Source organism: Rhagoletis zephyria, unplaced genomic scaffold (genome assembly GCF_001687245.7).
Source record: "Rhagoletis zephyria isolate East Lansing unplaced genomic scaffold, Rhagoletis_zephyria_1.1 Rzeph_scaffold_00298, whole genome shotgun sequence".
NCBI lineage: Eukaryota > Metazoa > Arthropoda > Insecta > Diptera > Tephritidae > Rhagoletis > Rhagoletis zephyria.
Window position 1 is genome coordinate 117615 of NW_016157382.1, and position 72089 is coordinate 189703.

The following is a 72089-nucleotide window of genomic DNA, read 5'->3' on the forward strand; positions in this document are numbered from 1 at the left end:
GATCCCGTATTCCTCGGACTAAATCTAGTAAAACTGTCAAAAAATAAAAATTCGCTCAGAGCGATAGAGTAACACTGAAAAGTACGGGATAGCTTTCTAGTAAAAAATGGTAACTTCTGACAACATTAATATAACATCCAAATTTTGCTTGTAAAATTTTGCTTCTTTCATAAGTAAACACACTCAGCTCTCACATGTAAATTACCAAAAACGCTTAGAAATTCATTAGAATCCACTCAAACAGGTAATTAAATATTTTATAACATGCATTAGCAAAGTGTAATTTTCTTTTTGGTACAAATTGGTAGAACGGTTACCGAGATACATATATGTGATCATAAGTGGGCGGTGCCACGCCCATTTTCCAAAATTTTATCATAAACGTATTTCTTGGTAAAAAATTGTTGCAAGCACCTATTTTGGATAAAGTAGCTTTAATATTTACTGCTTTATCGAAGGTTTCGTATTTCTCTAAATTACCGTTATATGGGATGTGGGCGTGGTTATTGTCCGATTTAAAAAATTTTCGGCCATTTCGTATGTTATACCACCAACAACTGTGCCAAGTTTGGAAGAAATTGGTGCAGCGGTTACCAAGATATATACACATAAGTGGGCGTGGCTACGCCCATTTGCCAAACATTTATAATATTCTTATTTTTCGTCTAAAACTTATTGTAAATATCAATTTTGAGTGAATAATCTTCAGTAGTTACTAAAATATCGCAGTTTTCGTATTTCTGAAAATTACCGTTATATGGGAGGTAGGCGTGGTTAATGTACGATTTTGCCCATTTTCAATACCATCCGTCCTACGCCAGAAAGAAGTGCACGTACAAAGTTTCGTTAAGATATCTTAATTTTTACTCGAGTTATCGCGTGCACAGACGGACGGACGGACGGACAGACAGTCACCGCTTAATGGATTTCTCTTTTCACTCTGATCATTTATGTATACATTTGTCTATATCTATCTCGATTCGTTTTGCCTGTTACAAACAACCGTTATGTGAACAAAGTTATAATACCCCTGTGCACAAGTGCGCTCGGGTATAAAAATCATGTAAATCAGAATTTTCTAATTTTGTATAACATTTATAAAAATACGACGAATTTTAACAGATGTTGATCAAAATTTTAAACATTTTAATAAGATTTTTAGAATCGTTTTGAGTATACAGTTTTTAGCCCCTTGAGTTTTAGTATACAAAAGTGTACAAAATTTGCACTCTGAATTAAATGGGCTACAAAACTGCATACTCAGAATGTTTCTAAGAAATCTGAGTAAAAAGCTCAACATTTTGATGAAACTTTGTCGAATTTTGTTAATTTTTGTACAACGTTTGAACCTTTGACTTACATGGTCTTTGTTAGCTAACAAGCTAACATTAAATAAATAAATAATAATAATCGAAAGGGGAATAACCAAATAATGCTTAAATGTATTATTTTTCATAATTTCAGTAAGTTCAATTTAGAATCGTTTCATGAAAAAACAAAACTTAACAAATAATTATAAAAACCTTAAAAAAAATTTTACAATAGTGATAGACTGCAACATAGCGAGAGTAACAGTTTTTCAGAATAAAACATAACCAAGGTCATAGAAAATAAGGATGCTGGCTATGTTTATGGCTCCCTTATATTCTAAGTTCTTTGTGATAACGAAAGTGCTCCCACGTTTGTACGAAAAATGGTCTATGGGCCAGGGTTCAGGAAGACTCCTATTAAACTAATAAATAAAACTCGGTAAATCGGGATTTACGCGGTACAAAAAGGCCCGTCGAGATGGAAGGGGAAAGGGGGGAATCCCTCGGGTCCGGGATATCAGTAGTTACTGATTTATCAACTATCGGCTAAATTACCTTTATGGGATGTGGGCGGGGTTTTTGTCCAATTTTAAAAATTCGCAGCCGTTTGGTATGTTTTACCGAGGCCATAAACTGTGCCAAATTTGGGAGAAATTTGTGGAGCGGTTACCGAGATATACACGTTTAATCATAAGTAAGCGGGATTATGCCAATTTTCCATTCTTATTTTCTGCCAAAAGATCAATGTAAATGAATAAGTTGCAGTATTACTAAAACATCGCAGTTTTCGTATACCCGCCAAGTACCGTTATACGGGAAGTAGGCGGGGTTATTGTCTGATTTGGCCTATTTTGAATACCATCCGCCCTTAGCTCAAAAGAAATACTGTTACCAAGTTTCGTTAAGATATCTCAATTTTTACTCGAGTTGTCTTGTGCACAGCCGGACAGACGGGCGGACGGCCAGACAGTCACCGCTTAATTTCTCTTTCCATTCTGAGCATTTGTGTATACATTTGTCTATATCTATCTTGATTCCTTTAGGCTGGTACAAACAACCGTTATGTGAAGAAAGTTATAATACCCTTGTACACAAGTGCGCTCGGGTATAAAAAAAGAATTTTTTTCGGAATCACAGTCCGGCGGGGGTTTTACGTACATGTATAGATAGATACAAACATATGGTTGTAAACGCAAAATTAACCCTTTCAGCCAGAAAGTGGATATACGAGCGGGAGAAGACAAATTTAATTAAATTAGCTACTTAGTCAGTTGGCTCGTTAGCAGAAGTCAATCACATGGTATTTGTATGTGTCAACAAAAAACGCTCAGAATTTAACTGACCTTATATGCTGCTGTATGTCGACATTCATACATTCTCTTCAGAATCCAGCATAATGAATTGACGAAATTTTTGTAATCTTGCTCTGTCATTTCTTTTCATCTCGTTTAGTATTTGAAGGTATTGAGTCGTGGTATTTCATTGTTACTATTGCCCGTCATTTGAACTTTCTACTTGTCATTTTAACTCCATAGTATATCGTTAACTTCATATACATAAATGGGGAGATTGTTTTTATTAATGTATACATTAATGTGTACATAAATATGTGGCATGTACATATGTAAATATTATGTATATTGCTGTATGCATACATGTGTGTGAACAAGTATGAACGAAAGTTTGTGTTTACCTCAAAAAGGTGCGCAGTTTGGTATGTTATTTGGGGAAAACACTAGAGAATGCTATAATTGAAAATACAAATTTTAATTCAGCATGTCTTTTAAAATTTTGCTGTATTCTTGTATCGGAATTTGTGTTGCGGGGACTCCTGCTGATAATTATGTATGTATGTATGCTTGTTGGATATTGGTCACGATCAGCTACACAAGTTACTCCTGATATGCATAACACTCATATGTACGGTAGTATTTACCTATATACTTATGTATGTTAAAATTCTTCCAGCGAAAAGCGCAGATTTTAAAGTGCTGCGTGCACCTACGCAAATATGTATGTATGTATGTATGTATATATATTTTTTTTTGTATGTATGTAAGCATTTGCTTGCACTGGTATAAAAAACCAGGAAATATGTAGTTATTGCGGTTAGAGAATTGGTAAATTTAACAAATAAAATTAATAGTCCCAATCGGAGGTATGCACAATATCAATTTGAATAGGAATATTTGTACATACATAAGTATATATATACATATACCCACTGGGAAAATAGGTAAGCACCTCACGAGGTAAGCCATGTTTTCTTTCAATTTTTAGTACCCAAATTGTAATCATTGCCAATGCCATCGACTAGTAAAGCACAAAATGAACACCTCCGACGACACATTACGTTGTCAATTGCAAAATAACGTGCAGCCGAAGTTATTTCCAAGCGACTGCTCTGCATTATTCGTAACTTACTTTGTAAAGCGGCTCAGAGGTACATATGTCTGATACCAAATGTACATTCTTAATACCTCTTATATAAGGCGGCTACGTCATTGTTAAAGTAATGGAGATTCGGCAGGCAAGTGGTAAGGACCGCCGGGTGAAGGGAAATATCTTACCAGCAGCTTACACTTTACCCGGCGGTCCTTACCACTTCACTGACGAATACCCCTTACTTTAACAAAGACGTGGCCGCCTTATGTATGTAAGTAGGAATTCAGAGTGTACATTTGGTATCAGATATACTTCTGATACGCTTTACAAAGTAAGTTACGTGTAATGCAGAGCAGTCGCTCGGAGTAGTTCGGCGCTTGGAAATAACTTCGGCTGCACGTTATTTTGCAACTGACAACGTAATGTGTCGTCGGAGGTGTTCATTTTGTGCTTTTCTAGTAGATGGCATTGGCAATGATTACAATTTGGGTACTAAAAATTGAAAGAAAACATGGCTTACCTCGTGAGGTGCTTACCTATTTTCCCAGTGGGTATATGTATATATATACTTATGTATGTACAAATATTCCTATTCAAATTGATATTGTGCATACCTCCGATTGGGACTATTAATTTTATTTGTTAAATTTACCAATTCTCTAACCGCAATAACTACATATTTCCTGGTTTTTTATACCAGTGCAAGCAAATGCTTACATACATACTAAAAACTGAAAGAAAACATAGCTTACCTCGTAAGGTGCTTACCTTTTTCCCAGTGGGTATATTTAGAGCTGTACATGTGTTTCGTTGATATTTACATTAATAAAATTCGGTAGCCTATATTGGCGTGAAATGCAAACACGCCGTATTTGACTTTCTTAAGTTTTACTCTCGAAAAAACGTCACAGGCATTAATGGGTAGGCTTACATGTGTATGTGTGTATGTACATATTTATATAGCAAACAACGTTCGACGGTTAGACGAGAAATATTATCAGAAAAACCCTTTTTAGCTGGTCGTTCTATCAGCCGGATGCTTGCGTAGGTGTTGACAAGTTTGTAAAATGTCGAAGGAGTTATCGAAACATCTTATTTGTAATCTCAAGTAAACATATGGAAAATTTATACAAATCATGTGAGAGTAAGTACATACTTACGTATTTACATATCTACCTACATACAGTGCCGGACAAAACTAAAGCACGAGATTTTCCATGCCGTACAAAAAGAAGAAGTATATATTACTGCATATACGGTAATATTGTTTGCAACTTAAATATGTTTATTTATGTATTTATTTTTAAGTATTTTCTATTAAAATGCCGTTCGTTCTCTAACAAAACCCATATAAACCCAAGTTTAAAAGTTTGTACAAATCTTCAAAAATTTTCACCTAAATTTCAAGCTTTTTTCTGAGAAGTATTCGATTTTTTTTGGTATAAAGTTCAATTTTAGTCTAATAATTTGCAAGTTTCAAGTGGCTAAAAATTACCGTAGATTTTTTTAAATTTATTTTGTCGTATTTGCTTCCATATAACGAATGAACACAATTTATTTGTATGTATATGGGAGAAAACCGCAACACCTTCGGGTTTAGTGCAAGTTTCAAGAAGCCCGTTGATTTTTGACAATTTTTTTCGCTGACCGCTATACCCTAAAAGCAATCTTCAATGTATATTCTCTTAATCGAATTGCTCGGGCGGCCGTTATTACAGCAGTAAGACTCATAGAAGCGAGTTCATGGATCAAGGGAATCTCAGGGCATTCAGATATCCTAGGCACGGGTGTATCAACAAGAAGTGTTTGCCATCCGGGAGGCAGCGCGGAATCTTGGTCAGACAATCATAGTCAAGAACAGTCAGACTCAAGAACAGTACCTAATGTACCTTTAGGTCAGCAAACGTCGGAAAAAGGTACAGTGGTACCTACTTATTCATCCCTGGTTGGTAGACGAAGTCATAGAACGAAGTCGTGAAGCGGTCGAAGTAAAGGCCGGTCCACATAGAACTTTGGCGTTGGCGTTGATTAACAGCTGACTATGAATACACACAATTATATGGACATGTCCACATATCAACGGCAACGCCAACGCCAAAGTTAACGCACACAAAAAGATGGGAATCTCTCAATCTCTCTCGCGCGTTGTCAATCAGCTGTTGCAAATAAATAAAATTATGTGAAATATTTTTAGTTTTTAATCAAATGTAGGTATGAAATATCATTTTTCATGGAATTATTGATATGAAATATGAATTTATCTGTCGTTAGTATGTAAATCTAGTGCTCAAAGCATTCGCTGCCAAGCGTTCATTGTAGCAAGCATACTTTTAACGTGCGTTCTGTCAAACTAACGCCAACGCTAAAGCCAACGCGAAAGTTCTATGTGGACCGGCCTTAAGTCGTCGTCGGGCGAAGTTCATCCCAGTCGTCGTCGTTGTGTCATCACCAAGTATCTCCTTTCACTTTACTTAAAATAAACTAAAATATTTTCATTTAAAATATAGGCTTACAAAACGCTAATCCACATCCATTGTATTGATATTAGAAATTGAATGAACTCTCTTATTATTATCATCAAATACATTTTACAGACATATACACACCCAACGAGACCAGTGCTATTGGAGTGCTCCATATTCAGCAGTACGCGCTCCCTTCCCAATTTCACACATCTTTGTATTTTAACATTGTGTGTCATTAGAAAGAAGCGCTCCCTTGCTGCCTCAAGAAGCCCTTGGTGAGCGCTTCAACTAAGTGCTCCGTTAGTGCTCTTTTAAAGCTTTAAAAAAATGCTACATGCAAAATTTAATTTTTCATATTACATTATTCTTTTAACAAAATAATGGAGTTTTGTGAACGATTTGATATTTTTATTAAGTTAGTGTACTTAAACTTAGTTTTTTTATTCTGTTTGGTATACATATGTACATATATACAAATGAACTCTCCTACATACAATTTTTGTTGTCGGAAATAAGAAAACATGTAGCCCTCGGCAACATATTTATTGCCGGTAATATCGCTATCGTATCGATTTCTTTTTACCAGTCGCTCTAAAACAGAGGTACCCAAACCGTTTTCTCGTAGACCACTTTTAAAATTTTACTGCTTTTGGTGAACCCCCTGCTGCTACATTTCTACCATATTTCCAAAACTCGTCAAAAAATTTAAAGTTTAGATCGAACGATGGAAATTTGAGCCGCGGATGAGTTCCAATCCTCAATTCGGAGCGGTTAAAATGCAATGAAAAATAGTACATGTTTACATGTTCTTTTTATTAAAATAATATCGCACGTTTAATAACAAAGAGATGCTGTTCAAAATTTTCTTTTTGGAGATTTCATCGTACAATGAATAAGCTTGATAAGCTTGGCCTTGTATCTGTCTTTTGGTATACCAACTCTATGAATTGATGAAACTTTGGTTGCGTTTTCTCACAAAATTGAAATTTTGACATAATCCTATATATTATTAGGAGCGTAATATGATTACCGACTTGATAGAATTAAAGAGTTGACTTTAGTTATATAGCTCCAAGGAAATGGTATAAAATTGTTAAGGCTGGTATGCAGCTCTCAAGAAAACGGTCAAGAAAAAAGTGCCATTATTTCATGTGTGTGTGTGTGTCCAAGGAAGAAAATGTCTTAGCCATTTCTTGTACGTCATTTTATATGCAGTTTTTGCTTTTCTTGAGAGCTGCATACTGGCCTTTATCAGGTGAAATGGACTGCGATTTTATCAGGTAAATACATGTCCACTATTTCAGTATTTATTATAATTCACCATAATTATGTTTTTTCGCAAAAATACAGTGACAAGCGTAGCCGGAGTTGCGCCGATTAGGGTTATTTTTCTATTTATCCTTCTTCTGACACCAATTTTATACCATTTTCTTGGAGTTAAGTAAGTAAAGATTCCCCAAATTATAATTAAACATAATAACGTGACGTAACTTCAACAATTCAAATCAAAATAATAATATAAATATCGAATATGCACATTTTTACAAAGAACAGTCGCTGACCTTCTCAAAACAGACTTCGCAAAGCAATTAAAACACGCTCTCGCTCTGAAAAGTTATATTTTTTAAGAGCACTCACATACTTGGCTTACTCACGAACTTACATGAGAAGTATTTGTAAAAGAGTTTATTCGTACGGATAGCCTCACTTTTATTTTCATCGCTCCGAGTTGTAAAGTGATAGAAAAGATATTTACCATTCCAATTTTTAAATCACAAAACCAGAAACAATAAAACCGAAGTTTTTTAAGCTAAACTTTTAATTCAGAAACTAACAAGAGAAAAAAGCAAATCTAGAAAAACAACTAAGCAAGGGGCGCATCAAATTTACAGCATAAATAAAATTATTGCTCAATGAGCGCTCCCTGCTGCTTTACTGAGTTTATCAACGATTAAAACCATAATAAAAACATTACAAGGTAAAACCATTGAGCGACAGTCTGGCGTTTGCCAGCAATATAATTTTAAAATTCAAAACACAAACTCACACAAATTCTCATTTTCAATCTCAAACAACAATAGTTGTGAACAATTTCATTTTTAACCGCCTTCAAAAGGGGGTTATCAATTCGCCGAAATATTTTTTATTTTATTTTTTTTTATGTAACCGCATAACTGTGGACCAGATGAACCGATTTCTACAATTCTTTTTTTTTTAAAGAAAGGTGGTATCTCTGAGGTGGTTTCTTACTAATCTGGTTTAAGAAATTAACGTAATCTTAAATTTGTATAAGATAATTTAAGTCGGTTTTGTTTATTCTTAAAATATGCTTGGTTTTTTCAATTTTATATGATTTTAAAATGCTTGCAAACGTCTGAAAAAAATCATGGCCGACGAATTGAGAGAATGATTTTACCTTGTAATTTTTGTATCACGATCAGTGTTGCCACAAAGATTTTAAATTTTTTACCAATACTCTAAAAAAAATTACCAAACTCAGAAAAAAATTACCAAATTTTTTTGGACATAATAGTCGGAAAACACGGGCACGGGTGTTTGGTTGCTACCCAGAGGATACGTGGATATAAATATCCGGACGCTATGAGCTGCGATTTGAACCGTACGCACAAGAATCGCATCTGGCCACTCCCAGGTGAATGGCAGTCAAAAGTTTTCCACTTCTGCGCACGGAACCATCGTCCAATAAAGTAATTACATTACTTAAAACATGAAACCAGCAAATGTATCGATAAACGATAGATTAAATTTATTTCTACAGTTTTATGAGTGGGTCACATTCCTATTTAGTTGCGAAATTGTAATTAGTGCTGTAAAGTTATTTTCTTGCACCATTGGTTCCAGCAGGTAAAAATGATCCAATAACCTGATTTGTGGGACTGTAGGGGTTGTGGTAGCCGCCATATTGAGAACACTTTTTGGTTTCTTCAAATAGCTTTGTATACTAAGCTCATACTAAAAGTTCTGTGTTGTCAAGGCAAATCGTAACGTGAAAGGGCCCTGGAAATTTTTGGCTCTCTCAAGGTGCAGACACATACATATGTATGTACATAAGCAAATTTTTTGTTTTGTGCAATTGTAAGAAGCTTTAAAGTTCTAAATAAGTTAGTATTAAAAACTTAAAAGACTTATGTTGAAAAAATTACCAAATAGGAAAAAAATTACCAAATTACCAAACTCGTTCTAAAAATAAGAAAACTACCGGTGTTGGTAAAAAATGACCAAAGCGGCAACGCTGATCATGATTAAAGCTACTGAGTGATGAAAGCTAGATGAGCAAAAGAAGCAAAACGCTCTTATATGAGGAGTAATATATTGAGTGGCATGGGAGCGTGAGGTAAATATTGAAGCGAAAAAATGGGTTATATTAAACATAAATTTAGTTGAAGTGCGCTCTTTCATTTTTAACTCACAAAAAAAGGCATCACAATTGATTGCCCTTGGATGAAGTTGTAGTGGGAGGAAGATTAAAATTGTACTCCTCAGTGAGGAATTTTTGCGAACTGGCTCACTACTCAAAAAAATTAAGGAAGCACAAAAAACATACATTGATAGTCAGCATTTTTGTTCTTTGTTTTATTTATTTTTCATGCCCTCTGAATGACTTGTTTTCTTATCGCTTTGTTATTACTACAGGCGATATTTGAACAATAATTACTTGGAACAGTCTTATTACCAGGGAACGGATTTTTAGTATCTAAAAACCTATAAAAAAGGCAAAATAAAATAACGAAATAGGCTGGAAAAGGCAAAATAAAATAGCGAAAAAGGCAGGTATTACAAAAAAACACAATAAGGCACTAAAAAAAGACAGAAAATACGAAGAACAATCAAAAAATACATTTATTTTAGAAATGTTTATATTACAAGTAAAAAGAGAAAAACTATGAACTAGTTTCATTATATGAAAAATTTGTACTTTGAATCTTTGACTATTTTATCCTTTCGAGTTTCTAACTCATAAAACTTTAATCTGTATAGTTGTAGTAACATTGAACCACAAGATGCATTTTGAAGTTTTCTGGCAGCATTTTCATTCGATTTTCGCGAAGAAAAGCCTGGAATGTACTAAATGTGCGCTCGACGTAAGTTGATACAAGTGGAGCCCAATTTAAATATGGAACGTTTGAAACGTTCATATTATCAGGAATAAGGGCGTTTCCCTCGCCCTTTACAGTTTTATCCACACCCCTTATTGTCTCCAAGCCTACGTTAGCTGAGAAAACGGCTTTGAATTTTTCCAACACCAATTTGGCAAGAGGTCCCTGCGCTTCTATAAGCCGCATGGGCATGTGTATATTTTTTAATCTTAAAAAAAAATTTTAAATGCTATAATCACTTTTTTAAAGGTAGAAAAGGCAAAAAAAGGCAAATATCTTAAAAAAGGCAACATCAAATGTGTATATATGGAATCAGGGCAAGCTAATTCGTGGACATTCTTAATCGAATATACTCTATCTCTTTAGCAGAAAAAAGGCAATTTCCATAAAATCCGTTCCTTGCTTATTACATATGTACATATTTCTAATATTTCATTTGTTTTTGAATATAAAATTAGAATTTAAAAACGAAATAAATTATTTCCCTGTCCGTGTTGACGACAAATTCATCACTTTAGGAACTTTTGATTACATATTCCTAAAATGACATGAAAAAAATAATGTTGCCGATTTCTCACCACGGTAATAAGTCGACGAGTCGCCAATTTCACTTTTCAAAATAAAATATTTTATGTATTTAACTACTCAAATTTATTTTTTCTCTGCTTTTGTGCTCACTTTCAGTCCCGTTGGGTACATACATTTACATATTGTCGTTGAAAGTACAAAACCGCGTATCAAGATAATGCAAAACCTGGTATGTGACGTTGCCAAGATTTTGCAGGTGAGAGTAAAGCTAGTCCAATTTCAAAATGGTTCTCTCTTTCATCAATAATTATCTTCTCTTCTTATGTCTAAGAATCGATATTTTAGTATCAATGGATAAGGGCTTGATGCCAGGAGCTTCCGGTGAACACATATCTTTTTTGGCACAAAGTCAGTTGCAGAACGACGATACTCGGTTTTGTACTTTAAACGACGATATGCCTAACCACGTAACTGTCAATTTTGCCAAAAATTGGATTTGCTTACACAAGCGCTTGGCTCAATCCATTCGTCCTGAAATATACTAACCAGAAATGCGATTGTTTTATAAAAAGGGAACCATTTTGAAACACGAGTGTTTTTAGGTTAGGTTAGGTTGATGTGGCAGTCGGTTCAATTTACCAACTCACTTAGACCTTTTGAAGGTCCATTGTGGTACCACTGCAGAACACGGGAACCTCGGTGACTATTCTTCAGAGAACCAATTTGCGGCTCTTATAAAGCGTAGAATCGGTTTTATTCCTACGCGTGATAGTTCCGTAAGAGAGCTAAAGAAGGGCCTGCCTAAAAAGCTTGCTCTCCTCTTGGCCAAAGCTGGGCAGCTGCAGAAGAAGTGCTCTACGGTTTCTTCCTCTTCCTCATCTCTGCAACTTCTGCAATATTCGTGGGAGAAAATTCCTAGTCTTGAAGAGTGCCTGCCAAATAGCCAGTGACCGGTTACACAAGCCGTGACCTTCGCAATGTCCTCTCTTGAGAGGCACAGCAACTCTTTCGTCTTTTTCTTTTCTATTTGCGGCCAAAGCAGCCTGGTTGTTCTACATGTGCCCTCCTCTAGCCATGACCTGTTGGCCTCTTGGATCATGCTATTTCGAAGTTCTAATTTGCAGGTTGCCATGGGTATCTCAATAGTGCCCCTGTTTTCACATAGGGGTAGATTCGTACCTTTCCTGGCTAGCTCATCAGCCCTGCAGTTTCCTTCAATATCTCTGTGTCCCGGAACCCATATGAGGCTGACCTTGAACACGGTGCTAATATCGTTTAGAGCTGCGAGGCATTCCTGCGCAACCTTCGACCTCAGCATTACCATGTTCATTGATTTAATGGCCGCCTGGCTGTCCGAGAAAATATTAATCGTAGTCTTCGTTACGGCATGTGTACTAAGGTACACAGCCACCTCTTTTATGGCTAAAACTTCTGCCTGATAGACACTGCAGTGGTCCGGAATTCGGACGGATAGTTCCAGTCCTAGTTCCTTAGAGAAAACTCCGTAGCCAACCCTATTGTCTAGCTTGGATCCATCTGTGTAAAAATTCAATTCCCCCCGTCTCCATGGTCTTGGCGTTTGCCATTCTCCTCTTGACGGGATGCTCGTCTTAAAGAGCCTATTGAAGATTGGTTTGGGAGCGGAGTAGTCAACTTCTTGGTTGTAACTACCCAGAGTGTGAAGTATGGAAGCGTGACCAAACCGCCGATCCTTCCATAGCACCATACTTCTTAGTTTGAGCGCTGAATCGGCGGCCGCGTATTTTCCCACCAGGTTTATTGCGGGTAAATTGGTAATCACCTCCAACGCCTTATTTGGGGTGGTCCTTAAGGCACCCGAAATGCATAGAAACGCTGTTCTTTGGACCTTACTCAATAGTTTTAGGTGTGTGTGTTACGAGTGTTTTTACTCTCTACAAAATAAGTTATGCAACCTCACATACGCGGTTTTGTAATATCTTGATACGCGGTTTTGCATTTTGTTGATACGCGGTTTTGAGCTTTAAACGACGATATGTATGTATTTAGCCGAATTATTTTCTGTAGTCTTTACAAATGTATCGCTCATTTACTTCAATAGCGGCATAACTCGAAAAAGCAAAACTCGAGAAAAGCGGTTTTATAGTTTTGAATTTACATACATATACGCCCATAATATCATTCTTGTCTTGATACGCTGTTTTGCATTTTGTTGATACGCGCCTTTGTACTTAAAACGACGATATGTATGTACAAACATACACACCATACATACATATGAACCTACTTTAAACATACCGGTTATCAACTAATAACAATATTACAAAATTTATAGTTAAATCAACAGCAATTACTGTAAGCTTGTAACAGTAATTAACAAGAGTTCCGATATTATCAGGTTACAACAAACGAACTCGGGAACTGAAGTGGGCGGGTACGAATTTTTCAGCTTGTAATCAATATTTACTTTCCGACTGTCACTGTCAGTTTTTATGGTGCCATGGCGCTTAAATGTCACTTCTCTCGTTGTTTTTCACACCACTCCCACCCAATTCATAAGCCAGTCGGGACGGTGGCAGTAGCATTGCCATACGTTTGTCGGGAAAGGCATTTGATTGTAGCATACATATGTATGTATGCTTTTATACTTGTCCGAACCACTGTTAACTGCCTTTCTTTACCGCACCTTTCGGCAATGCACCGTACTGCTGTCAGTTTGTCTGTGGCTCCGTTGAAGTGGAAGCGATCCCTGATAATTCTCTATAAACTCGGGTAAACAGTGCATGCACATACGCCGTATATATTGATGGCGCCTGACGCCAACTCCAGTGCCGCCAACAGGCCGCGTCGGTTTTGACAAGAAGCGATTGCGGGTATGTGAGTAGTTGTGTCATTGTGCCACGCAGCTGATAACTGCAAGGCGGACGATGTAGTCGGTGTCAGCCAGCTAACTACAACTGGAAGCGCAAACAGATTAGTAAGCCGCTCAACGGCTTCCATTTGGGAAGTACCTGAGCAAACGTCGATGTAATGGGTTGAGGCTTCCATGGCACTACTTCCATACATATAAACAAATAGATGCAGTCACTACGGTGCTCTGGTGCTTTTTGGATTTGCTAGAAGTGCAATCTAGCCTAATGCATCGGTATTTACAACTTTTCCCAGCTCTCACCGCCGTCATGTTGTCACAATATTAATAACAGCTACTGTATGCAGATATCGGTGTCCAGAATGTATGTTTACTACATTAGTTTGTATACATACATACGTTTGTACGTATGCATATATATTTAGATATTCAGGGTTTTCATCTAAACGTCTAAAACCGTCGAAAAATTTACATTGCTGCCAAGTTATTCCTTTTTAATACCCTAGTCGAGTGGAAATTATAGGCAATGAAGCGAAATTTTCGATACGGTTCGACCCTCGAAAAAACGACTTGCATTCGACCCGACTCTCGCAATGAGGCTGATTGTAAATAAGATTCGAGAATTTAATTTATCAAAATTTTTAAAAAATATTTGATTTCTACTTGATCTCGACAATTATGGTCTGATTATGGTAACTTAATGTAACTTGCAGGCTCTCACTTAAAAATTCTCTTAAATGGATGTTGCTTATAATTAAACGGCCGAAACTTAACGTAACTTAATGCCACGCCGAATCTGTTTCATTTTGATTTTCTGAGTTACGTTAAGCTAAGTTGGCATAACCAGGCTTTTAGTTTTATGTGTTGCGTTCATGTAACACTATATGCAGACTCTTAAATTTACCTTTTTTATAAGTTGAAATGTTTAGACGTATACCCCTATTGTTATAGTTTGTTTGTATAACTCAAGTGATTGTTGTTGATTATTGATATTTCTTCACGAAGGGATCATAAATTCTTCATTCATTTAGTGTTTTAAATCACTTGACAGTTTTCATATTTATGGTTCCCTAATCGTTTGATTTACCATTTAGTCGGGTGATTGTGACGTTGGTGGAAAAAAAGGAAATGCTAAGTGAATTTTAGCTATGCTAAAGAGTAGAATTTTACTGCATACAGTAATAAATTTTTATTTATTGAATACGAAGTATTAAAATAAATAAATACATACTTACGTACTACATACATAAATACATATCGTCGTTTAAAGTGCAAAACCGCGTATCAACAAAATGCAAAACCGCGTATCAGCAAAATGCAAAACCGCATATGTGAACTTGTAAAACTTATTTTCTAAAGCGTAAAAACACTCATATATCAATATGGTTCTCTTTTTTATAAAGCAATCGCATTTCTGGCTATTTACAATATTTCAGGAAGAATGGATAAGGATTGAGCCAAGAGCTTGTGTGAGCAAATCCAATTTTTGGCAGCCAATGTCAGTTACGCGGTTTTGCAGAATGACGATACGCGGTTTTGTACTTTAAACGACGATATATGTAAAGAGTAGAATTTTACTGCATACAGTAATAAATTTTTATTTATTGCATACGAAGTATTAAAATAAATAAATACATACCTACGTACTACATACATAAATACATATCGTCGTTTAAAGTGCAAAACCGCGTATCAACAAAATGCAAAACCGCGTATCAGCAAAATGCAAAACCGCATATGTGAGGTTGCATAAATTATTTTCTAAAGCGTAAAAACACTCATATTTCAATATGGTTCTCTTTTTTATAAAGCAATCGCATTTCTGGCTAGGATATTTCAGGACGAATGGATAAGGATTGAGCCAAGAGCTTGTGTGAGCAAATCCAATTTTTGGCAGCCAATGTCAGTTACGCGGTTTTGCAGAATGACGATACGCGGTTTTGTACTTTAAACGACGATATATGTATGTATGTAGTATACTTATGTTGACATGCTTAAAATATACTCTCCAATCTCTAACACAATAACCAACCTAAACTTATCGGCTTTTAGATTTTGTACATTAGACCAAGTCGCGAAAAAGTTAGTAAGTGCCCACCCTTCAAGTGTGAAAGCCCTTTGTACTTGCAAGAGGCATTTCGCGAAATTTCGTCCTGTATAGATTGCGCGTGCCTGATTTTGACTCACGATTATGCATGCTCACGGCGACGATTTTGTAAATCACACACTCACGCTTTCTAAATTTTTTTCAGTCACGTTCATGTACGATCACGGAACCTTATTTTTTATCGCGCACATTGGATCCCGCATTTTCACAGAATATTTCTTCAATGAAGATTTAATCATATAATTCAAAACATGACTTATGATATAAGTTAAGTTACATAAATTTATGTATAAGAACGGACGTACAAAAAAAAATTTAACAAAAGGTGGGTGAATCCTGGTTTTTTTGGTTGTCGAAAAAGCGTCATCATCCAAAATCGTAAAACTTTTTTCTTGATTTGCGCTCTTGTCTGCCTATGTTATTTTCAAACACTACGCTATCAGTACCTATTAGAGGTACTGCGCCGCCGAGCCACGCCGCCGCCGCCGCCGATTTTTGTCATTCCTCACGCGCCGTCGCGTTCGGCGCCTAAGGGATTTTGTACAAAATTTTCATGATGTATGTACATTGAAATACATCGTTTCAAGGAACTAAATACTACTCGTTTAAAAACACAATTTTACGAAATGAAAATNTCGCGTTCGGCGCCTAAGGGATTTTGTACAAAATTTTCATGATGTATGTACATTGAAATACATCGTTTCAAGGAACTAAATACTACTCGTTTAAAAACACAATTTTACGAAATGAAAATTACTTTTTTAAAGGAGTTTTTTTTTGCATAATTTGGGCCACTGGAAAAGAATATGATCTCCTTTATTTTTCCAAAAAGAGCGTAACTCAGAAAAAACATAGGTAACATATTTTTCGATCGAAAGCGTTTATCACAGTTAAATTAGGGTCGAATACTCGTAATCTAACGATTTTTTCCGGAGTAGACAACTCTTTACAATAAAGTATTTTTTTAAAGTATTTATTTGAACAAAAGTGGTGGTACAAATAAGATAAGAATCTTTTTAAAGTACATCAACTTCATTTGGTATTTTATTACAGAGTAACATATTAAATTAAATTAAATTAAAATAAACTTAGCACTAACACAAAACATAAGTAAATCCTTAACTAATCATAAGCACAATTAAACATATACATAGGTAGAAGAAAATGAGTTCAGAGAGACAGATGAAAGGAAAGAAAGAATATTATTGCGATCACACTCATCGCAGTGACCCAAAATAGTTGTATATTAGCAATTTGTAGTTACCTCTATTTAACACAGACTTGACAGATTCTGGTATATTATTCCAAAGTCTCACAGCGTTGATGAAAAACAATCTCGACGAGCTAAGATAGGTGTATTTTGGGACAATTAGATCGTGAATACTACAGCAACAATAAGGTTATAACACATCAAAAACTTTAACGCCGATATCTCAGAAAGCAGTTTTAACCGAAGCAGCTTCTGTCCATCTAACTCATTCCATCTAACTCCTCAACTATTAGAGATAAAACAAAGACAAGTTGATTTTCCTGAGTATTTTTTTTTATATTTTAAACAGACTAAATGAAGAGCAAACACTTTTTTGCTAATTTTTACATTCGTAAGTTATTTTATTCTGGGGTCCCACATACGTATACAAGTACTAGGTGGCTGTGTGAAAATTCCGTTAGCATTCCTTAATGGTGGTCAAACCCCAAGAAGGTTTTGCTCCCTCGCATCGCAACGTTTTCTACAAAGGGTTAAAGTTCCCCCTTTTTGGTAAAAATTAGTATTATTTTTCATAACATTCGGTTCTCCTTAGAAAAATTTGGCGCTTAATATTTTAGTGGACATTTTAACCATCTATAAGCCATTTTTTTTTAACAGTTGGTCAAAAAGACCGGTTCTGGTTCGAGTTGAGGGGTTAAACTTTTGGAAAAAAGTAGACCAACCTTGTTTTCAATATGTAATCCGCAAAAAATCGTAAGAAATCCGTAATTTAACATAACGGTTGATAAGACTATTGCAAAAATTTATTGATAGCGACATAAATTATCCCAATAACTTAACTTTTAAAATTTTGTATTTCTTTAAATTGAAATGAGGACAAGTAAAAGGAAGATCGAAATTTCATATTATCATTTTGAAGTTATATCTGACGGAGTTCGAATATGGGACCACCTAGCAGAATATGAAAAGAAATATGAAATGTAATAAAGTAAATAAAAGTTAAAAAAAAAAATAAAATTAAAAAAAATATTTTGTTTTTCCTATTGATATTTTATGTCCAAAAGTAGTTAGTTACAAGTTAGTTACATCTAATGCAGAGGTAAACCACCCTCGACTATTTCGCGGCCATCGCCATGGAAATATAGTCAGCCTTCGTCAAAGAAAATATACAGATAATAAGTGACTTTTAGCGCCTTCCTAATCAACTTAACCCCAAAACCCACCCCATGTGTGCGCTAATGACTTAGGTATTTGGGAGTTGGTAAATACTATAGTAAAACAAGTTAAAAAGTCTAAGTTCGGACGGAGTCAGACATTAAATACCCGGCGCAAGTATTAAGTACAGTTTTTTCACCTTTCCGAAAACTACACCGCTACATGGTAGAAGGGTGGTTTTACACCTATTTCAAACATCTTCAATAGAACGTTCAGTTAGACATATTGAGATAAACTTATATAGTTATATGTGGGCGGTATTACGCCCATTTTCCAAAATTCTATAATAATGTTACTTCTTTTCGAAGAATTGTTGGTATTATCAATTTTGAATAAATTAGCGTCCTCAAACTTCTAAATATTTTTTTTAAGTAGAGTCCGACCGATTAATCGGCATCGGCATCGTTTTGGCCGATTCTTTTTACATTTTCCGCAATTTTAACAAATGTTCATCAAAATTTGAAACTGTTTAATCAGATTTCTTAGAATTTTTTTGAGTACGCAGTTTTTTAAATTTTAGTATAATAAAATGCCAGTTTGAAGCAGCTAAAGAGGTAAGTGCTGATTTTTGACAATTTTTGTTCACGCATTTTCTTCCAAACAAAGTACGTTCGAAAATTTTTTTGTATGGAGAAAATCCGCAACACCTTCCATAAAAAATAAAATAGAATAGAATTGAATGGGCCACAAAACTGCATACTCAGAATGTTTAAAGAAAAAGTTTGAAATTTTTACTAACATGGTTTTTGTTAGATAACGAGCTACACTTCCTAAAAAAATAATAAAGATTAAATAAACGAAAAGGAGATAGCCAAAGAATGCTAAAGTGTCATTACTGAAAGTATTGTTATACTTGAATTAATCGCTAAATTCCTAAATCAATCGGGTTCTTTTCAATGGATTGCATATTTTTACTAATATGAGCACAATTAAGAAATATGATTTCGAATGAACTATTTTTTTAACATTGAATAAGAAAAAGGCTATGGAACAAAGTATTGCAATGATATGTACGCATAGCGATGTACTACTTTTAATACTTACATACATAAATGAGTGAATAGATTCTTGAAAGATAATTTGTTTCGTAATGTTATTTTTTTATTTTTATCTTTTGTTATTATAAAAGTTTGTCAAAAACATTTGTTCTTGAACGAATTTATATTCAGGTAGTTTTTTTTATGGAATCGGCATCGGCCACAAATTGGGAATCGGTGGGACTTTAGTTTTAAGCATTTCTGAAATTTACCGTTACAGTGGCTCAATAAAGAACTCGGACACCCAAGTGATATGATTTCAAATCAAAACATATATATTAAAATGCAAATGTATTACATTTCTGTTTCATTTTTTTTTTTTCATTCTTCAAGCGTATTTTTCAAAACTACAAGAAACATAAAAAAGCTGCAACTCATTCGTATAAAGAAAATACAAACATAAACTCGGACATTTATATTATCTAGAGTTTGGCAAATATTATTTCAGAATGAAAAAATAAATTAATATTTAGTCGGCAAGCATTTATTTCTTCTGACAGCATTCAGTCTTCTTGGCATAGATTCGACCAGCTTCTTGCATGTTAAAGGGTCTATTTTCCACCACTCTTCCTTAATAGCATCTCATCAAAAAAGACCTAAATTTTTGTTTCTAATAACATGCTTTTTCAGTTGGTTTTCCAAATTAGCCCGCAGTTGTTCAATTACATTGATGTCTGGAGATTGTGGAGGTGTTTCAAGCACTTTAGGACAGTTGTACATAAGCCATAGACGGACATCAAGTGCCTTATTCTTGGGATCGTTGTCTTGATAGTACTGGAAGTTGTCTTTAATTCCCAACTTTTCAGCGCTTTGAACCAAATTTTCTTTCATAATCGTTAGGTATTGTTTGTGGTCCATATTGCCGTTAATGAAGCACAAATTTCCAGTAACAACAGCGGACATACAACCCCATACCATTACCGAGCCGCCCTCGCGCTTAACTGTCGGACGCAAGTTTTTTTCCAGCAACTCTTCATTAGGTCTTCTGTACACATATGATTGTCCATCGGACGTAAATATGTTGAACTTGCTTTCATCTGAAAATAAAACGGTCTTCCAGAACTCGAAATCCTTATCCCCACGACGATTTGCAAATTTTATTCTCTTGTGTCGGTTAACCTCGTTGATGAAAGGTTTCTTCCGTGCAACTCTTCCATTATACTTTCGCAAACACTATTCGTATACTTTCGGGGTTGCAGTTGATATTAAGGTGTTAGGCGACTTCTGTTGAGAGCTTAGGAGCTCTCAAATTTGAATTTTTCTTAATTTGTTGCTCTATCCACCGTTCATCTGCATCCGAAAACAGTTTTGGTCGTCCCGATTTCTTCTTATTTTCCACGGATTTTGTTTCTTTAAAACGTTTTATCACGTGGTGTACAGTCGAACGGGGTTTATCCACTATTTCTGCGATTTCCGGAACGGTTTTACCCTTTTCATGATGGCTAATAATTAGTTGTCTTACTTCAATTGAGCTTTGTCCACACTGTCTACCCATGTTTATATTTTGGACTTTTATTCAATAAAATACGCATGAAATATTATTTTAAGCTATAACGTTTGGTACTTTATTTGCACTTTTTTACCAAGAGCAAATGAATTGTGGGATTCCCGTTTTTAAAATACCAAACAACTGCAATATTGCCAGATGTCCGACTTCTTTTTTGACACCAATATTGTGCATGCTGCGTGCTAATTTTTTTATATGAATATATAATGGATTTGTAAATTATCATTGTTACTTTCAATATCATATTTGAATACCCAATAGAAAAATAAGAAATAAAAATATTTTACATGCATTGCTTATGAATATTTTGACTTGAAGTTGCATGTTATGTATGGCCGAGTTCTTTATTGAGCCACTGTATATGCAAAGTGGGCGTAATTTTAGTCCGATTTGTATGTGGCAAGCACAATGCAATGGGGTATAGTCGTTGCGCTGGGTATGTAGTTACAGTTGCATAATAATAATAATAGATTGGCGCTTACACATATGTTAGTGTTTGGCCAAGCTTCTCCTCCGATTTGTGGCATGCGCCTTGATGTTGTCACACAAAGCGGAGGGACCTACAGTTTTACGCCGACTCCGAACGGCGATTGTATTTTTATGAGAAGCTGTTTTTCATGGCAGAAATACACTCGGAGGTTTGCCATTGCCTGCCGAGGGACGACCGCTGTTAAGAAAAAACCTTTTTTTCTATTTTTTTGCGATGTTGCTTTGACCAGGGTTTGAACCCAGGCATTGTGGAGTGGAAGCGCACACCACAGCGGCCGACAGTTACAGCGGTTACAGTTGCATGGCTATACTTAATCCCGACTCTTGCGTCCTCGTTCGCGCACTCTGGGCTACGTGAGCAACCCATGTGCGAGATGCGGTAGCCAATCCGAGTGGAGCCTTGGGTCACGGCAGAAAGAGAGGGAGCTTCGGTGGGGCCACTCCGACTTATTCGGTTTAAGGGCTCACTGAAATCTGCAGCGTCTGTTCACCAGTAGGTGCGGCTGCAAGCGGGTGTCTGCTTGGAGCAAGCGGCTCGCTATATAAACGTGTATTTGGTTGCGAAACCACCCCCGTCCCAGCAATGGGTTGTGCGCTGGGCTTGGGACCCGCCACGTAAAAACCACTTCCAGTGAAGAAGCAAGGCAAAGCCTCGGATGAGACCCCCCCTTATGATGACGACCACGGCAAATGTTTAAAGGACTACGATTTGAGGGCATGCACCTGGAATGTCCGGACCCTTAATGGGGAAGGTGCCTCTGCCCGGCTGGTTGATGTCCTCGTAAGGACAAAAGCTGACATCACCGCCATCCAAGAAATGCGTTGGACGGGGCAAGGCAAACAATGTCTGGGGCCTTGCGACGTCTACTACAGCTGCCATGTAAAGGAGCGCAAATTCGGAGTTGGATTTGTGGTGGGAGAGAGACTCCGTCGCCGAGTACTGTCGTTCACCCCGGTGGACGAGCGTCTAGCCACAATCCGCATCAAAGCGAGATTCTTCAACATCTCGCTCATCTGCGCCCATGCCCCGACGGAAGAGAAGGATGAGGCATCCAAGGATCTCTTCTATGAGCGCTTGGAGCGCACGTACGAGCGCTGCCCCCGTCATGATATCAAAATCGTGCTTGGCGACTTCAATGCCAGGGTGGGCAAAGAAGGGATCTTTGGAACCACCGTCGGAAAATTCAGCCTCCACGACGAAACGTCCGACAACGGATTGAGGCTGATCGACTTCGCCGGGGCCCGAAACATGGTAGTATGCAGTACTAGGTTCAAGCATAAAAAGATCCATCAAGCTACCTGGCTGTCTCCGGATCGAAAAACGAGAAACCAAATCGATCATGTTGTGATAGACGGAAGGCACGCTTCCAGTGTTTTAGACGTACGCACACTCCGAGGCCCAAACATCGACTCGGACCACTATCTTGTTGCAGCCAAGATACGCACCCGCCTCTGTGCAGCAAAAAATGTGCGCCCAAATATGCAAGGAAAGCTTAACGTCGAAAAGCTGCAATCACAACAGACAGCCAGCGCTTTCGCTACTCGACTCTCACACCTGCTCTCAGAGAGCACTCTTCAACAAACCGACATATGCGAGCAGTGGAACCACATTTCCCGCTCATTAAGTACCGCCGCCGAAGAAGTAGTCGGATTTCAGCGAGCCCGAAAGAACAACTGGTACGATGAGGAGTGTCAGGAAGCTGCAGAGAAAAAAGATGCCGCCTACAGGGCCACGCTGCGATCGGGCGCAACGCGCGCTATGTGGGACCGCTATAGGGATCTGAAGAGGGAAGCGAGACGTATTTGCCGCAACAAGAAGAGAGAGGCAGAAATACGTGAGTGCGAAGAGCTTGAAATGCTGGCCGACAGGAGGAATGCCCGAAAATTTTACCAGAGAGTTAGGCGACTTACGGAAGGTTTAAAGACCGGGGCGCACTCCTGTAAGAACAATAATGGCGACCTAGTAACTGATGTCCAGAGCGTACTTAAATTATGGAGGGAACACTTTTCCGCCCTACTAAATGGTAGCAGCACGGAAAGTTGTGGAGAAGAAGAACCCGAGCCCGCAGTCGATGATGACGGAGTCGACGTTCCACCGCCTGACTATGACGAGGTACGTATAGCAATAACGCGGCTGAAAAACAACAAAGCCGCTGGAGCTGACAGCCTGCCAGCTGAGCTATTCAAGTACGGCGGCGAGGAGTTGATAAGGTGCATGCATCAACTCTTGTGCAGAATATGGTCAGATGAACGCATGCCCGACGACTGGAATTTAAGTGTGCTCTGCCCAATCCACAAGAAAGGTGACCCCGCCATTCGCGCCAACTACCGCGGGATCAGCCTTCTAAGCATAGGTTACAAGGTCTTATCGAGCGTATTGTGTGAAAGACTGAAGCCCACCGTCAATGAACTGATTGGGCCTTATCAGTGTGGCTTTAGACCTGGCAAATCCACCATAGACCAGGTATTCACAATACGCCAAATCTTGGAAAAGACCCGCGAGAAAAGGATCGACACTCACCACCTATTTGTCGACTTTAAAGCCGCTTTTGACAGCACTAAAAGGAGTTGCCTATACGCCGCTATGTCTGAATTTGGCATCCCCTCAAAACTCATACGGCTGTGTAAAATGACGTTGAGCAATACCACCAGCTCCGTCAGAATTGGAAAAGACCTCTCCGAGCCGTTCGCCACAAAACGGGGTTTCAGACAGGGCGACTCCCTTTCATGTGACTTCTTTAATCTGATGTTGGAGAAGATAATAAGAGCTGCAGAACTGAACCGCTCAGGAACAATTTACTACAAGAGCGTGCAATTGCTGGCTTATGCCGATGACATCGACATCATCGGTAACAAAAACCGCGAAGTCTGTTCTGCCTTTTCCAAGTTGGATAGGGAAGCAAAGCGAATGGGTCTGGTGGTAAACGAGGACAAGACGAAGTATCTCCTGTCATCAAACAAACAGTCAGCACATTCACGCCTTGGCACCCACGTCACTGTTGACAGTTACAATTTCGAGAAAGTAGAGAATTTCGTTTACTTGGGAACCAGCATTAACACCGATAATAATGTCAGCATTGAAATCCAACGTAGAATCACTCTTGCCAACAAGTGCTACTTTGGACTGAGTAGGCAATTCAGGAGTAAAGTCCTCTCTCGACGTACGAAAACCACGCTCTATAAGTCACTCATCATGCCCGTGCTGGTATATGGCGCAGAAGCATGGACAATGACAACATCCGATGAGGCGGCTCTTGGAGTGTTTGAGAGAAAGATTTTGCGGAAGATTTACGGGCCTTTACGCGTTGGCGACGGCGAGTACCGCAGACGATGGAACGATGAGCTGTATGAGCTTTACAACGATATGGACATAGTGCAGCGAATTAAAATACAGCGGCTCCGCTGGCTTGGTCATGTCGTTCGAATGGACACCGACGCTCCAGCTCTGAAAGTATTCAACTCGGAACGCGCTGGTGGTAGCAGAGGAAGAGGGAGGCCCCCACTGCGATGGAGAGATCAGGTGGAGAAGGACTTGGCTTCACTTGGCGTTTCCAATTGGCGTCAGTTGGCACAGAGGAGAAACGACGGGCGTGCTTTGCTGAACTCGGCCAAAATCGCTTAGGCGGTTACAGCGCCAAAAAAGAAGAAGAAGAAGAAGTACAATAACCATACCGAGTTTGGTACATATTGGCCTAACGGTGCCACGCCCATTTTCCAAAATTTTATAATAAACGTATTTTTTGCTAAAAAAAATATTGCCAAGCATCAATTTTCAAAAAAATAGTTTAGGTAATTATTGATTTATCCAAGATTTCGCAATTCTCAAAATTACCGTTATATGAGATGTGGGCGTGGTTATTGTCCCATTTAAAAAATTTTCAGCTATTTGGTATGTTGTACCAGGGCCAGCAACTATGCCAAGTTTTGGAGAAATTGGTGCAGCGGTTCCCAAGATATGTGGGCGTGGCTACGGCCATTTTCCAAAAATGTATAATATTCTTATTTTTCGTCTAAAAATTATTGTAAATATCAATTTTGAGTCAATAAGCTTCTGAAGTTACTAAAATATTGCAGTTTTGGTATTTCTGAAAACTACCGTTATATGGGAGGTAGGCGTGGTTATTGTCCGAGTTTACCCATTTTCAATACCGTCCGTCCTACGCTTAAAAGAAGTACACATATCAAGTTTCGTTAAGATATCTAAATTTTTACTCGAGGTATCGTGTGCTCAGGCGGACAGACAGACAGTCTCCGCTTAATCGATTTCCTTTTTCATTCCGATCATTTATGTATACATTTGGCTATATCTATCCCGATTCGTTTTGCCGGTTACCAACAACCGTTATGTGAACAAGGTTATAATATCCTTGAGCACAAGTGCGCTCGGGTATAAAACGACTGGGGTATTAAGTTTTGCTAAATACTAAAGTAAAGTAAATTAAAGTATTCAACAGATGCTTAATGATCTGATCTAAAAAACCCACCTCTCAAGCAAACGGTGGTGTAGTGAACTTATACTGTGTTTTTTAACACTTGTTTATTTTTTGAATATGTTTTGTATGTATGTATATTAAAAGCTGAATACAATTTTTCATTCGATTATAAATCGTTACTGATGTTACGTTATGTATTATTCAATAATTGAAGCTACAATTGATCGTAAATTGGGCAGGATCGCCAATTGTAGTGTTAAAAAACACAGTATAAGTTCACTACAGTGGCAATTCATCACACCGTGTCAATTGATAAAAGAAAATGGTGTTATCACAAAACCCACTTTCCGGGCTGGATTCTGTAACCGTGAGAAAATGCAGTGTACGCCGGGTTCAAAGCTCACAACCAAAAACTCACCGAATAAAATTTATATTAAGAAAATTGACTGCTTTGACAGTTTCTTTTAACCACCTATTCGGCTTTGTTTACTTTTACTTAGATATGTCATCGCCACCAGGACAGTGCAATCTTGAATTCTATCATTCTTGACTTCTGGTGATGCACTGGGTGGTGGTGATTCCTTTTTGCTTACATTTAACAATCGTTAACTCATCCGAAAAGCGGATTGAAAACTTTCTGTAAATTGGCGTCCAACACACTAAGCTCAATGAAAACCGAAGTTAGATGGGGAATGCTAATCTTGATAGGGCAGTTAATCGTCTAAACGTGACTTGGCCAGGCCAAGTGCTTCGAGCAGAGTTGTCCTATATCTCAACCACGATCAAAGCCCAAGCCGGTATGGTAGAGCGAAGAACTGGGCCAACTCAGATCGATGGCACGAAAGCTCTTCAACGAGGCTAAAGGCAGCCGACGTGACGAAGAGTGGAACAAATATAGAACCAGCTTTAACAAATACAAGAGTAGGATTAAGGCTGAAAAGAATGAATCCTGTCGAGAGTTCTGCGGAACGCTGGAGACCACAAATGGTACTAACCAGGTCGGACGCGACTCTGGGAAGCGTCTTGAGGCCAGATGGCTCTTGGACGGCCTGCAGCCAGGAAACTCTTGAATGTTTAATAGACACCCACTTTCCAGGCAGCGCGGCCCAAATTGTCAGTAATCATGTGACAAATCGGTCTCGTGCTCTTTTAGAAGAGGTTTCAGATATTATGAACAACGAGAAATTAGCGGGACCGGACGGCATGATTCCCGCTATCCTACAATACTCATGGGAGTATGGTGCCCCATTTGACAAGCATTTTCGCAAGATGCTTAGAAGCGGATATGTACCCAAGGCATGGAGGGAGGTGAAGGTTATATTCATCCCCAAAGCAGGGAAGATAAACCACTCACAGCCAAAGGACTTCAGACCGATAAGTCTTGCATCGTTCATACTAAAAACACTGGAGAGACTAATCGATCTACTTATTGCGGAAAGTATTAGTATCCACACAATCCCAACACGCATACCGCAAGGGTAGATCTGTTGAAAGCGAGCTCCACGAAGTGGTAGGCACTATGGAATAATCGCTGGAACTTAAGGAATACACCCTTGCCACCTTCCTGGATATAGAAGGGGCCTTCAATAATGTTCAAATGGAGGCGATAAGTAAGGTACTCTCTGAGCGCGGCATTCAGCATCCTATAGTGGTAGGGTTGCCAGATTTTGAAACGGAGAAAGGAGTACATTTATATTCTCGATAGAAAAAAAGCAGTACATGACATAAAAAAGGAGTACAATTTTTTTTTTTTTTTTTTTTTGTGCAATTTATTGTTACAAATTACCATTAATTAGGTACAAACAAACAAAGATATCTTAGAAATTTTTTTCAAAGCAACAATAAATGTGAAAAATAAATAACTATATGGGTTGGCTTTCCAATAGGGACGGTTGTTAAAGAGATGGTCATCGAAGGGGAAGTGGACGTGGCACCTTTTCCGACCTTTTTGGAGAGGGCATGAACCGCCATTGAAAAAAATGTTACTCCCGACCACCTAGGACCCCTATGGGTCCCCAGGGACCCTTTAGAAAAATTGCCAAAAGTCACAATTTTCACTCGCGTCCACAGTATTTTTGCGTAGAATTCGGTTCTCAGTGACCGCTCTTATAGGAAAGTTTGCCCAACTAAAAAACTGAAAACTACAAAAGAATTCCAGACTCTTCCTGAATGTATGGTAATTTTTTTAATTTAAGCCTTGTAATTAATTTAATATTTTTCTGATTTTTATACCCGAGCGCCCTGCCTCTAAGGCCATGCTTACACCTTTTCACTATCACACTTAACTTTGCTTACTAAGTAGTGTTTGTCACAATATGAATGGTAGAGTACAGCGCGCAAAATAATAACTGTCGCACAGGTTTTTTGAAAAATAAAAGGGTTCTTTATAGAGTTTATGTTTTTTTTGTTAACTTTGTAAATATTTTACTTTAATTTTATTAATTGGTTTTAAAATTTTAATCCTGATTTGCATTTGCCAGCTTTGGGAGATAAGTACATGCGGTTCAGGTGTATTTTTTTTTAGATTTTGTATAAAAAAAGACAAAAAATCTGTATAGGGTTGTTCGAATGAATGCCCTCCTAGTCACCAGTTTCGAGTCTTTTCGATTGCGAAGTATGAGGCCTTATGTTGGACAAAAGACGGAGTATAAAGGACCCAAATGGGGGAAATTAGCCTATGGTTACAGGAGATATGTAATAAAGTAACCGACGAAGACTTGCGCTTTTCTCCCAAACCCCCTGGTAAACCCAAATGAAGGTTAAATTTAAAAACTATACAATAACTACTTTTTATACCCGAGCGCACTTGTGCACAAGGGTATATTCATTTTGTTCACATAACGGTTGTTTGTAACAGCCAAAACGAATCGAGATAGATATAGACAAATGTATACATAAATGATCAGGATGAAAAAAGAAATCGATTAAGCCATGTCTGTCTGTCCGTCCGTCNCTTTCTTACTTGTTTTACTTGCGCTTTTCTCTCAAAGTGTTTACCGTCAGTAAACCCAAATGAAGGTTAAAATTTAAAAACAAATTAATAAAATTGAAATAAAATCTGTGGATAATTAACAATAAACTACTTTTTCGCAAAATCTATAAAGGCCCCTTTTATGTTTAAAAAAAAAAAACTGTGCAACAGATATTATTTTACACTCTGTATATGATAAAATATTAATAGCTGGAAAAAGGAGTTTAAAAGAAGTACAAAGCTAATAAAGTAGTACATTTCCAGATATTTTTTTTTTGGGAGTACAAGGGAGTACATTGGACTATAAAGGAGTACGTTTACTCCCAAAAGCAGTACGTCTGGCAACCCTATATAGTGGCATGAATTGACTCCATGCTAGAGAGCAGAATAATCAACGCCACCATAGGCACGGGATCTGTGGGAAGGAAAACCACCAGGGGTACACCTCTGGCTCCTGGTGGTGAACGAAATTCTTGAGATTGTTAAAACCAAGCGAATAAGGGTGGTCGCCTACGCTGACGATTTATTAATACTCATCATCACGCAAATTCCTGTCAACGATAAGTGAACTAATGGAGAGTACACTAGGTGATATCTCTAAGTGGGCCAACCAGAAGGGATTGGGAGGTAAACCCCTCCACGGCAGAACTGGTATTGTTTACAAGGAAACCAAAGTATCCACTTTTTCTCTGCCAAAATTGGGGGAATCCACTTTGAAACTCTCCTCCGAGGCAAAATACCTAAGAATTTATTCTGGATTCCAAGTTAAATTGGAAGAGGAATTTAGAGAGGAGAGTCAAGAACGTGCAAAGGGACCTTTGGAAAGCAATGGGGACTATCACCGTACGTCACTTATCGGATGTACGCCACACTGATTAAACCTATTGCAACCCACGGGTCCTTTGTATGGTGGAGAGCTCTAGACAAAGGGAATAACAAGAAAATAATAGGAAAGGTACTAAGCCACGTCAGTAGCAGAGGGAGGTAAATCCATCCACACTCACGGTTCAAAGATGGAACAAGAAACCGGAGCCAGAAGACAAAGCCACTATTTTTAACGACAGTCAAACAGCACTGAAGGCAATAGGATCTAGAATATGGAAATCGGGAATTGTATGGAAATGTCGCACCACGCTGCTGGCGTCACTGAGCCGTATCCACGTCACTCTATGCTGGGTTCCCGGACATACCAATATTGAAGGGAATGAGTCGGCTGATGAGATGGCTAGATGTGGCTCAGAGATGCCAATAGAAGAAGCGGATAGATTTGTACAACCACCGTTTAGTGATAATGTTAGGCAAATTAATGAGTACACTGTGGCCGTGACGAATGACTTGTGGAACAAACGGGAAGACTGTGAGACTACAAGATTATTATGACCGCGGCTTAGTAGGAAAAAGACAAGGGACATACTGAAACTCAATCGATATGCAGTAAGAGTCCTTACCGGCGTCATCACAGGACACTGTGCTATAGCACCAATGCTCCAACGGTGGCGAATACCAACGCTGCCATGATGAAGATGAGGAAGAGTAAATTGACCACTATCTGTGTCTATGTCCAGGTCTACAGCAGTGATGCCAATAGTAAGGAAAAGAAGCTACATGTGTGGAAATGCAGCCTTAAATATGCGATGTAGGGAAAACAGGACAGACTTTCAGTTTTTGGTTTTGAAATCAAAAACAGTACAGACATGTACGGCTTTTCTCCCAATTTGACGGGTGCAACCAGCTATGTTAACGGCTAAGCACCTAGAATGGTGAAATTAGAGAAAATCCATGCATATTTGTGACTTGTACTGTTTTTGATCTCAACAATGAAAAATTCATTTTGGACTTGTATGGTTGTCGAAGTCACCGATTAAATTATTAGTGAGTTGAAATTATTTCAATGTGTTAACGAATGTTAGCAAGTTAAATCTTCATATGTGCTTGATCACACGCACTGAACAGCAAGAGTATGTACTTTGTCTGCCCTCACATACTCACTTGATCCAAGCTTGCTTAATGCCATTTTTACCGCGTATTCATCTACATTTTTCCACGGCTAGGTACAATTTACGCGATTATATTAGTTGCGTTCCAGATGCTTCACGATATTCACGATTTTCAGAAACAGCTGTTTTCTCCATTAATAAACCTTATGAAAGGTGGTCACCTGGAACTACTTCCTGTAAAAACCTGCAAATCGTGAAGCATCTGGAACGCAACTATTATTATAAATAACACAAAATGAGAGTCTGAATAAAGGAGCGAAGATTATAAGTTGCTGCTAATGTTTAAAATAAAAGATGAATTTGCAAAAGATTGTTTGATTCATTTCGATGTATGAAAAAGATAGGTACGGAAACTTGTAGGGAAAAATTATATTTGCGTAGGGAAAAGTAGGGATTTTCTTGTGAAGCGGTAGGGATGTTTTCAAAAAATTATTAGCATCACTGGTCTACAGACGAAGTGACTCAAGCTCATTTCAATGAGTCAGCTCTTTGAGGTGGCACAATTGAGCTATGACACTCTGCTGTCGAGGCAACACAGCCTAGAGGTGGTTAGCGCTGTTAGTTAGCACCAGGGTTGTTGCGAATATTCGCATTCGCAACCGCGGAGCTTCCGCATTAATTTTAACATTCTCATTCGCAATAATCAATGCGGAGCTTTTGCGAATGCGAATGTTGTGCAAGAGCACCTATAAAGTGTACATCTGGCAAACAAAATAACAAATTGTAGCCAATAATGATAAAAATGTCTTTAAACATATTATGGGTATTCATGGAAATGCGTAAATGCCTCGAAACGCGTAAACCTCGCAAATAATTCGATTTTTCATTCAAAATTAAGTAAGTTTACGAGGTTTACATGGTTACGAGGCATTTGCGCGATTTGATGAATTTCCTTATTATTTCTTAAGCTATATAACCAAGCTATCAATGGGCAGTCATACAAGTTTCCATTTCTACTTGACCTTTGACGTACGTCAAAGAGAACATAGTCCTTTTAATAACTTTTTTTCTATGCTTTAAATACTTGGTTTCTTTTTTTATTATGATTTTTTTTTACCAATGTTAAAAAAAAACTACTACAAAAGAATAAAGTGTACATTGTAATTCTTAACCAAATCTTCGTGATTTGCTTTTGATGTTACATATATTCGTTTCAATAATTTAAATGGGGCTCTTTGCAGAATTTATTACTACTAAAAATTTTAAAAACAGTAATTTTGTTTACTCGTTGGGCTGTATTTTTTCATACGGATATACACTGGATCCTAGGCTAAAAAATTCTGTGTCTCTATCGAAAATCAGAAATCAGAAATCGAGGAAAATGAGCATAAAATTGTAAAAATTGCATGGAATTGATTAATTTATTTTTATCAAAATTCTTTTTTAATTTCTCAAAGTTGAGCGCATCTTGTGCGTATATAACTTCTTATTAAACAAGTAATTTTTTACAAAAAACACAACCGACTTCAATTCTCATATACAAATTAAGGAGTACCGTTAATTTCTTCATGATCCAATGATCGGATCTGAACCAAATTACGGGACGACCATCTATCCGATAAAAAAAAGTATTGAATTCGGTTCACATGGTCCAAAGTTATGCGGTAACATACTTCAAAAAAAATAAATTCTCCGACGAATTGATAACTTTCCCCTTTTTTGAAGTCGGTTAAAAATGTTTGAGTTTTTTGTTAATTTTTTGAAAACAAAGTGCAATTTATGAAACTTTAAAAAGTGTATTTATTTATTACATACTGTGCATAAAACTTGCATAAGTGTATTTTAAAGAGCGTATTATTATATTTTCTGGTGATATATCTTTAGAAGAATAAATCCTCCACGCCCATTTTCCAAATTTTTATCATAAGCGTTTTGGAGAAATTGGTGCAGCGGTTACCAAGTTATACACATGTAATCATAAGTGGGCGTGGCTACGCCCATTTTCCAAAAATTTATAATATTCTCATTTTATGTCTAAAAGTCATTGTATAAGCTTCAGTAGCTACTAAAATAATGCAGATTTCATATTTCTGAAAACTATATGGGAAGTGAGCGTAGTTACGGTCCGATTTCGTCCATTTCCAATACCACCCTACCTTGGGTAAAGGGCAGTCTACATACCAAATTTCGTTGAGATATCTCGAGATATCGTGTACACGGACGGACGGACGGATAGACAGATATGGCTTAATCGACTTCTCTTTTCATTCTGATCATTTATGTATACATTCGCCTATATCTATCTCGATTCGTTTTGGCTGTTCAAACAATCGTTTTGTGAACAAAGTTGTTATACCCTTGTGCACAAGTGCGCTCGGGTATAAAAAAAGGGAAAGTCGTTTACCATAGCAAATTTTGAAATTCCGAAAATATTAATGCGTATATAGTGAGTAGAATATTATATCACTAATTCCTTCACATGACATACATATGTATATGTATATGTAAATACACTCATATATGTACATACATATGTACAATTGTTCATTTAAGGAGTTCACGCTACACTGTCTGCAGAAGCTTTCTGTCCATATTTACTTTAATTGACAACGCTAATGTGTTTGCTTCTCGATATTTGCATTTTGATTATAGTGGCGCCATTTTCAATTTAAAGTACTCTACTAACAACTTACATCACCCTGTAGGAAATGTATTTAACTATAAACTAATTTTAAGTTCATTAGGAAGGAGCTATAAGTCACTTATTATCGGTATATTTTCCTTCACGAAAGCTAACTATATTTCTATGGCGATGGCCGCGAAATAGTCAAGGGTGGTTACCTCGGCATTAGATGTAGTCAAGGGTGGTTACCTCTGCATTTGATGTAACTAGCTTGTAACTAACTACTTTTGGGCATAAAATATCAATAGGAAAAACAAAATATTTTTTTTATTTGTTTTTGTTTTTTTTTTTATTTATTTACTTTATTTATTTCATCACATTTCTTATTTGTTTACATATTCTGCAGTAGGTGATCCCATATTCGAGCTACGTCAGACATAACATCAAAATGATAATATAAAATTTCGATCTTCTTTTTATTTGTCCTCAATTCGAAAAAGTATTTGCGAAGTGCAGGATATTTAAATAGAAACGCGTTTAAAGAAAACAATCTCGAGCTTTACTCTTGCATTACTTGTCCACTTGTTTCAAGTTAGCTTTTTGTAGCTAACTACAAGTTATATATTTTATAGAAATCCCACAAAAAAGCTAACTACAAGTAGGTTATTTGTTATCAATTGATAATTTTTTTCTGCAGGGCAGCTTAATAAAGGGCAGCAATTTCCGTGCGGGAAATAATCCGCGTGAAATGGAAATTTAAATATAAGTTGCGGTTAGACGTGGCAACGCAGGAGCTTTTTCTACTTTCCCGTGTAAACACGCTTTCGATAAATAATTTCAGCTTGCTCGTGCTTCACTAGAATTTGCCGAAATTGTGTAAAATTACAAAAATACTTGTAATTAATTTATTACCCTAATATGAAGTATTTAAGTATTAATGCCTTCGAAAATTTCTGGTTGATTTATGCATATTTTAGCAATTTAGGTATTGTGTTATATTTCATCCTTTTAACCTTGTAGGACACCGTAATACTGTTTCAGATTTGTTTATCTCAATTTATTATTTATTTCAATTAGGTATTTCTCATAATTTTACGGGGTACAGACAGGCCCGTCTGGCAAAGCAGCTGGATTTTCATGTGGTCATAAAATACTTTGCTGCTCAGAAAGTGAGAAAAGTTCATATATAGAAAGTGCTAATTGAGCACAAAATATTTATAATTAACAGTTTAATAAAACAAAAATTTAATTCATTTTAGCAACAAATATTTTTCTATATTTTCACTAGAAACTGGTCCTTCGTTATAGGCTTTTATCACAAATATATTCCGATTTGTACTGATTGTTTCTGACCCTATACATTACAGAAATCCTACATGGAAAACTCTCAATTGATCACATGCTTTAAAATTAATTCAATTAAAATATATAAGGGCCCGTGATTTCTCAGTCCAGGGTACAGATACCATCTTTATGAAAATGTTTGTAATTTATAGAAAATTTTTTAAGTAATTAATTTATTTGTGCGCATAAAATGTCTGATAACCAGGGTTAGGATTTTAAGGCTTTTGCGTTATGTCTGCTTGGTCGTATCTATAAACAATTTAAAGAATCACACGTTTCATGTATTTCTTGATTAAACGCATTAATTTTAATATTGTCTTTTCTGCCGTTTTTGATTATATTGCCTTTTTCTGCATGTTTTGCCTTTTTAATATTTATCTTTTCATTTTCGTACTTTTATGTTTTACAACACTGGAATTCGTTCCATCATCTGATTGATTGTTCACATTGCGCGGTGAGGACAAGGCGAATTCATATAAGGTGGTGTTACCGGCGAAGTTAGATTTCCGCCGCGGTTTTACTGATGTCAAAATAATTGGGGTATTCACAACGGTGTCGTACGTGTCGTATTGTTGTATGTCGTAAACTATAAACGCCTATAAATATATTACGGGGGTTTGCAAAGTACCATCAAAGTCATATTATGAATTTTCGCAGTGTTGTTTCAGGTTCTCTAAACATTTATTTAAGCTCTTAAAGTTTACGACATACAACAATACGACACTTACGACCACGTTGTAAATCCCTCAAATATGTTTGTTGTTCATTGGTTTTGTTCTTATTGTCATTGTGCGCATAATTTGTTTGTGTAGTTTTTCGGATTTTGTGCTTTCACTACCACCTTACATAAATTAGGCTTGAGTGGGAAAATGCTTGGGAAATCGCTAACTTTTTGATAATGCTTTAAAGCACAGCTGGGCAGCGTCTGCCCGGCGGGCGACTGCGCGGCGTATTCGCGTATACATACACGCTCTGCTTGGGAAGACAGCGAAAGCTTCATTCAACCGCACGACCCTGCAAAAAATGGGACTAATCCGGGATGACTCCGGGAGCAATCGCAAAGGAGCACGCGACTAATACCACTTTTGATCTCTTTATATGGAATGAACTGTTCGCTTTTGTTCGAGCATGTCCTATGAAGAGACTAATTGAGTAGTCCACTTGCAAAGTGCTCTATGTAAAATTTTTTCGAGTTTTAGTTTTTGGCGGATTACGTACCAGTATTTAAAGTAGTTTCATGTTACTAACAACACAGTGCAAAGTCTTTTTATATTCTGAAAAAAATAGCAGCAAATGTTAACTCTTCTTCCAAAAGTGGCTATCATACTTATTTATAAACTTAGAACTTAGAAAACTGCTTTAGGTCGGTTAGACTGTTAATGTTATCTTATGTCATGTTATGTTACAATTTTGTAAGGCTCTTATTTATCAAAATTTTCAGGTAATAATAAAAAATATTCAATTTAAATAATACTTGTTGTCGTAGTCGTTTTTTTCAAATTTATGGCTTTCTATTATAAAATCACATAACGCTGCTTGCGAGTGGACTACTCAATTGTTCACCTTTATACCCGAACGGGTATGAAAAGCGACTAGTCACTTTTAAAAAATAAAAATAAAAATTTGCGCCAACTGAGATTCGAACCTGGGTGCTCAGTTTTGTTAGGCGAATACGCTCTCTGTGTGCCAACGCCGCACATTTCATTGACTAAGTGCGTACATATCATTAAATCGTTAATAGTACCCGTTAGAGATGAGTTGATCTCCAATTATACCCATAAGGGATGAGTCGAGACTTATAGACCTCCATTAGTGCCCGTATGAGACTAGTTGGGACTAATTAATGCCCAATTGTACGCGATTGAGAGTAATCTCGGAATACTCTCTTTAGAGACTAGTCGCACAATTTTTTGCAGGGGATTTGTTCGCACGCACACAGTGACATCAATTGCACGCACACTACAAAAATGCTCTGCCGAAGCTGCCTACCTCTGCTTTAAAACTTCTATGGTCAGAAGATGTAAAACGGGACAAAGTTCTGATATTTGTTACAGACGCCGCACCATATATGAAAAAAGTGCAGTTGCGATTCAGTTATTTTATCCACGAATGATTCATATTACATGGATTGCTCACGGAGTTCACAGGGTATGTGAAAAACTGCGACTGTGAAAAAAGCAACCATATCTCCCTCTACCACCTCAACCAGTATGTTCTCCTTTAAAACCATATACATACATACATGTATACATATATACATATATGAAATTGTTGATTGTCTCAATGACGATGCGGCTTGTATCATTTTTGCGAAGAAATTGTTCGCTAATAAGGAAATTCGAAAGGAGTTGGCTTATATGCAGGCTGATTTTGGATTTTTAGTAAGCGAGGGAAATGCTTTCAAAATGCTTCAGAGACGAGGTATCGCATTATTTCTATACTTATACTCATCGGCGTAGCCAGAATGAAATTTAGGGGGGAGCTCGACCCTATTAAGCTGGCATTTCAGGGTACTATTTAAATATATATAAGGAAATTTTGAAAGTTAGGGGGCGGCTCGAGCACCCCCCTACCCCTACCTGGCTACGCCCATGCTTATACTTGTATTTTAAGATTTTGAACCGACTTCCAAAAAAGGAGGAGGTTATCAGTTCGTCGGAATATTTTTTTTTTATGTATGTTACCGCATAACTTTGGACCACGTCAACCGATTACGATAATTTTGCATCGGAAAGGTAGTGTCTCAGAGGTGGTCGCATACTAATCTGGTTAAGATCCGATCAGTGGATCATGAGATATATATATGTATGTATATATATTTTTTTTTATATGAGAGTTGAAGTCGGTTTTTTTTTCTAAATATTACTTGTTAATTTATTGATTTATATATACCCTGCTAAACTCCGTCAATTACCGACCGACTAATTGCAGTGTATTTCAGCGATTACTTTTACAAGGCAATGTCCTAGGCGGTAGTCACCATCGGTTCTCTCTGCACTACCGGAAGTTACTAAAGTAGTCACTTGCGTGATTTATGGGCGCCCTCTGTCGTAGTTTTTCGCTATTCTGCTTCCGACTGGTTTGACTCTGCAATACCATGTCACTACCACGGTTTAATAGAGTAGCTACTTCCCTACGAGTCGGCGCAGTAGCAGTTCAAAAGTAGCGATTGACTCCAGCAGTACTGGAGGGTAGGTGAGCCTATTAATAATGTATTGGAAGTTCTGAAGAACATAAAAACAATTTTAAACAGGCCAGGTGCCAGTAGCCAATATAATATTGGAAAAATTTAGCATGGTACTCCAAGCAAATCAAGGTCTGGAAATTATAAAAAAAAGTTGCCGGCGTTTTGAATGGTGAAAGGTCTGTGGCATTGCCAGAAAATATAGCTATACATGGTGTGGAATTTTTGAATTGGGCACCATTAGTATCTGTAGATGTTGAGAGGAGTTTTAGTTCATTTAAATTAATGCTTCGCGATAATAGCGAGGCTATTGCCCGAAAATTTTAAAATGCACTTAGTGGCATTGTGCTACTATGGAAGCCGAGTAATCATAGTCAACTTATGTATGTAATTTTTTATATATTTAATTGGACATAAACATTCTACATAAAAGTATGTATATAACAAACTAAACAAGTAAGAAAGTCTAAGTTCGGGCGGAGCCGAACATTAAATACCCGGCGCAAGTATTAAATATGTGTTTTCCACCTTTCCGAAAGCTACCGCTACATGATAAGCCGGGGTGTATAAATTTTAAGTAAATTAGCGTCCTTAAATTTCGAAATATTGAAATTTCAAGCATTTCTGAAATTTACCGTTATATGAAAAGCGGCCGTAATTTTAGTCCGATTTCAACAACTTTCAACGGTTTGCTTTCATGTGGCAAGCACAATAACAATACCGAGTTGGGTACAAATTGCTAGAACGGTTGGCGAGATACATATATGTGATCATAATTGGGCGGTGCCACGCCCATTTTCCAAAGAAATAATTGGTGCAACCATCAATTTCGAATATATTAGCTTTAATATTTACTGATTTATCGAGGATTTCGTATTTCTCTTAATTACCGTTATATGAGATGTGGGCGTGGTTATTGTCTGATTTTAAAAATGTTCGGCCGTTTGGTGCACTATGCCAAGTTTGGAAGAAATTGGTGCAGCGGTTACCAATATATGCACATAAGTGGGCGTGGCTACGCCCATTTTCCAAAAATTTTTAATATTCTTATTTCTCGTCTAAAAATCATTGTAAATATCAATTTTGAGTGAATTATCTTCAGTAGTTACTAAAATATCGCAGTTTTCGTATTTCTGAACATTACCGTTATATGGGAGGTAGGCGTAGTTATTGTCCGATTTCGCCCATTTTCAATACCTATGCTCAAAAGAAGTGCACGTACCAAGTTTCGTTAAGATATCTCAATTTTTACTCGAGTTATCGTGTGCACAAGTGCGCTCGGGTATAAAAATAAATGCCTTCTTTCAAAACTCATTTTGCCTTTTTTTAAGTTTATAGTGGCTTAAAATCCTAACCCTGGTGATCACAAACAGATATATGATACATTTTAGATTAGCAGATAAGTAACCGTAGCAGTCCCTGCCCGAATTTAATAAAGTTTGTCAAAATTTAAATTGTGACGGGTGTAACATGTGACGGGCGTGACCAACATAATCGGTTTTTTTTCGAAAATAAAGGCATATAAATACTTAAAAGCAATTCGCATATATTTGCCAGAGTCATAGCGTTACTTTCGTCAGCTTTTTTTTACACTGCCAAGACGTGTTTTCCCCCAAAAAATAACTGTTATTATGTTATTAGGGTGTCCCAGAACTCAACGTCAAGCCGAAACGGGGTGACTGATTGTAACCACCATGAGAAAAATCAGAAAAAAAATCTATCCCATGCAGTTTGAAAATTAAGGAAAATTAAGAAAACCCTAGAAATTTGCTCAAACTGTAAATATTTTCCGGTTATTGTGGTTAATTTTTATAATTTTTGTTCATTTAAACTTTGGAACCTTAACCCTAAATAACATTTCTAGAACCTAAGTCAAAAATAATGACACAATTGCCCCAAGTTTTCTAGAATTAAGACTATTTGTTAAACTATGAATTTAAAATTTTTATAATTTGTCGACTTTGAAAGGCCCGCCTTTAAAAAAATTTACTAAAGTGCCTTGGCAAGTGCCATTAAAAGTTCGCGCATTTAATCAGGATTGTAAAATGGTACAATACTTGTTATTCTCATACTAAAAAAACCGAGTAAAAAAATAAAAACCTCAAGTAACCCGATCTTGGCTAACCCATTTTACTCAGTTCAAATGTTTTTTATTCGCACAAGCTCTTGGTAGGTTCTTAATTTTACGGCAAAATGATGAGAGAGATGCATAGTGGACATGACAGATAGTGACGCCACCTTTACCAAAGTCAACAAAAGTAAGTAAAATTAATAAAATAATGAAAAATCTGGGCCTAGTTTAGTTTAGATTTATTGGAATAAAAGTCAGATAGGTAAATAACATATTTATTACAATAGATTTTCAAATTGTTTACCATCAGCCTCTATACACGCCCTACATCTTCTAAAAAAAGATCTACTTATTAGCCGGGCATATCCTCGAGAGTGGATGTCCTCAGCAGCTTGAGAAATTCGTTCAAGCAGCTCGGCTACGCTCTCAATAGGCTTTGAATAAACTTTATCTTTGAGAACACCCCAATAAAAAAAAACAGGGGATTTAAATCTGGGTAACGGGCTGGCCCCGATATAGTGCCTGAACGTCCAATCCACCTTCCCGGATATTCCTGGTCAAGGAAATCTCTTACTTGCACTGCGTAATGCGCTGGGCAGCCATCTTGTTGATACCACATGTGGCGACGATCTGTTAGTGGTATGTCCTCTAACAAAGTTGGTAAATTTTCTCGTAAAATATGTAGGTAATTAGTGCCATTCAAGTTCTCCGGCAGGTCTAAAGGCCCAATAATTTTGCCGCTTAAAATTCCGGTCCACCGGTTTACTTTAAAGCGATACTGGGATCTGCCCTCTCGCATTAAATGTGGATTCGCCACATGCAACTCGTGAAAATTGTGTAAGTTTATGTAACCATCTTTTTTAAAAGTAGATTCATCTGGCCAGACAATTTTTTGGATGAATTGGGGATTTTCATTATGCCTCTGTAGAATTGTTCTACAAAATGAAATCCTTTCAGGATAATCTAGAGGAAGAAGACTTTGAACTCGTTATACGTGAAACAGATGCATTTCGGCTGTTTGTAAAATACGATGTGCTGTGCTTTTGGGTATTCCCGTTCTTTCTTCAATTCCACGAACGGAAATCCTTGGGTCATCTGCGACCTCTTGCAACATTTCTTCCTCGTAAGGAAAGCGAGCTCTACCTCCAGCCCGTAATTATTCGGGAAATGGCCGTCCTCTGTGAGTGAACGGTGCATATTAACAAACACGCGGTGATCCGAATAGCGCTCTAAATTTGGATATCTTTCCCGATAAAGTCTAGCGGCGGCACTTGCGTTGCATCTGCGTTCTCCATAAATGAACATATGCGAACATATATTCGTGTGAAGTGCAGCGCGTAGGCATGGTAGATAACAAGGATGCCAACACAAAAGTCCAATTCCAAAAGAGAGAAGCCAAAGTTGCCGGTATGTAATCAACAAGTCCAATTCACAAAAATCCAAGTCCAAAAGTCCAAAGTTTTCAGTACTAAATCAACACAAGCGAATACGGAAAGGTGCGCTGTAGACGAATGAGTGAAACGTACTATCTGCAGTGTTGCCGTTACAGCGTCAGACTGGTAGCGTAGCCATTTGCTTGGTATGGCGACTGTATCTGTTTCATTCGCACGCGTTTAAACGACGCATCTCCGTCTCACTGCGTGGCGTCACTATCTGTCTCGCTCGCTCATGGCAAACATGTCCACTATCCATCTCTCTCCGTTTAACAAATAGTCTTAATTCTAGAAAACTTGGGGCAGTTGTGTCATTATTTTTGACTTAGGTTCTATAAATGTTATTTAGGGTTAAGGTTCCAAAGTCTAAATGAACAAAAATAATAAAAATTAACCACAATAACCGAAAAATGGTTACAGTTTGACCAAGTTTTTAGGTTTTTCTTAAATGCCCATAATTTTCAAACTGCATGGGATAGATTTTTTTTCTGATTTTTCTCATGATGGTTACAATCAATCACTCCGTTTTGGCTTGACGTTGAGTTCTGGGACACCCTTTATATTTTGTGATGAGCGAGATATTATAAACGATTTGCTTCAATATATAATAAAATATTTAGAACTTGCCCGAAAAACTTGAAAATTACACCGTTACAATGCTGACGAATTGTTCTCTCCGTTGACCATTTAAACAATGCAAAAAAAGACAGTAGACTACGTAAATCAGTATTGTCAATTTTGAAGAAAATTAACCTCTCATATGGTGCAACCTAAAGTAAAAAAATATCTGGTTTTGAGATAAATTTCGAAATTTTGGCTTTCAGTCTTGAAAGTTAGATTTATTTACTCTTACTTACTAGAAATAATACACTAAAATTTTTAAGTTTATTTTCATTTCATTAGGTATCGATTACCGTGGAATGAGCCATATGAATTATTACTTTATACCGGCGATGGGCACGGCCTTGCCCGCGGGCAAAGCGCTTAAAGCAGCGATGGGCAGAGAGAGCTTTTGCTCTGCACGCGTTTATGCAAAATGTATAGAAAGCTTAAAAGCGCTTTGCCCGCGGGCAAGGCCGTGCCCATCGCCGCTTTATATCAGCGTTGGGCAGAGCGAGCTTTTACTCCGCTCGCGCCTATACAAAAGGTATAGAAAGCTTAAGACTTAAAGTTCCGAAGTTGGAGCTGATTAAATAATTCAGGCCTATGGGAGGGGCCACGCCCCCTTTTCCAATATCGCCCATATTTTCCCATGAGTATGGAATTTATTTTTTTTTATCTCTACAGCAAGTTCCAATGCTCTACACACAAATATTTCAAGAGATATACAACATGAAAATTTTAGTTAGTGTAGGAGGTGCCACGCCCTCCTTTCCAGTACTTTCTTCCATTTTTCTCTATGCCTATAATCTTCCCGGGGTAAAAGCAAATAAGTGTGCAAAGTTTTGTGCAATTCCGTGCCGCGGTTCAGAAGTTATAAGGTATTAACAAACAGACATTCACATTTATATATATTAGACTGCATCACCAAAAAAAGTTGCGCGTTTTCCGCCGGGATTACAAACTCTATTATATTTTAAGGTGTCCACCAAAATATTTCGGAAAAATATTAAGATTTAAGCGAGCTGGACCGATTTGAAAATACCTCCAAAAATGAAGTTTTTTATGAATAAAAATGGTTTCTTAAAGAACTCTTTGAAAAAAGTCCCCTCAGATGACAAACTAGATTAAGCTTAAAAAATCTGCATAAAAATAATCGAAAATATTTTCAACGGAATCGTTAGAATGAGATTTTTGATGCTGTTTTTTTACTTTTTTCAAAGATTGGTTTACGAATAACTTGAATAACTGGGCCAAAAATGGTCTGATTTAGACTTATCGGATCTCAGTAGAAAGGTATTTTCACACTGTTTTTATTTCTGTCCAAAAAAAAGTAATTTGTGCCCCACATTTTTTTTTCAAACACCAAAGCATCTTAATTCAACTTTGAATGACGTTCGTTCATCCTACCTTTCTCTTCCATCCTTTGAATGAGTTTATTAGCAAAGAAATAATCAGGGTGAGAAACTACCTTTCTAATGACATCTCGCAAGTCTAAATCGGAAGAGTTTAGGTTCAGTTATTCAAGTTTTTCCTATTCTAATCTTTGAAAAAAGTTAAGAAACAGCATCAAAAATCTCATCATTACGATTCCGTTCAAATTTTTTTTTTTTTGTAATATTTTTATGCAAATATTTTAAGCCTAAACCGTTTCGTCATTTGAGGCGATTTCTTTCAAATAAAATCTTTAAGAAACTATTTTTATTCATAAAAAACTCCGTCCAGCTCACTTAAATCTTAATATTTTTCCGAAATATTTTGGTGGACGTCTTAAAATATAATAGATTTTATAATTCCAATGGAAAAATAATCCCGATTTTTTTTGTATGGGGAGTGATGCAGTCTAATATTTATGTATAGATTTAAGTGCTGAAAAAAACTTTTACCAATAAAATAAGGTGAATATATTTCGAACTCATTGCTACGGCACTTATAACACTTATATGGATGCATATACTTATATAAACTAGGCGACGAACTCTACAACCTATTAAAATCTGCAGTTTCAGATATTTGAATTGACCATAAAAACTCGGGTTACGAATCATTTTTTCGCAACATTTTTCAGAAAAGTATTATTTCCTTCTCTCTGTAAGGTAAAATTAGTAAGGCAGAAACAAAATCTGCGCGTGCAGAAAGAGGATATTCTTCTCATAAATTTTTGAATTCTTTAACCTTGATCCAAGAGTTTACGGTGGAGTCTGCGTTTTCCCGTGAATACAAATGTATGTTTTTCCACTGCATTTCAAATTTGTAATTTTTTCAGTGCCTACTTCCTTTTTATACCGTGGCGGCCTGAGAGAGAATACACCGTCTGAGTTTATCGGAGCTTGGATTCCCTGCGAAAATCGTTGGACCATGTAGTCTATTTGTGGTATATTGGAGTACTTACAAAAGTGTTCCTCTGTCATGCTGTAGCGGACCAACTCGTGTCTCTGTGCCCGCTTATTGTTTGTTACCCGATCACTGCTCGTGTTTTAACTAAATGTGATTTAAGTTTAGCATTTGAAAGCACATTTGCATGTCTGGCTGTAGCTGAATGTGTAGAGATGCTCGCTGTTAGTTGTTAGCTCCCAGCATGTTCGGGTTCGAATGCCGTCAGAGGCAACATGTAATTTTTAATTTTTGTTTTTGGTTTTTATTAATTTCGAAAAAGCATCTGAGAAGTGAAGGACAAAAGCGTGTACAAACGAAAAAATATAACAACAATGCCATTGTTAATATGTTGGAGTAGTTTTGTGCTACTCTGATGTAATACAGGGATGGAGTATATAGTCCTGCCCTAGGACATCGCAATGTTAATTGGATCACATTTTTTATATGAATTGTGATTAATTTTGGAGTACTCCTTGGTCCTTAGGGAGTACTCTTTACATGCATGCATGGAGTAGTCGCGATTTTTGCAGGGTTACTGCCCGCTATAGTTTGTGTACGTGGTAGAAACTAATCGACTTAAAGTATGTTCACATATCAATATTATCTCAATCAAAGCTCGTTTTTTAATCACCCCGTTTACACAGGCAAATCTCATATTATTAGTGGTCAAATTTGTTGTGCTTGTTATTCTCACATCTCAACGAAAAGTTATGTTTCTTCTCCGTGCCGCCGTGAGCACTTTTTTCTGCTATATTAAGCACTTTAAATATATTTTAACTTAACATTTTATTAAACATATCTTTTGAAACCTCTTTTCCTTGCTAGCGTCCATTTTTGTTTACTTTTACATTTTTCGCAAATACCATCGATAAAACTAGGATGGACACCGAAAAGTTATCGGTTAAATCTGAGATTATTATATAATTACAGATTAACAAGGCACGAATTTTATATGGCTAATCTCTTGTTCTAATTACAGATTAGGGTACCAAGCTCGAAACTGAGGCTAATCTACTTATATGTGAACCTAGTATTACTTCCCCATTTTCTATTTCCTTACGCGCCATTTGCATTAAGAATGGAACTTTTCTAAGTATTAATCGAAATAGAGTGGCGGTCGCTGTTATGTAGTGGTAAGCAGTGCGTGCTTCCATTCCGCAGGGCCTGGGTTTAAGCCCTGGTCAAAGCAACATCGCAAAAAGTAGAAAAAAGGCTTTTTCTTAACAGCGCTCGCCCATCGACGGGCAATGGCAAACCTCGGAATGTATTTCTGCCTTGACAAACAGCTTCTCATAAAAATACAATCGCCGTTCGAAGTCGGGGTAAAACTGTAGGTCCCTCCTCTTTGTGTGAGAAGATCAAGGCGCACCACTAATACGTATGTGTAAGCGCGAATCTATATATATGAATATATATAATCAAAATAGAATAACATGAAGGTATCGAAAATAACCTGAAATCACAAAAGCCAAATGGATCTTAGTCGACACTTGTACAAGGAAATTACAGAGTTTTAATTTTAATATATTACCAAATACAACTAAAACTTTCTGGAGCTAAAAAAGTGCTAGATAATTTTGAAATGCAAAAGCACAAAAATGGCAACACTGGTGAGTCAGCTTTGCCGACCATTGTTTTAAAATATTTTTTGCTGTAATCAGATCCGGTAATATCTGAATTAGGTTTACAAAGGAAATGCAGAAAAAAGAAAGCCCCACGCTGAATTACTTAATGAATCTGATTCTTAGGACCGCTCTTGACTCCAGTTTTCTCTTTACCTAAATTTTTTGTATGAACCTTTACTCAATTAGGTTCATACAAATTCCATAGTATTAAAAAATAGTTCGAAAGATCGATACTAAGTGCTGTGAACTGTTTGTACTTTTATGTTCCCTTATAAATATAAACGTATTTTAGCTATCTTTTTGAGCCACTCTCTCAGCCGCCGACCAGAATCTTAGATGGCTGTTTTTAAAGTCTTCGATTCATAAAAATAAAAGAATTTTGTGAACATTTATTTCCATACAAAAAAACAAACTTAAGATTTTTTATCTGAGAATTAAAAAAGCGTAAAAATGTGCTTAATATTTGCATGTTCATTTATGTTTAATAAAACTTTCTCTAGAGAAGGTATGCTCTCGGAAAAATTATGAAAATTTTGACGGGATGGCAGCCGGAAAATATGCCTGTGTTAAAGCTGCGTTGTGCAAGACTTAGAATTTACTTGATTTACCTAGAAACGTACCGCCCTATTCCCACAACATGGACAAAATTCATCGTATGACTATTGTCGCAATTACTGCGCCTAAAGCACAATAGGCGTGTTTTTTCACACACATACGAATCTGCGCTTAAAAATTGTAAGGACCTCTAGCGACAAACTTTATGTGCGCTTATAAATAGTTGTCGATAAAATCAAAATTACTTGTTTTGAAATGGAAATTTTCGATGATTGTTTTTTTACACGTTAAGGGCCGTTTTCTAATGTCAGCAGAAAAGTTGCCTTTACTAACAGGGCAGATAAATTGTTCCTCACTTTAAATGTTTTCGTTTTCTTATCTTACCGGTAAAAATAAATTTGTTATTCAGTAGAGTGAAACTTCACTACATTCGTCATAAAATTTCAAAGGTTGGCAATGCGACATACTGTTACAAAACCCAAAACCTTGGTTGAAATATCTAATATATCTGACTCATGAACCAAAACCAAACCAAAATTTAAAGTTGGGTACAAATTTTTAAAGGTTGCATCTGGTGAGCAACTATTTATCGATTCGAGAAATTAATGCGCTGATGAGAAAACGAAAACTCGTACATCGAGACGATAAAGTGGCCGGAAATCTAAAGGTTAGATGAGAGAACGGCCCTAAGCATAGCTGTATATGCGTGTAAAAAACACAGCTAAGCTAATATAAACATTGTTTCGCCGATGTCGCGTACTCCGTAGGTCATAACCAGGGAACGGATTTTATGGAAATTGCCTTTTATAGAGTATATTCGATTAAGAATGTCCACGATTTAGCTTTCCCTGATTCCATGTATACATTTGATGTTGCCTTTTTTTGCCTTTTTTAAGATATTTGCGTTATTTTTGCCTTTTTTAAGATATTTGCCTTTTTTTGCCTTTTCTACCTTTAAAAACGTGATTATAGCATTTACAATTTTTTTTTAAAGATTAAAAAATATACACATGCCCATGCGGCTTATAGAAGCGCAGGGACCTCTTGCCAAATTGGTGTTGGAAAAATTCAAAGCCGTTTTCTCAGCTAACGTAGGCTTGCAGACAATAAGGGGTGTGGATAAAATTGTGAAGGGCGAGGAAACGTTCCATATTTAAATTGTGCTCCACTTGTATCAACTTACGTCGAGCGCACATTTAGTACATTCAAGGCTTTTCTTCGCGAAAATCGAATGAAAATGCTGCCAGAAAACTTCAAAATGCATCTTATGGTTCAATGTTACTACAACTATACAGATTAAAGTTTTATGAGTTGGAAACTCGAAAGGATAAAATAGTCAAAGATTCATAGTTTTTCTCTTTTTACTTGTAATATAAACATTTCTAAAAAAAATATATTTTTTGATTGTTCTTCGTATTTTCTGTCTTTTTTTAGTGCCTTATTTTGCTTTTTTTGCAATACCTTTTTTTTGCCTTTTCCTGCCTTTTTCGCTATTTTATTTTGCCTTTTTTACAATACCTAGTGCCTTTTCCTGCCTTTTTCGCTATTTTATTTTGCCTTTTTCAGCCTATTTCGTTACTTTATTTTGCCTTTTTTATAGGTTTTAAGGTCCTAAAAATCCGTTCCCTGGTCATAACAATAAAAATGACAATTGTCGCCATTAGAGTGCGGCATAGTATTAGGCGCAGTAGTAAAGGAAAGGACCCATTGAAAAATGGGGTATAATTAGCATTTCGACAGATAAATATAAACGCGTGTTACGCCAACCACAGGATTTTTGCGCAAAATAACTATCCACGTTGTAACCTTTCGGCAGCGCTTAGAAAAAATAACCCTCATCATCCAACTCTGGCTACGCTAACCACAGTATCTATTTTTTACAAAAATGTCCATATTTCAAACCAAATTTATTCATAAATTTGTATCTGAAAATTTGGAATCTTTATTCTGAGCTAACGCTTAATTGTTTGACCACACGTGTGTGTTAAAATTTTTTGTTTTGGGTTAAGCGTTTGGGCACAATAACCCAAAATTATTGTACAAATAACCGACGCGTACCCAACAAAATACATTTTGCTTGTTCGAATTTCGATTCGAAGAACAAAATGTTTGTAAATAAACAAAAAATTAATAACAAAATTTGGAAGATTTGAGATAGTGGATACGGTAGCACGAAACGTCACAATGTACTTCATTGTCAGGTTGTTAATATGGCGACGGAAAAGAATCATGCACCACTCTATAACTGTGAAAATGCAAAAATCTGTACAAATGTACAAATCGTGTGATCATGTAGAGTATCGAGAATTGTTCCCGGTCCGCCACAGTAGTTGTAGATCACTTTTTTAGCTAAATTTGATTTTTTTTACCACTTTTAACACCGAATACTAAAGATGTACCACTATTTTCTAAAAAGAAAACAAACATGTCATTGATCACAACCAAAGTAAAAAGGAAGTAAGATCTCTCGGAACATCTCCGACTCGAAATGTCTTCCTTGATCTGAGTGCAGTTCTATAGGTACACTATATCTCGCAACTCAGGTAGGTAAATATCTCCGCTACTGTTTGAGCTTCCTAGTTTGGAGTTGGGCATATTTCCGACCATTTGCTTAAGTTTTCCATAACATAACATAACAAGGACATATTTATTTTCCAATCTGCTCGTAGGAAACAGGTCGGCCACATCCATGGAAATCTATTCGAATGGTGTGCCTGAGTTGTACTGTCTAACCTGACCATGATTTCTAGATTTCGGTCCTTAAACTGCAATACACTCCGCGCAGTGAGCAATCCACCCTACGACCGATTGACCACAATCAACCCAATAGAACTTCTGCTTGATTTTCTCCAGAGTCTTTGTGATTCCCAGGTGCCCTCCACTGGGACAACTGGGGAGTTCTTTGAGAATGTCTTTGGAACTTACTATAAGCTTGTGGGAGCATAGGTGAACTTCACTTCTCAATACCCTATAATAGCCAGACATCAACTTTAAGTTGTTCAATTGTGCCCAGTATGCTCTTGCGATCGGACTTACCTCTGCCATTCGCTCTTTAGTTGGCCGTCTGTCCATGCATCCAAACTTCCAAATCTGGATCATCATGCTGACACTTCAGTAGTTACTATGCCGCCCACTCTTCCGCTGGTCTTTTTGTCATTATCCGGACGTCTTTTATGTCTTCTTTGGCTTCAGGTTTTTGGCAGGGTTTACATTCCAGACTGCATGGTGGACGGGACATGGCATCAGCATTTCCGTGGATACTTCCTTAGTAGACAGTCGTTCTTTCAGAGCTTGTGTTTTATTCCACTAGAAGGCTCTATTTTTCTTAGTGAACTCGTGGAGGCGATTAACAACTCAGGCGAAATTCGGAACAAATCGGCGATAATAGTAAGGATATGGATCAAATTTGAAAGGATCTATGAGGCGGTCATTGCAAATTGGAAAAGTCGTACCCATGCGATCGTGAATAGCGGTGGCGAAAAAATTTACTATATAATGGCTTTTTTGTTTTAGCAATTTCCTAATTGTATTTTTTGTGGCTCTTTATAAAATCTAGAAGTAAACGTGCAGCTCTTTTCAACCCATCGCCTGCCGACTCCTGTTATAGTAAGTACATACAAACAAGTACAAGCCAGTAGGAAATGGAAACACGTAATAATACCTTACCAGAAACTTGCTCTTCACCCGACGGTCCTGACCAATTCAATGCCAAATTTGCCTTACTTTAACAAAGGCATGACCGCTTATGGAAGTCGAAAATTAAGATTTTACAATTGTTATCAACAGGGAACGGATTTTATGGAATTTGCCTTTTTTCTGCAAAAGAGATAGAGTATATTCGATCAATAATGTCCACGATTTAGCTTTCCCTGATTCCATATATACACATTTGATGTTGCCTTTTTTCCTTTTTTAAGATATTTGCCTTTTCTACCTTTATTTGTAAAGGGCAAAGAAAAGGCCCGTATTCCTCATAATATGAAGTTTTAAATGTTCCATATTTAAATTGGGCGCCACTTGACACGTCAAGCGCATCTTTAGTACATTCACGGCTATTCTTGGAAAAAATAGAATGGAAACGCTATATCAGAAAACTTGAAAATGCATCTTGTGGTTCAATGTTACTACAACTATAGAGATTAAAGTTTTGTGAGTTAAAAGCTCGAAAGTAGAAAATAGTTAAAAGGATCAGTCCAGCGCCTTCGTCTTGACCTGCAGGCTATGACGGTGCCACAGCCTATAAACTTAAACGTAGAATACGTGATATTATTAATATCACATTCAAGTTAAAAACGGTACATGAAATATTCATTTTGATTGTATTGAATTGAATTTAATAAATCAATTGAATTGCAAAATATTAATACTTAGCAATAGAGAAGCAGATCCACATTAACTTCAATCATATGTATGTACCTTCAGCTTATAAATAGATATATGCCATGACGTGTATCACTACCACGATTCATTTTTATTTCCTTTCATACTGCAGAAATTTGTCTTACTTTTTATACTAGCCTAGGTCCCCGTATTAGTATTCTCCTTCATGTTCGTGCTCGTCTTTGCATTATCTTTGTCTTCGCATCATGTGCCCGATGAATTAAGTTAAACTTTATTTTTTAAATACAAGACAACGCCCCTAAATACAGTTCAGAAATAAAGCCTTGTTAAACACATTTCATTTGATACCCATATTTTTAATAATTGCTTTAACTTATTAAATAATTTGAGTTTACCTTTTTAAACAGGTGGCAACCCTATTTAATATTATTAATATTCAAACTAAGGATATCTTACCACCTTCGTTTCACGTCAGGTTTTAATATTTCATTTAATTTATGCATACTTTAATTAAATTCTAATTTTAAAACAGGTGGTAACCCTATTCAAAATATTTTAAAACCAAAACCCTGTTAAACCTTTTTCGACTGACACACATATACGATACATATTTAAATTGTATATCTACTTCCCGTTGAATTTAATTTCTAAAACATATGGAGACCCTCTTAAATAAAGTTAAGAAAAAAACATTTTTAACCCAAGTCAATTTATACCCATACTTTAATAATTCATTTGACATACTATTAAATAATTTGAGTTTAATTTTTTACACCGGTGGAAACCCTCTTTAATGTTTAAAAATGCTGAAACTAAATTTTTCTTAATACTCCTCTGTTTGACGCCAATATTTCATAAAATTTAATTTAACTCGGCTTTTCAAACAGATGGCAATCCTGTTCAAATTATTTTTAAACCAAAACCTCAATAAACCTTTTTCGTCTGACACTAGTATTGTGATACATATTTAGATTATCTAATACTTTATCTAATACTCTTAATTAAACTTGAATTTAATTATAAAATCAGGTGCCAAGACTCCTACATGCAGTTTGGAAATAAAGTTTATTCAAAGAAATTTTGATTTCTATTCATATTGAAGTAATTTATTTAACCTATTGCTTATATTGAATCCAACTTTGTAACAAGGTGGCAACCCTCTGCAAAATATTTTCAAACCACAACCTCTTTCGTCTGACGTCCATATCAGGATATACATTTCAATTTTCTTTTTTTATTACAACGCTTTTATCAACTTGCAATGTTGTGTGTCCAGAAACTTTCAATGTTGTGGATCCAGAAACTTTCAATGTTGTGTGTCCGACACCATAAAACCTTTGCTTTGAAAAGTTCCGCATAGTGCATAGGGCGACATCTGTAGTGAATAGGGCGAGGTAGATGACATCTAGATGTCGCCCTATGTACTACGTTTGCTACAGCGGAAATAGACGACACGCCATTTCTTTAAATAAAATTAATTGGTGCTCGTTTGTATGTACATACATATGTAAATGCATGTGTGTGCACCTTTCTATTAATATCGTTGAATTATTTTAATATCTATTGCAAAATTTTATTCAGACAGGACTAAAAAGTAGAAAATAAATAATATAAAAAAAACTTTTTAATATACAACGCTTTTATAAATGGACTAAAAAGTAGAAAATAATACTTCTCAGTCCCATAGAATTTGTTTTGATAACTTTTGATTTTGAAATTTTAGCAAAAGTCATTATAAACAATTTATGAAATTGAAAATGAAAAGCGTGGGGCGCATGTAATACACTTGAATTGATATGAAAAGTAATATATGAATGTATGTATGTGGGTATATGAATAACGACCGCTTAAAATCGATTTCAAAGTTCTACTTTCGCTGTAGAAATTTTAGGTCTACGTTATGTAGTTTGACTATTGTCAATTAAATCGAATGCTTTGTATTGCATGCGCTCCACGTTTTTCATTTTCAATTTCATAGATTGTTTATAATGACTTTTGCTAAAATTTCAAAATCAAAAGTTATCAAAACAAATTCTATGGGACTGAGAAATATTATTTTCTACTTTTTAGTCCATTTATAAAAGCGTTGTATATTAAAAAGTTTTTTTTATATTATTTATTGGATGTTGTTGTTTCCGACAGGGTGTGTGTATGATGTATTTTTGCACGAATCTTCGTCATCCCTTGTCAAATTTGGTTTGGAGAAAAACTGGTTTCGCGGTTGTGCCATCTTCAGTTCCAAAATACATAAATTTTCTGCCTTTATTTAAGCCGAACTTGCTTTTTGGAACAGGTGGCAACTCTCCTACATACAATTAAGAAATCAAGCATTTTCAAAACCATTTCGATTGATACTCATAGTAAAATAATTGATTTAACTTAAAAATAATTTGAATTTAATTTTTTTGTCAGGTGGCAACTCTTTTTGAAAAAAATAAAAAGTTATTGCCCATCCACAGGCCAAGCCCTTTAATTTGATACTTCATTTTGTAAAATCGAAGGATCGGTACAGATCTGATGTGACGAAAAAGTTTTCGCGTATTAAGCATTCATATGCACATATGTATGTATGTACATGTGCATGTGCATTAGGGTGGTCCAAAATAAGTAAAGTCGGAATTTTAATGCTCTCACCCCCTAGGATTGTTCTATATCGAAAAAATACCCCTATTTGTTGGTTTTGAATTCAAAAAATATTTAAAGGTCGCTCAAACTGCTCAAAGTTTTCAGCGGTCAGGGTCTTCTGATCGATAAATATTGATTTTCAAGAATTCCATACCATTTCCAAGAAAAGTTCTTTTTTCCCATACAAAATACATAGAAAACTTTGAGCGCTTTGAGCGACCTCTAAATATTTTTTGATTTCAAAATAAAAAAATATAGGCATCCTTTTATTCTATATAGAACAATCTTAGGGGGTGAGAGTATAAAAATTAGATTTTACTTTTTTTACATGTATTTTTGGACCACCCTAATGTGTATACATACATAAAGTACTAAAAGAAAAACAAATCCAATCAATTGTGCCATCTGTTACTCAAAATCCGAAATACCTACGCACACATACTTTTTGTCTCCTTTTCTTACTTCCAGCGCAAGCACGTGTTTGCAAAATTATGACGAAGTGATTTTGTATGGAAAGTCATTTATACCCATATATTTGAATAAAATAAACATGCTTAGAAGATATCAACTAATACTTCCCATATACCAAACGAAAGAAAAAAACTTGAATTTTTGATTAAGGAAAACAAAACCAAAATCTTTCGAGCGGTTTTCGAGGAAATAAAAAAATTCGCTTATTTTCAAAAATTTTTTGCCTTAAAATGCTCGATATTTATTGAATTTATATAAAATATGTAGACGATATTTCCACTGCTCCAAAGAACCTATATTCCGAAAATGAAAGTTATATCTGCAAATCATAAGTTGCTAGGGCAATTTAAAGGCTCAAAATTACCCCGAAATAAGCCAATATTTACCGTTGTTTCTACAGCAGACACCGAATTGATAACTTACAGGAATGTATCTGTCGATAGGTTTGGAATTTTGTATTTTAAACGCCACACCTTTCTTTGCAATCGCTTCACTAGCTCTCGTGCAATGAGCGTTTTCGTGAAACTCTAAAAACTACAACTACAACATTTGAGCATAGCCTCCATATCGAAAGGTAAAGCTGAAATTAGTCAAGAACGTAAACCTACCGGTACGTAAACCCGAGTCAGCTGACACGATCTGTCTTACTAAAGCGACAAGTAAATGAAAACTCAACACCGAAGAATTTTTTTGTAGTTGTAGCCCGTAGCGCAGAAATCTGCGGAATTTAGATTTTTCCGTGTCAGCTGATTTCTTCCTTCTTTAGATGGTTGCCACTTCGTCAGTTTTGCAGATGGTATAAAAATTATAAGTTCCTATTCAAAATATATTTAAAATATTTGAAATTTACTATTTAATAAGGTTTTTTGTTGAAAACTATGTAGTTTATATTTAGCTACAATTTATTATAGCACGAAAAATTGTAGTTGAAAAGGTAAGTTTATGAAAAGGCATTGATGAGTGGCAACACTATAGTAAGCAACACTGAGGGCTCCAGTAATCGACAAAATTCTGCGTATACAGACTGCGTTTAAGTATACGTTCTGCGTTCTTGACTAATTTCAGCTTAAGACGTATTCTACGTCAAAAATTCAAAGAAAAATTTTTCTTATAATAAAACTAGTTCATAGTTTTTCTCATTTAAGTGTAAAATAAACAAAACTAAAATAATGTAGTTTTTGATTATTTTTCGATTTTTGTCTTATTTTAGTGCCTTTTTTTGCCGATTTCTAGTGCCATTTCCTGCCTACTTCGCTATTTTATTTTGACTTTTTTTATAGGTTTTTGGGTCGTAAAAATCCGTTCCCTGGTTATCAGACATACTTCTAAACCACTTTACCAAGTGAAGTAGTAGAATGTAAAGCAATACCTCGAAGTAGGCATTTGGTAGTATCTTCGGCGGCGCATTAGTTTACAACTTTTTTAAGAAAAGTGTAATTGGAGGTGCTCATTTTGTGCTTTACTAATAGATAACAATTTTGATACTAAAAGCTCAAAGATTACCTCGTAAGGTGCTTACCTATTTTCCAACAGGTAAGGTACATGAACTTCTACATACATATATGTCCATATGTGCATACATCCATGCATATGAATAACATCTTCGTTCACCTTATTTAACTCAAAAGCAAATGTACCAAAATATTTCCAAACATAGTAATAAATCCTATTAAATCCTTCTGTGAAAAACCAAAATATTGTTTTCATCATCAGCAGCTTAAAGTCTACGGGGCACATGTCAAATTATGCACAGAAATGCAAAGTCATCCAGCTTGCTAAGGTATGCATTCATTCGTGTGTATCTTCTAAGCTAAGTAACACTTATTCAAAGTAACAACAAACGTACGTATCGTAAACAATCGCAACCACAATTTTAGTATATTTAAACCTGGTCTTGTAATTCTGTTTAAATGCGTAAAAACTGTTTGTGTACATCGTTACATACATATGTATGTATGAATGTCCATTTTGTTTGTATGTGTATGTAGGAAAACCATTTCTCCTTTGATTATTTTTGACTGCGATCATCACTGAAAATCACACAGAAACCACAAAGCGAGCATTGAAACGTCAAACTGATGAAACTCTTTTCTTTGCATCTCTTTGTAGCACCAAAACTACCTGCCACGATACACGATTATCAGCTGAACGGACATCAGCTGGACATTTGCCGCAACAGCTTACCCGCAGGGCAGCAGACTCAGGCGAGCCTTCTCTTAGCGGGGGGCAATAGCAACACGCCGGTACTGGGTATTGGTGCGTCCAACATGAGTAGCTGCAGCCTAAGTGCGACTAATAATTCGGGACGCACCAATTTTACGAACAAACAGTTAACAGAACTGGAGAAGGAATTCCATTTTAACCGATATCTTACACGCGCACGCCGCATTGAAATCGCTAACACACTGCAGCTCAACGAGACACAGGTGAATGAGACCCATTCACGTTTTGGCTTCATTTCGATCGAAGCGGAGGTCTAAAATTTAATGCTTTTAACTTTTCAGGTGAAGATCTGGTTCCAAAATCGTCGCATGAAACAGAAAAAACGCGTGAAGGAGGGCCTAATACCGGCGGATATACTGACGCAGCAAACCGTCTCGACTACTTCGTCAACAGCGGCAGCCGGCAATGGCCCTGTTTCTGGACCAGCGAATTCGACTGGTAATATTAATGTTGGTAACCAGTGTCACAGCAACGCCAGCAACAGCAATGCGCATGTGCATAGTGGCTCTACGGGCAGCGGAAGTAATCCGAGTCCAGCTCGCATTGCCAGCAGCGATGCTGTCACACACAGTAACAACGCAAGTCAGAAAAGCACCAATACGCTGAGCAGCGGAGATTGTAATCTGACAGCAAATAGCGATAATAGCCGTGAATCGAATTAATACGATCGCATATGCGCTGACATTGTTCACTGACCGTAAGGGTATGCCAGTTGATGACTCCATCCACTGGACAGATGGAAGCGTAGCTACTGGATGTTGCCGTATTGGGCTTTGTTTTTTTGTTAATTCTTTAGTTCGCCAAATGATAGATATGTATGTACATTCACCCACAGCTCGGAGAAATGGAAAGGGTAAAATGCGTACCGACCAGACACATTTGGTCATTTGGCTGTGATAACAATTTAAAGTACATAATAATAACAAGTTATTCATATAATATTTATGTGTGTATATACACACATATCGTCGTTTAAAGTACAAAACCGCGTATCGTCATTCTGCAAAACCGCGCAACTGACATTGGCTGCCAAAAATTTTATTTGCTCACACAAGCTCTTGGCTCAATCCATTCGTCCTGAAATATCCTAGCCAGAAATGCGATTGCTTTATAAAAAAGATAACCATTTTGAGATACGAGTGTTTTTACTCTCTAGAAAATAATTTATGCAACCTCACATACGCGGTTTTGCATTATCTTGATACGCGGTTTTACATTTTGTTGATACGCAGTTTTGAGCTTTAAACGACGATGTGTATTTAGCCGAATTATATTCTGTAGTCTTTACAAAGGTATCGCTCATTTACTTCAATAGCGGCATAACTCGAAAAGCAAAACTCGAGAAAAGCGGCTTTATAGTTTTGAATTTACATGCATATACGCCCATAATAAAAAATGAATGTATATTTTGTTCTAGTGAAATACTGATAATCGATACAGCGATACACAGCAAATTTTTTTAATTAGCAATGTCATCAGACATTTAAAAGATGGTCAGGTATCTTATTAACCTCGGGGGCCAGGTTATACTATCGAGTTTAGGAAGTTTAAGGTCGTCTTTGTCGCAAGCGTGTATCCACAATGCACAGGACCAACGAAGAGAAGATCCCACGATGAAGAAGAGTGGTGGCTTACAACTTGAAGGAAAAAACTACCACGCAAAAAATTACACAATATCAATACTAACAGTTTACACATTGCAAAACTTCATGACTATCAATTTACACAAAGTTAATCATAAAATGAAAATTGACCATCGCAAGCAATCAGGAAATACATCAGCCCAAGACTCTTTTTCTTTTTTAAAGTGCATTTTATATTAATCATCATACATTTATTGTATACATTTTATTTTTTTTATTATAATTTGTGCTTGACTTTGTACTATAGTAAGCACTTTATGAGTGCAATTCAAAACCATACAAAGGTAAGGAAGTTATTAATACACAGCATAGATTAAAGCTGATGCCAGATGAAACGCTTTCTTCGCTTTTTGTGACATATTCGCTTTGACAGATAAGATGAAATGTATGAAAATGTACGAAACCTTCCACATAGATCAATTTAGCAGCAGCGCGAAGCCAACTCCCATCTTTTTTTGCCATCACCATCCGTTGCCGTTGACCATCAGCCGGTTTAATACATATTTATTTTGTTCCGTCCAAATTCTATTTTTCATGCAGAAACATGAAATTTAATTGCTCTGCTGATGTTTTTAAAAACAATAGGGGTTTTTTCTCGAAAAAAGGCTGCACTTATTCTGCCTTGTGTTAGCGCTGCCAAATTTTCATGTTCTTTTCTCAGCGCTTTCACAGGGCGTCGTGTTCTTTTCTCAGCAGGTTGCGCTCTGATCCGGCAAAAGTACGTCCTTTTCTGCCCTCAAATAAACGTCGGGGTGATATTTGCATGGTTGATTGTTAATTTACGCTTGTAAAAATAAAATTATTTTCCGTATCAGAAATAAGTGTTTTTTTATGAAATTAATTAAAGACTTGCAGTACAAGTGAATAATTAAGTTTTATTAAGTTCTATAAATGAGCTTGCGATGGAGTAGCATATTTTCTATTTCATTCTCATCCCTGCAAGAACAGTGACTATCATTTGACAAATCATTTGAGTAGCAAGACTGATAGAGATTTCTGTCACTGGCTACCTACAAGTTTCTATCAAATTCTAAAGGGCAGTGTGAAAAATCTGATGGAAACTTTTGTATACGTGTGATGCTTCATCTCCTTCTAACATATACGTTCTGGCATATTGCTAGACTGCTTACTCCCTTCAAATTTTAATCATCAGTGATGTAAATCTTCGACAATTATGAGTGATCAACCTTGATAGAAATATAAGTCAGTAATGTGCAATCAAATTTGATGTAATAACCGATCAATCATGACACATCAAGTCTGTCATGTTTTCATATCATTGTTGATTACTCACAGTTGATGTAAAAATTCGTCTAGTCTGATCTCTCTCCCACGATATAGAAATCTATCATTAATGACACATTTAATACTTGTTTTTTCTTTTTTTCATAAAATCTTATGAACTAATTATTGATCGTCAAAAAATTAGAAGCTAAGTACATTACATCAAATTAGAAGCTAAGCCTAAGCACAGTACATTAAACATTAATAATTATTTTTGCCATCAACGTACATATGTACATACTTAAATCTAATATCCTAATACATATTATACATAACATTGAGCTCAATTGCCTTCCTGATTTCTTTTCGAACTCAACAGGACCTTTCTTTTTAAATGCATCCCAGTGGATTGAAATATATTATCAAAAAATTTGTATTGTTAAAAGATATGTACATATGTATACGGTAGTGGCCACATAATTAGGGATACTATTTATTTATACGTTTTGACCATTTATTTAAGAACTTGCCTCGATTTTTGAGAATTTTTGACAAAGTATGTTAAAAAGGTTTTTATATAGGTATATAGTTATAAATAAATTACGAAAAAATAAATGGTCAGAACTTGTTGTGTCCCTAATATGTGCACATATTACCTCTTAGGATTGTGTCAACGAGTATAAGTTTGTTTGGCAGTTTTCTCCTCCATCTGCCGTCACTGTTAAGCTGCAGCAATGCCTCGCCCGAAAATGAATGTTTAATGCCGCTGGCTACGTCCTCAGACACACCTTTTATTTTTGATATATGTAATTGACCTTTGAAAAATTTATGTACAGCAATTAGAACGTGAAATATGTATTCCATAATATAATTCATTATCATGGCTTGTGCATACTCTGGATCTTTTAATTTTGTTTCTATTAAATCCACATCGCAATAGGACTGCAATGGTAGAGAACTGGCGATGCGATGCAATTTTTTAATATTGGATTCGTAAATCCGTTTTACTTGCTCATGGCGGTATTAAAAGCTGTTTTATTCATTTTAAATGAAATATTTTATAAAACCTATCTTTATTTTTCCACAGCACTTTAAGTAGAGCTGTCAAACTATCGACGATACTATCGATAGTATCGATAGTCTGATCACCTGAAATAACTATCGATAGTTTTAGCACTATCGCCACTATCGTTTCATTGATACGTCTTCTCTTTCCTAGCGCTTTTGACATTTTCACGTATTGGTTCAAAGTGAACAAAACTTGGCAGCATTATTTCATGAACGAACGAATAAAGATCACCCAGGACGGTGTGCGAGAAAAACTAATTTTTTTTCCAGTGACCTCATTTTTTCGCCGCCATGTGAATGAAACGGAATGAAACCATGTGTGTGCATGATACAACCGATTAAAAAATGCCGTTATCAACTATTATTATTTTTTTCTTAAATACAATTACACGGTTGCCGTGCTGGATGATCTGTTTAGTGGGTTCATGGCAAGCGCCATTTTTTTAAGCATGGAAATAGCAGAGGTTTCATTGCCGTCTTATGAGCATGTCAGACCTGGCAAAGCAGTACATTTCAAAAGACTATCAAATTGGCACCTTGAATGTAAAGTGACTTTCAAAAGACCTTTTCTTATTCCAAAAGGCGAATTGAAGGGAAAATTTCTGAAATCGCTTTTTGACTGTTTACACGACGAATGAATTTATGGCAATATTTCTCGATACTAAAATGCAACCGTGAGCCGCTAAAATAAACAAAACCAAGATAATGAAAAATAAATGGATTTAGAAAAACATATGAATTGGGTCGATACTATCGATAGTATCGATAGTCACCCTTAAGACTATCGTAAAACATCGATGGACTTGACTATCGATAGTTTGGCAGCTCTAACTTTAAGTTTTGAGCATCTTTTCGTTTTGCGTCTTTCTTTTTTCTGTTGATGTGCGCATTTGAACTTCTTCAGTACCAAGTACTTTATAATACGGTTTTATTTATTACGTTTATATATAAAAAGAATGTCATACCACAATGAAAACTTTTATTTTTACTTACTTTTGCTATGAGCGGGGTCGAATAATGATAAAATTAAAATTAAACTAATTAAGTTCAAAATTATATCCAAGTACTTCAGTACTCGACATTATTTGGCAGGTACAACTACTTTTGTTGAGCACAAAATGCAGCCCTACTGAATCTTGTGGTTACTATGGCAACCAACTACCGTTAGTTCTATCAGCATTGACACTCACTTGATCGATCAAATGACAGTCATTTCCTACAGAGCCCAACTGGCATATAAAATTTTGCATATGTGTTAGTTTTCGTTGTGAATGTGTTGGAGTTTCTGTCAATCGCGTCTTGTAGGGATATAAAGAACGCAAAATTTTCTCAGGTTTCCGGGCAACGCAGAGCAAGATTTCCCTTATAAAAGAGAAAACTTTTTTTTGTTAGAAATTTTCACGAGTAAACAAGCAGTGCAAAATTGTTGCATACCCTCCGTGTCTTGCGCTTTGCTGACAAAGTTATCAATGTCACGCAAAGTCACAAAGTTTTATCTGGCATGGTCTTAAGAGATAGCGGTAATTGTTGCATACTACCAAAATGTTTGTATTTTTTGGATAATGGCACTATTGAAGTAAATGAGCAATATGATTATAATTCCATGGCATAAAATTTAGCTTTTACTACATAACTAACAAGCCGTCTCCACATATGTCAGAATATATATTGCCAAAGGAAACCGCTCATTGCTCTTCAAGAGCAATGTATATAAGAGTTTATATCTTGCCATCTATTGCCGGCAATTTGGTAGTTTTACAGCTACATTTTCATTTCCGCGAAAACTTTGTGGCGGCAACATTATTGAAATTTTAATACAAAAGCAAAAACTTAGATGTTTTCGATTGAAATATTTGTTATTTCATGTGTACTTATATGTTAAATAGTATATTTTCTTAAATTTTTAAGTGATTAAGTCTGACAAAAATACATACTTGTTAGGAGCCATCTTACAATCGCTTTTATCAAGATATAAAAAGCCCACACACAATATTGCCACCAAAATGACAGCTTGACAGCAATAAATTGTATCCTGTGAAGACAGCCAGTAAGTATATATACATAAGTTTGTACATGTGTATGTACATATGTATGTATGTGCGACCAGAGTGCCATATTTACAGTTTTGACTGTAAACTAGTAAAAACTAAAGGTTTTTAAATTTCAGATTTTAACGAATACATTAAAATATCTCTTTTAAGAAAACGGTGCTATGGAGGTGCAGGCTGGTATGCAGCTCTCAAGAAAACGGTCAAGAAAAATATTGCCATTATTTCGTGTGTGTGTGTTCACGGAATTATGACAACTAATATTTCACCAGCCTGTTGGGCATATATCGCTGTTGCAAGCACGGGTTGCCTTGTGCTCTTTTTTCACAAAAAACTTTAGAAAACCGTAGTAGAAAGCGTAGCAAATTTCTTAAGAACTGCGTAATGCCTCAAAAAAAATTTACACAAGAAAAGTTCTAAGCTATTTGTTGTAAATCATTTTATATTGAGTTTTTGAAATAATAGAACGGGCATATATTTTTGTTGCAAACATGGGTTGCCTTGTGTTCTTTTTTCACAAAAAAAACTTTAGAAAACCGTAGAGCTGCATACTGGCATTTAGTGAAAAATAAGGTCAGCTTCATCCCAGTAATGCGGTTAAAAAACCTTAAGGTTACAGTTGTTTCTTTCAGAAATTCACAGTTTAAAACAAAAAAATCTGGTGACACTGAGTACGATATCTAAATTGAAATGTTTCGTGAAACTGTGCCATATTTGATTAATTTAGGGAATCGCTTAGACATCGATATTCGTTGTTTATCGCATAGAACTAAATGAAGCGCACTCGATATAAAATGCCATCATTAGGACGCTGAAAATTGTGAATAGGTCAATCCATGCAAAATTAACACTTAAACTTTTTTCTGCTGGAATTATTTTTTAGAATTCTTCTTTACACGGAAATAAAAGAAGGTCTATTGCGAAGTTAGTTTCTTATTTTTGTGATACTAGACCAAAAAAAGGTTTTGTTAATGTCACCAAAAAATAAAACTACTTTAAGCACTTAAGCTCAGCAAATTTCGAAAAGAAAATCAGATAGTGCCCAGTGTTAAGAATTACGACTGGAGTTTTGTATGCTTTGTCTTAGAGGTACGACCACCACCACTTCCTTGGTAGTTTTCTCGGGCGAAAACTTATAGAGCTTTCTATTTTTATAGTAAGAAACCGTCTTCACCTTCAATTTAATATGTTCAACGCTGTGAATGTCTGATATCATCCTGCATTTTTGAAAACGATGTTACAGAATTTTTCTTCCTCATAGTTCTGAAGACATATTCTTTTTGTAAGCTTGAGAGCCGAAAGCAAGGCGAGCCTCAGTACATACAATAAAGTTATATTTATTTTTTTTCATGTAAAATTTAGAAAACAAGAGGTGCGTTTTTCACACACTAGTTAGTAATTGCTAGAATTTTACTAGCTGGTGTTTTCGTACGCCAAAGGGGAAATCGGGAGAACAAAAATGACAGCTGAGGTTTCAAGCATGAACCAACGACTACAGATCACCTAATCAGCCATCATTGTATTTGTAATCGATTTTCAGAAAAAAGTTTTCGTAGCGTTTTTGACGTTTTTCGGTTTTGTTTACACCGTCTTCTACCTCTTCGTAGTGATTTTTTAGCGATTGAATGTGTTTTCTGCAGCGATTTTAATTATAAATTTTGGTTTATTACATATTTATGATATAAAATAAAGTGCTGTGTGATNGTGCTGTGTGATTGGAACAAGTTTGTTCGTATGTTTGGTTTGCCAAAAAGTGTAAATTTGCGTGAAAAGTGGGTGCACGTTTGTGGCCAGAACGTTGGCATTGAAAAATAGACCCGTGATAATGATATGCGATTGTAAAACACTTTCAATCATGAAAACCATATTTTATGAACTTTTTTTTGCTAATTGTCATCAAGTTTCACTTTGTATATTTTATAATTAACTCCAATTTAATCGCACTCAATCTCCGCGCCTTTTTCGTTTTCTTTGTTTCTTTTCATTCTTAGGCAGATGTCAAAAACGCTCAGAAATATACTTTTTTCTTGTTTCTTTGATTAGGTGATCCTGTATTTTTGGTTCATGGGTTTCAAGATTTACTGAATTTTTGCTGGATAAATTTTTACTAGTAACTATTTGCGAGTAAGACAAACAGCTGATGGCATATTATTTGTGGGGTTGAAATTGACAAAATAAGTAGGGTTGCCAATATTTTCTAAGAAATTTATAGTACTTTTTCAAAAAAATCTGAAAAAATATAGAACACTTCAAATATATATAGTATTTTTTGTAAGAAAAATTTTTTTTTAAGTGTACATCTATTGTTTGTGTTATGCATTTCCTCTATAAAACAACATATTCCTTTGAAAGTATCATATGCTTTTATTAGTGAGATAGTCTCTTTATTTCTCTCATCTCACCATTTCACAATCATAATAGAAAAAATGCCGAAGTTGCAGAAATAGAGAGCATAAGTGAAATAATTTTAAGAATATTTGGTAAATCTTTCTAAGTATTTTTAAAAATGTTGCCATTATTGATATATGGGCCCTTTGTTTTAAAGTATATTTTTTTAATATTGATATTTCATTATAAATGTCATCCAGGGTTCGTATTTGCACGTACATGCGCAGCACATTCTAAAATTTTACGCTCTCACACGTGTGCTGTGCATATAAAAAATGCTCACAGCACATGTGTGTTCCGTTTGGTAACAAGCACAGGCACATGTATGTACTTTATATTTATTTATATAAAGCACAGGCACATGTGTGTGCTTTGCGTAGAGGAGACTCATACACTTCGAATTCTAACTCAATTCTTAAAATAATTTTTTAATATCTTTTCTGTCATATAAAAACATATCACTCTTTATTGAATTGTTTTATAACAAATAACGTTTTATAAAAAAATGTTCTTTTAAAAATATATAATGTGCATGTGAATGAGCAGAAATTTGTGCTAAATCGGCTCACACACATGTGCATGCGCTTAATAACCCTGCAAAAAATTGTGCGACTAATCTCTAAAGAGAGTATTCCGAGATTACCCTCAATCGGGTACAATTGGACATTAATTAGTCCCAACTAGTCTCATACGAGCACTAATGGAGGTCAATTAGTCTCGACTCATCCCTTGTGGGTATAATTGGAGATCAATTAGTCCCCAACTCATCTCTAACGGGTACTATTAACGATTTAATGATATGTATGTTAGTCAGTGAAATTTCATGTGCGGCGTTGGCACACAGAGAGAGTATACGCCTAAAAAAACGGAGCACCCCGGTTCGAATCTCAGCTGGCGGAAATTTTTATTTTTATTTTTTAAAAGTGACTAGTCGCTTTTTATACCCTTTCGGGTATAAATGTGAACAATTAGTCTCTTCATAGGACATGCCCGAACAAAAGCGATCAGTTCATTCCATATAAAGAGATCAAAAGTGGTATTAGTCGCATGCTCCTTTGCGATTGCTCTCGGAGTCATCCCGGATTAGTCCCATTTTTTGCAGGGAACAAACAGCACACACCTTGCTGTGAGCAGAGTTTATTTTCCACTAATGCACACACGTGTGTATGAGCAATGAGTGCAAGTTGAATGTGTTCTTGGCATGTGCGCGAACTGAGTATGTGTGTGCAAATACGAACCCTGATGTCATCAATGTTAAAACATTTCTTTCCTACAAATTACAGAAATATGTATATTTATATTTATAATCGAAGAAATATAGTATTTTTGCATACTATATTTTTTCCAACAGAGTATAGTACGCAGACCCAAAAAAGTAGTACAATACTATATATTATAGTACGGTTGGCAACCCTAAAAATAAGCCTATTTAAATATGTATATAATTATTAGGAAATTTCTGCGGAAAAAATAAATTAATCAGCTGCTCATATAAACTTGCAAATTGTTACTGGTTATGCATTCGCAGAACTTTGCTTATTTAGGCCAGTAAATCGAATTCATTCCGCCATGTTTTATTTTAAGTTTTTTGCGATTTGCAAGCTTATTTGCATTATTTGCAGTAGGTGTGACACGCGACTCGCTATGTAAACTAATATTCGGGTGAAAAACCGTCCATCCCAGCAACGGGTTGTGTGCTGGAGTTGGGACCCGCCGCATGAAAACTATATTCTAATGAAAAGGAAAATAAACGCCTCCGATGTGACTCGCTTCTTTGTTGACGACCGCGACAAACGTTTAAAGGACTACGATTTGAAGCCATGCATCTGGAATAATGGAGAAGATACCTCTGCCCGGCTGGTTGATGTCCTCGTGAAAACAAACGTGGACATCACCGCCGCCCAAGAAATGAGATGGACAGGACAATGCAATTGGCGTGCCACGTAGTGGAGCCCAATTCGGTGTTGGATGGTATGGTGCGAGAGAGAGACTCCGGGATACGGACAGAGGCTGTAACAGGTTCCAGCATAAAAAGATTCATGGCTGTCTCCAGATCGAACGAAATCAAATCGATCATGTTGTGATAGACAAAAGGCACGCTTCCAGTATTTTAGACGTACGTACAATCCCAGAGCCAAACACCGACTCGGAACACTATCTTTTTGCAGCCGAGATACGCGAACGTCCCTATGAACCAAAAATTGTGTTCACACTATGCAAGAAAAGCTCAAGATCAAAAAGGTATAATCACAATAGACGGCTTATTTCTTCGCCACTCTACTCCAACACCTGCTCTCAGAGACCACTCTTCAACAAACAGGCATATGCGAGCAGTGGAACCACATCTCCCATTCACTGCGGAAGATTTACGATTTGCATTTGAGAAAAAAATAATAACACTGGTCTACAAGGGTTTTGCGAATAAGACGGGACCTGGTGTTTCCGAACGGATTTTTCGTGCTGAACACGAATCTGGGGTCCAAAACTTCCCATCACGTCACGTTTTCGAGAAAAAAGGGGTTGAAACCCCTAAAAACAGCGTTTTTGGCCATTTTTGAAAAATTGTAGAGCTGAACCCTGACGTGCTACAAACTTTGTATATGTCAGAAATTAAAGGCTAAATCGTGCCCTTTCGAATGAGCCCTATGCCGAATTAATCGCATGCACCCTTAGATCAGGGGGTGTATTTGTGTCTAGGAGTCCAATTTTTATATCCACCATATTCGACCCGTCATCTTAAATTTTTAAAATCTAACTGCAGATTCGTAATCAGCGACTTTTAATATAGTTAAAACCTTGGCATTATTAATTTTCTATGATCGTTTAAGATTAAATTCTTTCTGTGATCAATTTTTCCTGCACCCCTAAACACAAATACACCCCCTGCTTTAAGGGTGCACGCGATCAATTCGGCATAGGGCTCATTCGAAAGGGCACGGTTTAGCCTTTAATTTCTGATATATGCAAAATTTGTACCACGTCAGGGTTCAGCTCTATAATTTTTCGAAAATGGCCAAAAACGCTGTTTTTAGGGGTTTCAACCCCTTTTTTCTCGAAAACGTGACGTGATGGGACATTTTTGACCCCGGATTCGTGTTCAGCACGAAAAATCCGTTCAGAAACACCAGGTCCCGTCTTATTCGCAGAAAAAAAGTTGAAATTTGTAGACCAGTGTAATTGATGACGTCATTTTTTAAATACAACTGCTCCGCTGGCATGGCCATGTTGTACGGATGGACAGAAACACTCCAGCTCTGAAAGTGTCGAGGTAACAGAGGAAAAGGAGGCCTTCTCTGGGTTGAAAAGTCCAGGCGGAGAAAGACTTGGCTTCACTTGGAATTTTCAATTAACGTCAGTTGGCACAGAAGAGAAACGCGTGCTCTGTTGGACTCGGCCAGAATCGTTTAGCCGGTTACAAAGCCAATCAAGAAGGAAAATGTTAAAAAATACAACTTAGAAAATCCATGTGTCATGTGAAAATGCAAAATACGTGTGTCATATTTTTACCTATAGAATGCTTAAAAATATTTAATCTGTTCCTTTGAACTTCGGACTAAAACCTGTGGAACTGTCAAACTACAATTTTACTCTCTCAAGTAAGAGTAAAAGGAGAACATATGCAGAAGTGCATGGGAACGTAAAAAGCACTATTTCCTGTAAAAACGTCAGTCGGTTTGTTTACATGTCATTGGTACACATTAGCGCACACAAGGGGTGGGTTTTGGGGTTCATGGAATCAATAAATTTATTTTTACTGACTCTTTTTTATAATGTTTTATTAGGTACTTTTGAAAGTTGAGCGCATCTTGAGTTTATAGAATTTTTTATTAAACAAGTGATTTTTAAGGAAAGAACACAACCGACTTCAATTCTTATATTCAAATTTAGGGGTACCGTTAATTTCTTCATGATCCAATCATCGGATCTCTAAACCAAATTACGGGACGAACCTTGAGGTACCATCTCTCCAATAAAAAAAGGATTATTGAAATCGGTTCACGTGGTCCAAAGTTATGTATTCCGGCGAATTGATAACCTCCCCTTTTTTTGAAGTCGGTTAAAAGTGTTTGAGTTCTGTTAATCTTATGTAAATAAAGTGCAAATTACGAATTTGAAAACGTTTATTTATTACATACTGTACATAAAACTTGCATAAATTTATTTTAAAGAGCGTATTATCTGAAGAAAATTTTCAGTATTTTCCGGTGATATATCTTCAGAAATATAAAACCCCCCTAAAATATATTCCAGGGTGCGCCCCTGTTGGTACAACACAGATTTGGCTTGAATATCGCTAAATAATTATTAAATTCTAATCATATTCAAATAATTCGTTCTTTACTTCAAGTTTTTTACAAAATAAGGTTCTTTGCTTTCACAGCTTTCTGTTTTTGTTTGCACATGCAAATCGTTTGACACTTTTCATGAACTTACAGGAAAAAAATTCCGGACTAAATCCTGTAAACCGGACGGCTATTGGAACAGACTAATTACTGGAGCTGAAAAATATACATACGCGTAAATTTTGCATGTAGTGACCCATAAACAAAGTTCACTACCTTATAGATATATCCTATTCGACTGTTTTTTATCAACAGCGCTTTTGGTATATTTAGGTATGGTAACTATATTTTTGTGGGAGAAAACTTTGCAGGTTCTTCATATTCTATGATCTTTGAGAAAATTATAGTGCTACCAGGTTTATCCGAAACACTTTATTTGTGTCACGGCACGAGATGACTTCTATGAAATCCCGAAAATAAGGGTTTATCGGTACAATAGTGGAAAAATGGGACACTTATACGCCCTGACTTTTTAAAACATTCAAATCGGTCACATCACTTTGGGTATAGATATGCAGGTGAGAGCTGGAGTTTGCTGAGTATGTATGTTGTGCCACTACCATGAATCCACTTGTGGTGATTTTTTTTACCATGGAGCTCCTTTTGGGCTTAATGTATGTACATGCTTTTCTAATTGCAGTTGCTAACATAACGGAAAAGAGTAAAGTTTTCATCTTATCTCTTAGAGAATAGCTCGAAACGAATCATTTTAAATCTGAATTAGAATTTTTAAAATTATACATATGTATATATTTGGCAAAGCTAAACCCTCGAATCGGTTTGCCTAAATTTCGCAGAAACTCACTAATGCGATGCAATTAAAAATAAGAAGTTATGTTATTTATTAAAATATTAAAATAAAACGACGTCTATTATGCAAGCGTATCGCGTGTGTGTTCAAAGAATTCCGCTATCGTTTTTAAGATGCAATCATTAGACATGGAAAAAAAATCGGTTCAGGTAACCAAAAGTTATCGGTAACATAAAAAAATATTCCGACGATTCTCAACTTCCTGCTTTTTAAGGACTGTTAAAAATCAACAAGCTTAATAACTCTTGCGCTTAACATATTTATATATGTACATACACCATTTTGGAATTTATAAAAAGAGCGCAAAATATCCAAAAATATGAGATAAAAGCAATTCAGTGGAGTATCTACACGGGGGTTTCTCTAAAGCGTCTTGCAGAAGCCCCCTAAATATCCTTTTTGCAGGTGCCAAGTATGTAATTTATCATATGTATTTACAAATGTATGTACATATGTACGTCATTTGTAATCATACTTAAGTAATAACGTATGTACGTACATACATATAGGCATTCGATTTTACATAAAGCTTTACACAAACAACTTATGCTTGAAACACTTTGAAAACGACGGCTTTCAATTTTCTACTTTATCACATCATTAATATTTATTTAAAAAAAATCAATTTATTTACAGGTGTAAAATAGTAACTGTCCCACAGGTTTTTTGAAAAGTAAAAGGGTCCTTAATAGATTTTGCGAAAAAAGTATTTTATTGTTAATTCTCCACAGATGCTACTTCAGTTTTATTAATTCGTTTTTTAATTTTAACCTTTATTTGGGTATACCAGCGGTAAACACTACGGACCGTTTTCACCAACTCTGGTTAACGCTAATCGCCAGTTAAACATCGTTGCCGACGTTACCGACACTATGTAATATGCATGGAGTCAGTAACGTCGGCAACGATGTTTAACTGGCTATTATTGTTAACCAGAGATGGAGAAACCGGCCCTTAGAAAGAAAAGCGCATGCGACACGCGGGTCTTCGTCGGTTAATTTAATCCATATCTTCTGTTCCCATAGGCTAATTTCCTCCATTTTGAGTCCTTTATACTTTTGTCCAACATAACGGTGCCGTAACTAATTTACCGATATAGTTGTTGTACAAAGCTGAGTTTTGAATGAAAATGAGTTAGGGTCTTTCCATACTTAAATATGTAGCGATATTTCAAATTTTTCCCGTTTCAAGAAAACGGGGTGACTCTTGAATATTGTTTTTTGTGTTGAAAAAGAATCTGGGCATTTCCCCGAAATTTTCTTCTCCTCTGTAAAATTTTAAGAACTGGATCTATCAAGCTTTCACTCTAAGCTAGCGATATTTTTTCGGTTATGGATTCTTTTTGTAATTCCCAAAAAAAAACATCGTATAGTACTACTTCTCAGCTTTAAAATCCATTTTCCCAAATCAGTCCACTATTAAAAAAAGATATACATACAATTATGAATTTAAACTTTTAGGACCGGTTGTTCAATGTCTGATTAGAAGAAATCGGAGGTAGAAGCTCCGGTTAAATACAAAGACTGCTTTATCGATCACATGTTATATGCATGATGTCGAGAACGTCGATAATGATGTTTAACCGGCAAGTAGTGATAACCAGACATTGAACAACCGGCCCTTATGGCCGTTTTCACCATCTCTGGTTAACACTAATCCTCAGTTAAACATTGTTACCGACGTTACCGACCCAATGTTAAATTAATGGGGTCAGTACCGTCGGTAACGATGTTTAACTGGAGATTAGTGTTAACCAGAGATGGTGAAAACGGCCCTAAGTCATGCAAACTCATCCGTTTCGACGCCTCTGATTTATCTTCTCTTTTTAATTGTAAAATTATTCGGGCAACAGATTTTTAAGTTGAAATTTACTATTACATGTGTTTGCGAAAAATTTAATAGAAAAATTTCGATACCCGAAAAAATTTCATGAAAATGGCAAAATCTGTAATTTATTTACAATTTAACCTAAAATTTCCAAAAATCCTGACGTGATGAACATTTCAGGTTCGTTTTTAGCGCAAAAAAAAATCCTATAAGAATCACCTCATCCGTTTTAGAACCTGTACCTGAAGGTATGGGTTATTACAGAAAATTGCACATATGCCCAGGGCGGCCACCTTGGCTCAAACCGTGCCACTTTGACTCTATTTTACTCCAAATTGAACTTATTTTTATGCTCAATGGGAAGAATTACAAAGAATGGCACCGTTTTGGCACTTTTATTTTTCTATTTGGCACATTTTGGCACTTTTTTATCCTCAATATGGGACTTCAGCTGAGTATAGTTGGCAGCCCTGCATATGGCCATACGTTAGTATGTATGCATAGATATCTTCACACCTAATCGTCGTTAAATAAACAACTTCATTAATTACATATATGGCTATCTAAAGGTGAAAAGGTGCCTAGTTCAATATTTAGTTTTTGATGCAGAATGACATATAATGCGAAACTATATCGTCTCTCCTAAACAATTTCATAAAATGGACTTGGCAGCTTTTTTATACAATATTCATACAAACATAATTTA

At 36.3% G+C, this 72089-nt stretch overlaps 1 protein-coding gene and 1 long non-coding RNA gene across 2 annotated transcripts; both read left to right on the plus strand.

Moving 5' to 3' along the window:
- Nucleotides 1-1874: 1874 nt before the first annotated feature.
- Nucleotides 1875-17544, plus strand: LOC108358816 (uncharacterized). The gene is made up of 3 exons (XR_001846834.1): nt 1875-1975; nt 12692-12695; nt 17532-17544. It is a non-coding gene; the product is annotated as an uncharacterized LOC108358816 (long non-coding RNA).
- Nucleotides 17545-29844: 12300 nt separating this feature from the next.
- On the plus strand, nt 29845-56941 carry LOC108358813 (homeotic protein labial-like). The gene is made up of 3 exons (XM_017610305.1): nt 29845-29980; nt 55918-56234; nt 56313-56941. Exons 1-3 carry the CDS (start codon nt 29845-29847, stop codon nt 56691-56693), a joined length of 834 nt encoding a protein of 277 aa, XP_017465794.1. The 3' UTR covers nt 56694-56941.
- Nucleotides 56942-72089: the final 15148 nt, after the last annotated feature.

Coding starts and splice junctions, on each gene's coding strand:
- LOC108358813 (XM_017610305.1), top strand. CDS start 29,845: ATGGCTAGATGTGGCTCAGAGATGCCAATAGAAGAAGCGGATAGATTT. Junction 29,981..55,917: donor GTGGAACAAACGGGAAGACT/GTGAGACTACAA, acceptor ATCTCTTTGTAG/CACCAAAACTACCTGCCACG. Junction 56,235..56,312: donor TGCAGCTCAACGAGACACAG/GTGAATGAGACC, acceptor TTAACTTTTCAG/GTGAAGATCTGGTTCCAAAA.